Genomic DNA, 71837 nt, shown 5'->3' on the forward strand with positions numbered 1-71837 from the left:
GGAGACATGGTTGCTGGATGTGAAGATGGGGTCGAGTGTGTGACCTGCGATGTGGGTGGGGGAAGTGACTAGTTGTTTAAGTCCGAGGTTGGCGAGGTTGTCCACGAGGGTGGCGGTGTTGCGGTCGTTAATCTTTTCGAGGTGAAAGTTGAGGTCTCCCAGAAGGATGTAGTCTTTGGAGGGGAGCGCGTGTGGAGTGATGAAGTCCGTGATGTCTTCACTGAATTTTGCGCGGGGTCCTGGTGGTCTGTAGAGGAGGGTGCCTCTGAGTGTGGTTTTGGGGTCGATGTGGATCTGGAAGTGAAGGTGTTCGGAGTTGGCGAGGTTGGCGTCAGAGCTGGTTGAGATGCGGATTGATTTCTTATGGACGATAGCGATTCCTCCTCCTGTGTGGCTGGTACGGTCTTTGCGAGTGATCTTATAGTCTTCAGGGATGGCAATGGTGATGTCTGGTGCGGAGGAAGCATTCATCCATGTTTCCGTAAGGAAGGCGTTGTCCGGAGAAATGGTGTCTAGTAGATTCCATAGGTCAATGGCGTGCCTGTGGACAGATCGGGTGTTGAGAAGGATGCATTGTAGGTGGTTGGGGTTGGGAATCTGTGGTGTGGTCGTAGCGGAGATGTTGTCGGTGCCGCTGAATTTGCAGGAGAAGCAGGAGAAAGGTCCATGGGTTTGTCCAGGGGCGGCTAGGACGCAGTTGGGAGCGCGACCGGGGTTAAGGGCTAGGAGGGTTGCGGCATCGTAGGTGATGCGGGAGGGCAGCGCAGCGAGAGGGGCATGGGGTCTGGCGCTGGGCGCGGTCCAGGCGCGGACGGGCGTAGACGGGCTTACCTTTGGCGCACCTTCGGCGTGTACGTAGCGCGTGGACGCTGCGCGTTGGGACATCTGACATAAATGAAGAGTGGAGGGGGGGCGGAGCGTGGGCGGGTCAGCTGGGAGGTGGTAGCGGGGAGGCGGGGCAGGGGAAAGCACAACAACAAAATGGTGGGAGGGGTAGGAATCGAAACCAGCACAGTGCAATGCCAGCTATGAAGGAATGCACTGAAAGCAGGTAAAGCGCTAAGGACTTAATACTGTTAGGAATAGGTAAAAAGCGCTACCAAATGCAGTTATGTTCAAGCGCTACCCAAATGAGCCAGACACTAGCGCTATGAAGATGCACACTGAGGCTGATTGCTAATATAAGCGCCACTACAATTCACAATGCACAGAGCACAAGCGCTATGAAGATGCACACGGAGGCTGATTGCTAATATAAGCGCCACTACAATTCACAATGCATAGAGCACAAGCGCTATGAAGATGCACACGGAGGCTGATTGCTAATATAAGCGCCACTACAATTCACAATGCACTGAGCCAAGAGCTACGATACCACACACGAGGGCTGCTTGAAAACGCTTCAGCTGTAGGCACTGGGAAAAGGATTGCAGGCAGGAGCCAGGCAGCGTGGGGGAGCAACCGTTCGTCTAGGCGTGTGGGTCAATCTCTGAACCCATAGGGAAATTTGTGGATAAGTTCTTGCAACCAATTGTACAAAAGACTTCTACAAATATTAAAGATACGACTGCTTTCTTGAACTTACTGAAAACCATCGTGCTAGATATGAATGAAACATATTTACTATGCACCATCGATGTTACGGCCCTTTATACCTCTATTCCCCACAGTGAGGGTATAGAGGCATTAGAATGGAGCCTAATAAACAGTGACCTTGAGGAGCAACAGAAACTGTTAATCATAGAGCTCATGCAATTTGCATTATACTGCAGTTATTTTGAATGGGAAGGAAAATTCTACAATCAAAGCAGTGGCACGTCCATGGGTTTTGGGGGGGCGCCCTCGTACGCCAATATTTTCATGAACAAATTTGAAACTGACTTTATTCTTGAAAACCCAACATGGACAGAGCACTTGGTTATGTACAAAAGGTACATTGATGATTTGTTTATAATATGGAGAGGTGAACGACAAGACTTGGAAAATAATATCATGGTACTCAATTTACGTAATGAACGCATCAAATTCACCCATACCATAGATGAACAATCAATTGCATTTCTTGACGTGAAAGTGGAAATTTCAAATAATACCATCAGTACGAGTGTTCACATCAAAAAAACAGATAAAAACTCTTCACTACTGTTCCAAAGTTTTCACCCCATGTCTCTAAAAAAACACTTACCGACTTCACAATTTATCAGAATGAAACGAACTACCTCCAATGAGGGAGATCTGACAAGTGTTTTGCAAGAACAAATAATCAAATACCAGTCAAGAGGATATCCAGATGATGTGTTGCAAACATCTTTAAATAAAGTGGCCATTCAGTCTCGAACCAGCATGTTAAAAGAGAAAACTAAAATCCAAGAAGCGAAAACAGTGTGTGTGTTGAAATTTTCCAGCGACGCATCAAAAATAAAAAAAATCATCAATAAACATTGGAGATTAATTCAGCAAGAACCTGACTTAAAAGACTTATACAATGAGAAAATAATTTTTGCGTTTCAAAGGTCCAAAAACATTAAAGAACTTTTGAATACTCCCAAGAAATCTACAATGACCTATCGAGGCATGCAAAGATGTCAAAATTGCACCCACTGTGGAAACGTTATTGTGGGAAATCAGTTCACTCACCCCAACAAAGGACAACAAATTGAACTGAATCATAACAGCACATGTGATACGATGAACTGTATATATGTAATTAAATGTCCATGTGGGAAAACATACATGGGTCAGACCGAAAGAAAAGTTAAAACACGTATAACTGAACATAAGAGTAATATAAGACTCATGAATTCAAAATCCACTGTAGCATGTCACTGGTTAGAAGCCAGACACCAAATCTCCCAATTACGCTTCATGGTTTTGGAGAAAATCTCACCACGCCGAGATCAGGATCCTACTAAACAAAGACTTAGATGTGAATACTTTTGGATTAAGAAACTTAACTCTGCCCACCTGTTGGACAGGCCACAGGAAGGGCCCGCTCCCCCTCTGCCCGACCAGGCCCGAGCCCGGTCCCTCCAGTGTTACACACCACCACTTCACGTTTTCCGTCCCCTCCGGGACCCCTGCCTCTGAACATCTCGACCTCTTGGGCCCGATCCACTACTGGCCCGCGCGCCCGACCTGGGCGCCATCTTGGACACTGCACCACGAGGCCGCGTGGCCTCCGATCGACCCTAACCCTGGGCCTGGCCAGGCCTCAGACATCCCGGCACCACCATCCACCCAGGAGGTGAGCGGACTACTTGGCAGGTCAATGGGAGAAAGAGGTGTCGATGGCTCTCCCCCGCCAGGTACCGCTCGCCCCCAGCCTCCCCGGGCGCTGGCTCCACCCCCCTGCTGGGTGTCTGGACTCCCTCATCCTGGACCCCCCGACCTCCAAGTGCGAGGGTCCGGACATCAAAGGGCAACAGCCCTATAACTGAGGCAGCTCCAGAGCAGGAAGGAGTTGTATCCTGGAGTCGAGAGACGCAGAGAAGAACTCATCCTTGACGGACTACTGGCGCTGCCGTAGCCCTGCCTTGTGAACTATCGTCCTGCCTGCTGGCGCTGCCGCAACCTCCGGAAACCCTCATCGTCGTCGGGACCTGCTGGCGTGGCCGCGGACCGTTTGTACCTCCATCTTCATCGGGACCTGCTGGCTCCGCCGCGGACCGTCGCTACCTTCGATCATCTCGGGACCTGCTGGCTCCGCCGCGGCCCGATCACCTAGAACGCCGAGCTCGAGGATTGCGAGCTATTCATCCACCCACCTGGTAACAAGACTGTCCCGCTACCCCTTTCCCAAACCAGAGACCAGAACCGAGGGGACCCCTGAGCCCAGACCTCCTTGTATCATTTGACCGTACTTGAAGATTTGCTGATAAAGTATCGTTTAACCTTATCCTTGTGTGGTGTCCGTCTGTGGGGGGGAAGTTACTTGTCTGTACGATCGCTGGAGACGGCTCTCCCTGGAGACCTCTCCCCTTATACTCGGCCGACCCTCCCGGTCCGTCTAACATTGGTGGCCAGCGGCGCGATCCGAATCACCGCATAATCGTACAGAAAGTAGCTCACCCCACGACGAAATCACGATGACAACCAAAGAAAGCGGATCCACCGAGAAATTTCAGATGGAGAAATTGGAAGAATACAGCCATCGTGAACTAAAACAATTCTGCATCGAACTAGGTATCGCTACCACCGGTCTAAGTACCAAAGATGATTTCAAACAGGCCCTGGAGTCCTGGGCAGAAACCGGGGCCGTCAGACCCCCGGACCAAAATATCGCAGCAGTAGAAAAAGACACCGCGGCTCCCGAGGAACGAAGAACGGGCCTCTCGCAAGACGAGATCCAGGAACGAGAAAGAACAAGACTACATGAACTAGAAATGGCCCGGCTCAAAATGGATGGTGAACTCAAGTTGGCCGAACAGAAACTGAACTTAGAACATATGAGGCTCCGAGAAGAAAGAGAGGAGAAACAGAGACAAAGAGAGCTCGAGGAAAAAAGACTGGCATATGAACATGAGCGCAAATTAGCTGAGATAGACTTACGCAAGCAGAACAAGGAATCAGGGGCGACCGAGCAACCCCGCGCCCCGGGAGCAACAGATAAGAAGGTACACATCCCCAAGGATGTCGTTCGAGAATACTTCCGAGAGGACGACATCCAACAATGGTTCAAGGCCTACGAAATAGCTATGACCTCCCACCGGATCGATCGAAGCGACTGGGGAGCCGGTCTATGGGGGAGATTCCTCAATGAGGGCCGCGATGCCCTGCTACAGCTCCCGGACCATCTGATGACCTCCTATGACCACATGAAAGCGGCCCTCCTCACCCGCTATGGGCTCACACCCGAGATGTACCGCCAGAGGTTCAGAGACTGCACCCGCATCCCGGGTACAACTTGGGTGGAGTACGTTAACTATTTCAGCAGAGCCTTCGAGGGTTGGATCAAAGGAAGCAATGTCACAACGTACGAACAGCTCTTCAATCTCATGGTGTGGGAGCATCTGTCAAACAATTGCTTCATCGAGCTCCGGCAGCACCTCCTCGACAGCAAATTGTCTGATCCACGGCAGCTCGCAGCCGAAGCTGACCGGTGGGAAATCACCAGAGTGGGCCGAAATGGGTCCTATGAACAGAACCGAAACCACCACGGTCAGCACCGTCCCCGAGGAGGAGGAGGAGGGGGCCAAGGAAGAGGAAAAGACAGCACTCCGGCCGCCCCCGCTGCCAGCACCACTCCCCCGGCCAACCGGGGCAGCACCCCGGCACGACCGGGATATAGGGCCAATGTCACGTGTCACCGATGCCAGCGAGTCGGCCACTACGCAAACGACCCAAATTGCCCACAGAACCAGAGCCCGAGACCCCGCCAGGTGGCTGCCGCTGCCCTGGGGGAAGAACAGATATCCGAGGAACAAGAAGAATATGAGCAAGAACATCAAGAATGGGAGCCAGCCGCCATGGCTCTAGCTTGCTTAGGGGGGAAAGACATGGTCCCGCGGGTCCCCCTACCCGCTAACACCCGGAAGTACAGCCAATGGGTGAGCATCAATGGACGCCGGGCCGAAGCCCTCCGTGACACCGGGGCCAGTGTAACAGCCGTCCGCTGTCACCTGGTGACCCCAGAACAGTTCCTACCAAATATTCTCTGCCCTGTCCGTTCAGCCGATAACTCGGAGAGTCTGTGTCGGATGGCCTGCGTCCCTTTCGAATGGGGAGGAGTCTCCGGCATGTTGAAGGTGACGGTCCGAGATGATGCCCCCGTAGACTGCCTCCTGGGGAATGACCTTGAAAGCTCTCCGTGGGCAGCCGTAGAACGAAGAGAACACCTGGGGATGTTAGGCATCCCGGACTGGGCGTGCGTCACCACCCGGTCCATGGCCGCCCGTGCCAATCTCCGACCCGAGGAACCTGAATGGCCGGCGCCTCCTCCCCCGGTCGCTCCAGTCGAAGACGCCGACCGTGCCGTCCCCCCAGAACCAGCTCAACCTCCGGACCTCTCTGGCCTCGACCAGTGGCATCAAGAGGGGGGGGCCACACAGGAGCAGTTTCGCCAAGAGCAGAAGACCTGTCCCTCCCTCGAGGGACTTCGCCAACAAGCCCTCGCCCAGAGCGCAGGGGATACCTCCGGAACACATTGGGTCTATTGGGACAATGATCTGCTATACAGTGAACAAAGGATCGCAGAGTTGGGGGCCAGTCGAGTGCTAGTGGTGCCCCTCCGTTTTAGAGACTTCTTGCTAAATCTGGCCCACGATGTCCCCCTGGCTGGACACCTGGGTCAGGATAAAACTTACAGCCGCCTAGTGACCCACTTCTTCTGGCCTAAAATGAGGAATGATGTACTCCAGCATTGCCGATCTTGCCCCACGTGCCAAGCCAGTGGGAAGAGCGGCCGCAAACTGAAAGCCCCCCTGCAACCATTTCCAGTGGTCACCACCCCGTTCGAGAGGGTCGGGATAGACATTGTGGGGCCCCTGGACCCCCGTACAGCACAAGGACATCGGTTCATCCTGGTACTGGTGGACCACGCCACCCGCTACCCCGAGGCTGTTCCCCTGCGAACTGTGACAGCCCCGGTAGTCGGCCGGGCACTGATGGGGATCTTCTCCCGTGTGGGCTTCCCACGAGAAGTCGTCAGCGACAGAGGCACGAACTTTATTTCAAAATATATGAAGTCCCTCTGGCAACAGTGTGGGGTCACCTACCGATTCACGACCCCCTATCACCCTCAAGGAAACGGACTCGTTGAGCGGTTCAACCGCACGCTCAAAGGGATGATTGGGGGGTTGGAAGAGCCCCTCCGTCGCCAGTGGGATGTGCTACTGCCGTGCCTCCTCTTCGCATATCGAGAAGTCCCCCAGAAGTCCCTCGGCTGCAGCCCGTTTGAACTGTTGTATGGACACCCCGTACGGGGGCCACTCAGCCTAGTCAAGGAAGGCTGGGAAATGCCCCCTCTAAAGAACCCTCCAGATGTCTTCAAATACCTCCTAACCCTCCGCAACCAGACCCGACGGTTCAGAGAGCTGGCAAAAGCAAACTTGGAGGCCAGTCAAGAGGACATGAAAAAGTGGTATGACCAAAATGCCTCCTCCATCGAATTTGAACCCGGCCAACAAGTATGGGTGATGTCCCCCACCGAACCATGCGCCCTGCAAGACAAGTGGACGGGGCCCTTCAAAGTAGTCGAGCGCAAGGGCCCTGTCACCTATCTCATCGACATGGAGTCTTCACGGAACCCCCTCCGGGTCCTCCAGGCTAATAGACTGAAACCCCATTTCGTGCGTTCAGAACTCAGCCTCCTGATGGCCACAGACAATGGAGCCGAAGAAGACTCCGAACCCCTCCCTGACCTCCTACGGACTCGGGAGAAAGACGGCTCCGTGGACGGGGTCCGGCTCTCGGAGGCCCTCACCCTGGAACAACGCCAAGAATGTCGAGACCTTCTGCTGCAGTTCGCCAGCCTGTTCTCCCTGTCACCTCCTGGTGTGTGCACGACGTGGACACGGGGGACAGCCCCCCTATCCGCCACCGGGCCTACCGCGTACCAGATCGGGTACGGGCCTGCATCCAAGAAGAAGTAACCAAGATGCTCACGCTCGGGGTCATTGAACCCTCAGACAGCCCCTGGGCCAGCCCAGTAGTACTGGTCCCCAAAGCAGCCACCCCCGGCACCACACCGGAACTCCGGTTCTGCGTCGACTACCGGGGCTTGAATGCGGTCACCAGAACAGACGCACATCCCATCCCCCGGGCAGATGAACTAATCGACCGCATGGGAGCTGCCCGCTACCTCAGCATTTTCGACCTGACAGCGGGCTACTGGCAGATCGGCCTCACACCCCGGGCCCAAGAACGATCTGCGTTTTCCACTCCTGACGGCCATTATCATTTCAAGGTCATGCCCTTCGGCATGAAGAATGCCCCAGCAACGTTTCAGCGACTCGTTAATCAGGTCTTGGCCGGACTCGAAGGATTCAGTGCCGCCTACCTAGACGACATCGCTGTATACAGCCACCACTGGTCCGACCACCTCCACCACCTCCGAGAGGTGCTACAGGCCCTTCAGCAAGCTGGCCTCACGATCAAGGCCAGCAAATGCCAGATTGGTCAGGGGTCCGTGACCTACCTCGGACACCAGGTGGGAAGCGGCCTGGTGGCCCCTCTGCAGCTCAAGATCGCCGCTATCCAGTCCTGGCAGCCCCCCATCACCCAGACCGAGGTACGCGCCTTTCTGGGACTCACGGGCTATTACCGACGGTTCGTGAAGGACTATGGTAGCATAGTGGGGCCCCTCACAGAACTCACGTCCAAAAATCAACCCAAGAAGGTCAACTGGACCCCAGATTGTCAAACAGCCTTCGAACAACTAAAGGCCGCCATGTGCTCCGCCCCTGTGCTCCAGGCCCCCGACTACAGCCGGGAATTCGTCGTCCAGACGGATGCCTCCGACCACGGCATTGGGGCGGTCCTGTCTCAATTGAACCCCGAAGGCCTTGATCAGCCAGTGGCCTTCATCAGCAGGCGACTCCTGCCTCGAGAACAACGCTGGAGCACCATCGAGAGGGAGGCCTTCGCCGTGGTATGGGCCCTCAAAAAGCTCCGGCCCTATCTCTTTGGCACCCACTTTCGGGTACAGACCGACCATCGACCCCTGCAATGGCTGATGCAGATGCGGGGGGAGAACCCAAAACTACTACGTTGGTCCATCTCCCTACAGGGGATGGACTTCACTGTGGAACATCGACCTGGGCAAGACCACGCCAACGCAGATGGCCTGTCACGCTTTTTCCGCCTCGACGAGGAGAGTCCCCAAGAGGATGGGTGACTCTACCCGCCTTCAGCTGGGGGGGACGCATGTTGGACAGGCCACAGGAAGGGCCCGCTCCCCCTCTGCCCGACCAGGCCCGAGCCCGGTCCCTCCAGTGTTACACACCACCACTTCACGTTTTCCGTCCCCTCCGGGACCCCTGCCTCTGAACATCTCGACCTCTTGGGCCCGATCCACTACTGGCCCGCGCGCCCGACCTGGGCGCCATCTTGGACACTGCACCACGAGGCCGCGTGGCCTCCGATCGACCCTAACCCTGGGCCTGGCCAGGCCTCAGACATCCCGGCACCACCATCCACCCAGGAGGTGAGCGGACTACTTGGCAGGTCAATGGGAGAAAGAGGTGTCGATGGCTCTCCCCCGCCAGGTACCGCTCGCCCCCAGCCTCCCCGGGCGCTGGCTCCACCCCCCTGCTGGGTGTCTGGACTCCCTCATCCTGGACCCCCCGACCTCCAAGTGCGAGGGTCCGGACATCAAAGGGCAACAGCCCTATAACTGAGGCAGCTCCAGAGCAGGAAGGAGTTGTATCCTGGAGTCGAGAGACGCAGAGAAGAACTCATCCTTGACGGACTACTGGCCCTGCCGTAGCCCTGCCTTGTGAACTATCGTCCTGCCTGCTGGCGCTGCCGCAACCTCCGGAAACCCTCATCGTCGTCGGGACCTGCTGGCGTGGCCGCGGACCGTTTGTACCTCCATCTTCATCGGGACCTGCTGGCTCCGCCGCGGACCGTCGCTACCTTCGATCATCTCGGGACCTGCTGGCTCCGCCGCGGCCCGATCACCTAGAACGCCGAGCTCGAGGATTGCGAGCTATTCATCCACCCACCTGGTAACAAGACTGTCCCGCTACCCCTTTCCCAAACCAGAGACCAGAACCGAGGGGACCCCTGAGTCCAGACCTCCTTGTATCATTTGACCGTACTTGAAGATTTGCTGATAAAGTATCGTTTAACCTTATCCTTGTGTGGTGTCCGTCTGTGGGGGGGAAGTTACTTGTCTGTACGATCGCTGGAGACGGCTCTCCCTGGAGACCTCTCCCCTTATACTCGGCCGACCCTCCCGGTCCGTCTAACACCACCCCATTGGGCTTAATGACCGAATTGAATATTCGTGTTTTTTGTAGATCCACCCAACATTAGGCTTGAACTGTATCCGAGACCCCTAATTGAGTATTTCCTTAATTTACATGCATGTCTTTAATCACTGCAACCTTTTTTGTTTCTATCATTCGTTTCATGCAATATCTCAATTATAGTATCTTTTCCAGTTTTGACTACTCGTTTCATGCAATATACGTGAAACGTTTCTTAGTTTATGCTATACTATTTGTTTTTCACGGGTTGCTCACCCGAAGTTTGTTTACATAGCTAACTTCATTGAAGCCTTAGTAGACCTAACCATGTGACAAGAGTATAGAACCTCAGTGATTGGAGTATTTGCCGATCACGTGACCGGAACTGCAATTCCTTCGGTAACTAGTAAATATTTGGCGCGTAACTGTTAGAACGCCAAGACGAAAAAGTTGCATACTCTGCGCTTCAGACCCGATGGTCGCATGTAAGTAAACCCGCCGTTAGGCTGCGAGTTAAAAAGCTACGCGCAAATGAACTGAACGTTAGGCATAGTGATTTCCCTGAGTGAGTTAGTTAGTATATAGTTATTTTTCATTTTTCAGACAGATATCGATAATTGATAGTTTAATGCCTTCTCAGTATGAGGAAAAACACCAGTCACAGCATGTAACGTTTAGCTAATCCTGAATGTATTGCCATATATTATGTGCTATTTTGATTATATGTGTTCTTTGATGGTGTTGATGCAATTTAGTTTACATTGTGACTATTAGACGGTAAATTAATTGGTCCTGTTTCTTTTCATTTTATAGTTCCCTGACGAAGGGTCTATGTTTTTCGACCCGAAATGCATTGGGAGATAAAGATTTGTTGACCATATGTAGGAGAGTAGTGAAGGAAGGATGGGAGTTACCTCTCAAAAAGCCTAAACAGGACTATGTACTTGGTCTCCGCTCCAGGATGGCAGAGTACATGGAAAAGGCATCCAAAAACCTTGAGGCATGACCAAAAGGCTGTCCTTGTTGAATTTCAGCCTGGGCAGAAGGTATGGGTGTTGGAGCCAGTGGCCCCAGCAGCACTCCAAGACAAATGGTCTGGACCCCATACAATTCTGGAGAGGGAGAGGTTACCTACTTGGTGGACCTAGGAACTCCCAGGAGCCCCCACAGGGTGCTCCATGTGAACAGATTGAAGGCATATGTCAGCAGGGCAGACATGGGCTTGCTCATGGCTACAGATGAGGGACAGGAGGAAGAGAGTGACCCTCTCCCAGACCTGCTCACTCAGAACCCTGAGGATGGATCAGTTGATGGTGTGGCCTTAGGTGGCAGCCTCACTGAACATCAGCAACATGACTGCAGACAAGTTCTACAGGCATACAGGCATATGTTCTCCTTGACCCCCAGTCAGACTAACTGGTGTACACATGTGGTGGACACTGGTGACAGTCTTCCTGTAAAGAGCAAAATTTACAGGCAACCTGACCACGTCAGGGACTGTATAAAGACTGAGGTGCAAAAGATGCTGGAATTAGGTGTCATTGAGCCTTCAGAGAGCCCCTGGGCTAGCCCAGTGGTTCTGGTCCCCAAACCTCACACCAAAGATGGCAAGAGAGAGATGAGGTTCTGTGTGGATTACAGAGGACTCAATGCTGTCACCAGGACAGATGCACACCCTATTCCAAGGGCAGATGAGCTCATTGACAAGTTGGCTTCTGCCAAATATTTGAGCACATTTGACTTGACAGCTGGCTACTGGCAAATCAGGTTAGCTGAGGAGTCTAAAGCCAAGACAGCATTTTCTACCCCTAGTGGGCATTATCAGTTTGTGGTGATGCCCTTTGGTTTGAAAAATGCACCTGCCACCTTCCAAAGGTTGGTGAACCAAGTCCTCACTGGGTTGGATGACTTTTGTGCAGCTTATCTGGACGATATTGCTGTCTTTAGCTCCACCTGGGAGGATCACCTGATCCACCTGAAGGAAGTGCTTGAGGCTCTGCAGAAGGCAGGCCTCACTATCAAGGCAACAAAGTGCCAGATAGGGCAGAGCAAGGTTGTATACCTGGGCCACCTTGTAGGTGGAGGCCAAGTTCAACCACTGGAGAGTAAGATCCAGACCATCAAGGACTGGTCCCTTCCAACTACCCAGACTCAGGTCAGAGCTTTCTTGGGCCTGACTGGGTACTACAGGAAGTTTGTTAAGAACTATGGGTCCATTGTGACTCCTCTTAATGATCTGACATCCAAGAAGATGCCCAAAAAGGTTCAGTGGACAGAAATCTGTCAAAAGGCATTTGATGACCTGAAGAAGGCCATGTGCTCTGCACCTATCCTGAAGAGTCCTGACTACTCAAGAGAGTTCATTGTCCAAACAGATGCTTCTGAGTTGGGAGTGGGAGCAGTGCTCTCACAGCTTAATGTAGATGGCCAGGACCAGCCCATTGCTTTCATTAGCAGAAGGCTGACCCCCAGAGAGAAACGTTGGTCAGCTATAGAGAGGGAGGCCTTTGCTGTGGTGTGGGCCCTGAAGAAGTTGAGACCATACTTATTTGGCACTCACTTCAAGATTCAGACCGACCATAAGCCCCTCCTATGGCTTAATCAGATGAAGGGTGAAACCCCCAAACTACTCAGGTGGTCCATTTCCCTACAGGGGATGGACTTTACAGTGGAGCACCGCCCAGGGACTGACCATGGCAACGCAGATGGTCTCTCCAGGTACTTCCACTTAGAACATGAAGACACAACTGGTCAAGGTTAGTCTAATGTCCCTGCGTTTGGGGGGGGGGGGTTATGTAGGAGAGTAGGGTCTGCTATCCTATGGTCACCCCAAATTTTTGCTTTTTGCTTCACTGGTTTCTGACTTAATGTGGCTGTGGGCCTGCTAATCAGACCCACAGCCTGCTGTTCTCTCTCTAAATTGATGCCAATGCACTTTAGGTGCATTACGAATTGGAACTGGTTCACCTTATGAGCCCCTGTATTAGTGCACCCTAGGTGCCCAGGGCATAGGTGTATCCAAGGCCTACCAGGGGCTGCAGCATGTATTATGCCACCCCTGGCCTGGCCTCCATATTTGACACAACTGGCTGATCACTCAGCTGGGGTAAGTCGGTGTAACCACCTCTTACTTAGGTACAGTATGTCTGTGCCTAACCCTAAACTGGACACATATGTTCCTATCAGCCACTCCTATGGAAGGCCTCATCAATCCTGGAGGCAGAGTGCTTGGAAATATGTGAGATGGTGCTCTGGCATGAGCTGAGCCTGTCTGCAGCTGTCGGGAACAACTCCCTAAGCCGTTCCGGGATATTGCCATACCATATACTCTTAAGAGCATTATAATCCTCGCGGTTAAATGCTATCTTTGGTTTGGCTTTATCAAAACATGTCGAGTAAGGTGTCATACGAATTGGAATACTATCCCCTCGCCAATTCTGGCGACGGGGATAGCATTCCACCCTTCTAGAGGGACACGACATGTGTGTAGCCTTAACCCCGGTTAAAGTTAAACAGAGCCTCAGCTTCACAAAATGGACGCTGCCACCACAGACACAAGTCTGGCCTCCTGCTGCTGACCGAAACTCGGCAGATGGTGGCCTGGACAAAGGGTTTCCTGCCTTGGGAGGTGCGAGCACCACCCCAGACAGGATTTTGTGTATTAGGTAGGACAGGGCTGAAAAGAATCAGACATGCCCGGGGCACACAAGGTGTCCCCGTGCATAGGCCAGTCCAAACCGGTTCTGGGGCCTTCCAGCCCCAGTCCTGGCGCGGAGCTGGACAAAGGAAAGGGGGTGTAACCGCCCCCCTTCCTGGTTCCTCCCAGAGGAGGGACCTAGTAGGTGATCCACCCCCAGTTTGGGAATAAGAGGGGGAGCAGTGCCATTGCACAGCAGATCATCCCGAAATCAACTTAAAACTAAGAAGACTGGACTTCGACATTCTGCTGCACAGAAGACTGAAGAAGAATCTCCCTTGTGGCCAAGGAGTGACCACCCTGTGAACACAGGTACCAACCAGCAACTCGACGTCTGCTTTGCCGCCGCCTCCCGCCGGAGACCGAGCCCAGAGCCCGACAAGAACCAGACTCCCAGACCTCTCAGAGCCCGATCCACAGTCCCTGCGAAGAAGGGACCCGTGGAGGCACCGAGTGACGTGGGACCGGACCTCTTGAAAGACACTCGAAAAGCTGACTGCGCAGCTTCTGAGGCATCCTCGACGTTGTGCTTTGGGGATTGAGAACCCCCACCACCGAGCAGCCCTTGCACCGAAGATCAGCCCTCCAGCATCTCCACGATCTGCGTGGGGCCCTTTTGCATTGTGCCACTCGACGCGCCATCCCGGCCACTATCCACGTGGTCAGCGGCTATCTGGCGACGAACCCGAAGATTTAAACAGCAGGTCTGGTTGCTCCAGACCTACCCAAGCTCCTGTGAAAAGGAGCCCTCGCTCTGACCTTGCTGGTCCGAGTGAACAGCATCTTTCAACTTCTGCGTGGCTTGCATTTGCCAAGGCCTGTTTGCCCCGATCAGGTCGCCGACACCGCCAACAGCGAGAAGCTTACGTGGGACAGCTCGTGACCGACTCCTGGACGTCCTCGACCCCGGGTATCCACGTGGCTGCAGAAAGAAGCTACCCGACAACGCCTGTTTGCACCCGACATCGCCTGGTTCCAATCTGGTTCCACAGTAGTCACTGGCTAGTGACTTTGAACACTGTCCCCTCTGCTTTCAGGTCTTCAACTCTTCAGATCCACCCTTGGATCCACCGGAACTCTTCTCATCGAGCCGCCTGCAGCATCTTCAGCTCCAAGCACCATCGACCAGCGTGACGAAACCCGACACATCTTCGACCCTGTGCACCCGCTTCCTGTGGGTGAGGTAACTCAGCTCCGCCGGTGCTCCTGCACTGGTACACATCCCAAGGGCCTGTGTTTTAAGTTTCAGCTCCGTAGGTCACTCGGAAGGTTCCTAACTTTCTAACTTTGTGCTTTTTACGCACCATAGACTTTGTATTGAGAAGTGCGTGCACTTTGAACACTGCACCCGAGTCCCGTGGGCCTTTCCCGACTTAGTTAACTCCAGTCTCGAATAGCTCCAGCGATTCCCAAGGCCCTAGGCCTCTTCACTTTCCTATTGGTATCTCTTATACCACTTTCTTAGTATATGGTTTAGGTGGCCCCTAGGGCTCATCCATATTGTGCAACTTTTGTGTATTTTAAACTGTCTTGTGATTTAACGCTTGTGCTTCTGTGCTCATAAAGAGTCCAGGGGATTTTAATAGTTAATAAATCAATATATATTTTCAATATATATCTGTGTGGTGTCCCTTTCATTTGGTATTCAAGGGGGTTGTGTATGGTATAACAGCTGGCTTCACATGCCTTTCAGAGTTTAGCCTAAGACTGCTTTGTCCACGTTACCACTAGGATAACTGGTCTACAAGGTTGAATTACAACCATCATCATAAGGGTTGCTTGGCATGGTACAAAGTGATCACTAGAATTAGTGAGCATTATATACCAGGCCAACTTCTCACATTGGTGAGCAGCGGATTGGGATCTGAGCTTGCTGTTGTTTTACCATTACAATCTTTGAGATTATCATTTGAAAGATCATACAGGTACCTGCTAGGTACATATAAAACAAGACTAGTATACATAAGTTCTACTGAACTTAGTTGTTGTAGAGCAAAGGGAGTAGCACACCCTAGCTACAACTACTAGATAGGTTTAGTAGGTAAACACCAGTGTAGGTAGATTGCAACACATCCACCCACACTAGAGCAATGTCTGGAGCAGAGGGGTCCAGTGGACTTACTCCTGTTGAGAGTGACTCTCCAAGGGCACCATCCAAATTTGCTATTTTTTCCTTTAAGGAATTAAGACAGCTTTGTGTCTTAAGGGGTCTGAAGACAGGGCCTTCCCCTACTACAGACCACCTAAGAGAGCTCTTAGACCAGTCTGAGACTCTAAAGCCCTCTAAGGCAAACCCCACAGGGGATGCTGAAGGAGGCCATCCTTCGAAGGATGACACTGTAGACACCCCTACCCCTATCATCCTAGTAGATGAGGAAGCCTCCACCACTGGAGCTCCTCAAGTAGATGTAGAGGAAGAGGAAGAAGAAGAGGAGGAGGAGGAGGTGGAAAGCAGTGAGTCAGATGATGACAGAAATAGTCAGGTGCTGGTCAGTAGACTGAACCAGGCTAACTTAAGTCAACTTGGGAATGAATCAGGTAACAACCCATTCAGACCCCCAGGTGGACTTAACCAGGGCCATAGGAGGAGAAGGCATCACTCAGGTGAATCCAATACCTCCCATGTCTCTAGAGGCTCTCATGGTCACTCCAGAAAGGAGATGACTAGCCCTCAGAGAAGGGAACATGAGGCCAAGATGAGAGAGGCTGAGCTTAGGATCCAGAGGCAAGAGTTAGAGGTTGCCCTGGCTAAGGAGAAACTTGCTAGAGCAAGACAGCCTAGAGAGAGTGGGGTAATAGAACCCACTGGTGGCAGCAATATCCACAAGGATAAAGACAGGTCTTTTGATAATAGAAACCTGAGTAAGATTGTGCCCCCCTACAAAGCTGGGGATGATATCCATAAATGGATTACTGCAATGGAGAGAGCCTGCAGAGTACAGCAGATCCCTCAGGAGCAGTGGGCAGCAATCTTGTGGCTCTCCTTTGAAGGTAGAGGCCGAGACAGACTCCTCACAGTTAGTGATGGGGATTCTAGAAACTACCTGGTCCTGAAGAGTGCTCTGATTGATGGGTTAGGCTTAACCACTGAACAGTACAGGTTAATGTTCAGAGATACCCAGAAGACACAGACTCAGGACTGGTCTGAATTTGTTGAGTGTGCCACTAAGGCTCTGGAGGGATGGTTGCTGGGAAGCAAGGTTACAGACTATGAAGGATTGTATAATTTGCTGATGAGAGAACAAATTTTAAATAATTGTCAGAACCAGCAGTTGCATCAACATTTGGTTGACTCAGATTTGACCTCTCCCCAAGAATTGGGAAAGAGGGCAGATAAATGGGTAAGAACCAGAGTTAAGCAAAAGAACCAGAACCAGAACCAGGGTGGTGACCAGAAGAAAACAGACCAGAAGGGTGGGGAGCAGAAAGCTAAAGACCAGAAGTCTTCAACAGGGCCCCAAACTGAGACAGAGGGTGGGTCCCAAACTTCCAAGAAGAAGAAGAAAGAAGGTCAGAAGAAACCCTGGTGTAAAACTTGTAAGAACACCTCTCACTGGACAAGTGAGTGTAAAAAGGGTGGAGCCCCCAGCACTGCAGCCCCTAAGGCCCCTGCACCCACTAGTACAGTTAGCAGTGCTGGTCCTCAAGCCAAGGGTTTAGTGGGAATCACTTTGGGAACTGAAGGAGATTCTGACCTAGTCAGAACCCTTACACAGGCTGTTCTGGTTTGTGAAGGGGACATAGATTTGACCCCTGACCTAAGTCCCAGTAACCTGGGCAAATACAGACAGACACCTTTGAGTAACAACAAAGTGGTTCAAGCTTACAGGGACACATGTGCCAGTGTCACTATGGTGACACCTAACTTTGTGGACCCTGGACAATACATGCCAGGCGATGATTACCTGGTGACCAATGCCAGCAATGTCACTACTACACATAGTGTGGCACTTGTTAACTTTTCCTGGGGAGGGGTAACTGGCCTAAAGAAAGTTGTGGTTAGTGCTGATCTCCCAGTAGAATGTTTGTTGGGCAATGACCTGGAGAACTCTCTATGGTCAGAAGTTGAGTACAGGACTCATGCAGAGATGTTAGGGATATCATCACATGTCCTTGCTGTGACCAGGTCACAGGCCAAATAGTGCCTCTCTGAACCTCAGGTCTTGGATCCTGGAACAATGGACCAAGTACCTCCCAAGAAGAAGAACAGGAGGGTTAAGGCTGCGCCTTCCCAACTGCCTGCAAGTGAGGATCAGGCTTCACAGGAAACTGATCTTGAGACCCCTGAAGGAACTGTCCCTGAAGAGCTTGAACCTGATCAGGTTGAGTTTCTGGGGACAGGGGGACCTTCTAGGGCAGACTTGGGGCAGGCTCAGTTAACCTGTCCTTCTCTTGAACCCCTCAGACAGCAGGCTGCTGCTGAGGCTGCTGGGAATGCTCAAGGTGCCCATAAAGTATATTGGGACGATGGACTCCTTTATTCAGAGGCTAGAGACCCCAAGCCTGGTGCTACCAGGAGGTTGGTTATACCTCTGCAATTTAGGGGCTTCCTACTCACCTTGGCCCATGATATTCCTTTAGCAGGACACCTAGGCCAGAACAAGACTTGGGACAGGCTTGTCCCTCACTTTCACTGGCCTCACATGTCTGAAGACACCAAGGAGTTTTGTCGCTCCTGTGAAACCTGCCAAGCCAGTGGTAAAGCAGGTGGAACAACAAAGGCCCCCCTGATACCACTACCTGTGGTGGGGGTTCCCTTTGAGAGAGTGGGGATTGATATTGTTGGTCCAATGGATCCCCCTACAGCATCTGGGCACAGATTCATACTGGTGGTAGTGGATCATGCCACCAGGTACCCAGAGGCAATTCCCCTTAGGACCACAACAGCTCCTGTTGTGGCCAGGGCCTTACTTGGAGTTTTCTCCAGAGTGGGGTTTCCTAAGGAGGTAATATCAGATAGAGGTACCAACTTCATGTCTGGATATTTGACAGCTATGTGGAAGGAATGTGGTGTAAACTACAAGTTCACCACTCCTTATCACCCACAATGCAATGGGCTTGTTGAGAGATTTAACAAGACCCTAAAGGGCATGATTAAAGGATTACCTGAAAAGCTCAGGCGAAGATGGGACATCCTTCTGCCCTGCCTTTTGTTCGCTTACAGAGAGGTCCCTCAAAAGGGGGTTGGCTTCAGCCCCTTTGAATTGTTGTTTGGGCACCCTGTAAGAGGACCCCTGTGTCTTGTGAAGGAAGGATGGGAGTTACCTCTCAAAAAGCCTAAGCAGGACATAGTGGACTATGTACTTGGTCTCCGCTCCAGGATGGCAGAGTACATGGAAAAGGCATCCAAAAACCTTGAGGCTAGCCAAGAATTACAAAAAGCTTGGCATGACCAAAAGGCTGTCCTTGTTGAATTTCAGCCTGGACAGAAGGTATGGGTGTTGGAGCCAGTGGCCCCAGCAGCACTCCAAGACAAATGGTCTGGACCCCATACAATTCTGGAAAAGAAGGGAGAGGTTACCTACTTGGTGGACCTAGGAACTCCCAGGAGCCCCCACAGGGTGCTCCATGTGAACAGATTGAAGGCATATGTCAGCAGGGCAGACATGGGCTTGCTCATGGCTACAGATGAGGGACAGGAGGAAGAGAGTGACCCTCTCCCAGACCTGCTCACTCAGAACCCTGAGGATGGATCAGTTGATGGTGTGGCCTTAGGTGGCAGCCTCACTGAACATCAGCAACATGACTGCAGACAAGTTCTACAGGCATACAGGCATATGTTCTCCTTGACCCCCAGTCAGACTAACTGGTGTACACATGTGGTGGACACTGGTGACAGTCTTCCTGTAAAGAGCAAAATTTACAGGCAACCTGACCACGTCAGGGACTGTATAAAGACTGAGGTGCAAAAGATGCTGGAATTAGGTGTCATTGAGCCTTCAGAGAGCCCCTGGGCTAGCCCAGTGGTTCTGGTCCCCAAACCTCACACCAAAGATGGCAAGAGAGAGATGAGGTTCTGTGTGGATTACAGAGGACTCAATGCTGTCACCAGGACAGATGCACACCCTATTCCAAGGGCAGATGAGCTCATTGACAAGTTGGCTTCTGCCAAATATTTGAGCACATTTGACTTGACAGCTGGCTACTGGCAAATCAGGTTAGCTGAGGAGTCTAAAGCCAAGACAGCATTTTCTACCCCTAGTGGGCATTATCAGTTTGTGGTGATGCCCTTTGGTTTGAAAAATGCACCTGCCACCTTCCAAAGGTTGGTGAACCAAGTCCTCACTGGGTTGGATGACTTTTGTGCAGCTTATCTGGACGATATTGCTGTCTTTAGCTCCACCTGGGAGGATCACCTGATCCACCTGAAGGAAGTGCTTGAGGCTCTGCAGAAGGCAGGCCTCACTATCAAGGCAACAAAGTGCCAGATAGGGCAGAGCAAGGTTGTATACCTGGGCCACCTTGTAGGTGGAGGCCAAGTTCAACCACTGGAGAGTAAGATCCAGACCATCAAGGACTGGTCCCTTCCAACTACCCAGACTCAGGTCAGAGCTTTCTTGGGCCTGACTGGGTACTACAGGAAGTTTGTTAAGAACTATGGGTCCATTGTGACTCCTCTTAATGATCTGACATCCAAGAAGATGCCCAAAAAGGTTCAGTGGACAGAAATCTGTCAAAAGGCATTTGATGACCTGAAGAAGGCCATGTGCTCTGCACCTATCCTGAAGAGTCCTGACTACTCAAGAGAGTTCATTGTCCAAACAGATGCTTCTGAGTTGGGAGTGGGAGCAGTGCTCTCACAGCTTAATGTAGATGGCCAGGACCAGCCCATTGCTTTCATTAGCAGAAGGCTGACCCCCAGAGAGAAACGTTGGTCAGCTATAGAGAGGGAGGCCTTTGCTGTGGTGTGGGCCCTGAAGAAGTTGAGACCATACTTATTTGGCACTCACTTCAAGATTCAGACCGACCATAAGCCCCTCCTATGGCTTAATCAGATGAAGGGTGAAACCCCCAAACTACTCAGGTGGTCCATTTCCCTACAGGGGATGGACTTTACAGTGGAGCACCGCCCAGGGACTGACCATGGCAACGCAGATGGTCTCTCCAGGTACTTCCACTTAGAACATGAAGACACAACTGGTCAAGGTTAGTCTAATGTCCCTGCGTTTGGGGGGGGGGTTATGTAGGAGAGTAGGGTCTGCTATCCTATGGTCACCCCAAATTTTTGCTTTTTGCTTCACTGGTTTCTGACTTAATGTGGCTGTGGGCCTGCTAATCAGACCCACAGCCTGCTGTTCTCTCTCTAAATTGATGCCAATGCACTTTAGGTGCATTACGAATTGGAACTGGTTCACCTTATGAGCCCCTGTATTAGTGCACCCTAGGTGCCCAGGGCATAGGTGTATCCAAGGCCTACCAGGGGCTGCAGCATGTATTATGCCACCCCTGGCCTGGCCTCCATATTTGACACAACTGGCTGATCACTCAGCTGGGGTAAGTCGGTGTAACCACCTCTTACTTAGGTACAGTATGTCTGTGCCTAACCCTAAACTGGACACATATGTTCCTATCAGCCACTCCTATGGAAGGCCTCATCAATCCTGGAGGCAGAGTGCTTGGAAATATGTGAGATGGTGCTCTGGCATGAGCTGAGCCTGTCTGCAGCTGTCGGGAACAACTCCCTAAGCCGTTCCGGGATATTGCCATACCATATACTCTTAAGAGCATTATAATCCTCGCGGTTAAATGCTATCTTTGGTTTGGCTTTATCAAAACATGTCGAGTAAGGTGTCATACGAATTGGAATACTATCCCCTCGCCAATTCTGGCGACGGGGATAGCATTCCACCCTTCTAGAGGGACACGACATGTGTGTAGCCTTAACCCCGGTTAAAGTTAAACAGAGCCTCAGCTTCACAAAATGGACGCTGCCACCACAGACACAAGTCTGGCCTCCTGCTGCTGACCGAAACTCGGCAGATGGTGGCCTGGACAAAGGGTTTCCTGCCTTGGGAGGTGCGAGCACCACCCCAGACAGGATTTTGTGTATTAGGTAGGACAGGGCTGAAAAGAATCAGACATGCCCGGGGCACACAAGGTGTCCCCGTGCATAGGCCAGTCCAAACCGGTTCTGGGGCCTTCCAGCCCCAGTCCTGGCGCGGAGCTGGACAAAGGAAAGGGGGTGTAACCGCCCCCCTTCCTGGTTCCTCCCAGAGGAGGGACCTAGTAGGTGATCCACCCCCAGTTTGGGAATAAGAGGGGGAGCAGTGCCATTGCACAGCAGATCATCCCGAAATCAACTTAAAACTAAGAAGAAGACTGGACTTCGACATTCTGCTGCACAGAAGACTGAAGAAGAATCTCCCTTGTGGCCAAGGAGTGACCACCCTGTGAACACAGGTACCAACCAGCAACTCGACGTCTGCTTTGCCGCCGCCTCCCGCCGGAGACCGAGCCCAGAGCCCGACAAGAACCAGACTCCCAGACCTCTCAGAGCCCGATCCACAGTCCCTGCGAAGAAGGGACCCGTGGAGGCACCGAGTGACGTGGGACCGGACCTCTTGAAAGACACTCGAAAAGCTGACTGCGCAGCTTCTGAGGCATCCTCGACGTTGTGCTTTGGGGATTGAGAACCCCCACCACCGAGCAGCCCTTGCACCGAAGATCAGCCCTCCAGCATCTCCACGATCTGCGTGGGGCCCTTTTGCATTGTGCCACTCGACGCGCCATCCCGGCCACTATCCACGTGGTCAGCGGCCATCTTGGCGACGAACCCGAAGATTTAAACAGCAGGTCTGGTTGCTCCAGACCTACCCAAGCTCCTGTGAAAAGGAGCCCTCGCTCTGACCTTGCTGGTCCGAGTGAACAGCATCTTTCAACTTCTGCGTGGCTTGCATTTGCCAAGGCCTGTTTGCCCCGATCAGGTCGCCGACACCGCCAACAGCGAGAAGCCTACGTGGGACAGCTCGTGACCGACTCCTGGACGTCCTCGACCCCGGGTATCCACGTGGCTGCAGAAAGAAGCTACCCGACAACGCCTGTTTGCACCCGACATCGCCTGGTTCCAATCTGGTTCCACGGTAGTCACTGGCTAGTGACTTTGAACACTGTCCCCTCTGCTTTCAGGTCTTCAACTCTTCAGATCCACCCTTGGATCCACCGGAACTCTTCTCATCGAGCCGCCTGCAGCATCTTCAGCTCCAAGCACCATCGACCAGCGTGACGAAACCCGACACATCTTCGACCCTGTGCACCCGCTTCCTGTGGGTGAGGTAACTCAGCTCCGCCGGTGCTCCTGCACTGGTACACATCCCAAGGGCCTGTGTTTTAAGTTTCAGCTCCGTAGGTCACTCGGAAGGTTCCTAACTTTCTAACTTTGTGCTTTTTACGCACCATAGACTTTGTATTGAGAAGTGCGTGCACTTTGAACACTGCACCCGAGTCCCGTGGGCCTTTCCTGACTTAGTTAACTCCAGTCTCGAATAGCTCCAGCGATTCCCAAGGCCCTAGGCCTCTTCACTTTCCTATTGGTATCTCTTATACCACTTTCTTAGTATATGGTTTAGGTGGCCCCTAGGGCTCATCCATATTGTGCAACTTTTGTGTATTTTAAACTGTCTTGTGATTTAACGCTTGTGCTTCTGTGCTCATAAAGAGTCCAGGGGATTTTAATAGTTAATAAATCAATATATATTTTCAATATATATCTGTGTGGTGTCCCTTTCATTTGGTATTCAAGGGGGTTGTGTATGGTATAACAGCTGGCTTCACATGCCTTTCAGAGTTTAGCCTAAGACTGCTTTGTCCACGTTACCACTAGGATAACTGGTCTACAAGGTTGAATTACAACCATCATCATAAGGGTTGCTTGGCATGGTACAAAGTGATCACTAGAATTAGTGAGCATTATATACCAGGCCAACTTCTCACACCATTGGAAAGATAAACTTTAATGAACTGTGTTATAAAACCATAAAGAATGGAAAACTAAATGGAACTTTGATTCACAGATGTTGGAATAAATATAGATGAAACTAAAAAAATGTTGTGAAGAAACCCGAGTGTTTCATTGCAAATCGAGCGCACTCATTTGTGGGAAGGTGTCTCTTTCCACACCATATATCCTCTATGACTCCTCACTTTCCGTTGACCTCCATGTTAGAAATATGGCTGGCTGCTTCTTCAATATCATAAAATCCCTGAAGAAATGTTTTGATTTTCTTCCTATTGCAGCTCGAAAGTCTGTCGCAGTTTCTCTTATACTCTCTCGCCTCGATTACTGTAATGGGCTGATGGCAGGGGTAAAGAAACAAACGCTCAAGAAGTTACAGAGCGTACAACATGCTGCAGCCCGGTTGGTGCTTAAACTTCCTAGAAAATTTTCAGCGTCTGCAGCTCTTAGAACTCTGCATTGGCTGCTGATCCACAAAACAATTCTTTTTAAGATTCTACTGACTATTTTTAGATCTCTAAATAATATCGGACCAAGGTACCTAATAAAAAGGTTTACCCGTTATAATCCCACCAGAGTTTTGAGGTCAGCAGGGTAAAATCTTGCTAACATACCGAAATTTCATCGTAAAACGAAAGGAGGCAAAACACTAGGTGTTCTGGCCTCCAAGGCCTGGAATTCGATGCCAGATGATCTTAGAATGCAACCCACGGAGGCCGCGTTCAGGAAATGGCTTAAAACGTGGCTATACAATCTGACAGACACTTATGTGCTGAACCTCATCTAGTACCTCATCTCAGTTCTTCTCTACCTTTATATAGCACCAGGATGCTCCTTTCGGAGCGACAGCTTCGCGCTTTATAAATACCACATAACATTAACATTAACAAATGTCACTCATACTTTCACTGAAATGATGAAAATGTCACACATAGCAATCTGAAACCTTGGCAGCTCTGGTTTGTCAAATATAAAGAATCACCTCCAGGAACAGGAACATTAGAAGACGCTGCTCAGCCTCATTTCAGCAGCTGTGTCTACATTACAAACATTGAATGAAATACAAGTCCTCATTTCAGTTCACTCCTGAATATCATGTCTGTTCCTTTGCAGAAGTTTAAACAATAAACACATTGCTGGTATTTCACTGAGGGAGGGAGCAGAGCTGGCATGAGGGGCTGAATCTGAGGTTCCTCAAGAGCACACCATGCAAGGGCGAGGCCTGTCCTGGGACTGTGAGTGTCTTAAACACCCATGTCTGTGTGTTTACAGGAGCAAATGCTTGTTTGCCATAAAACCGATGTCTGTGTCTTTGCAGGCGCCAATGCTTGTTTCCCATAACACCCATGTCTGTGTCTTTGCAGGTGCCAATGCTTGTTTCCCGTATGAGACCCCTCCCCATGTCTGTGTCTTTGCAGGTGCCAATGCTTGTTTCCCATAACACACATGTCTGTGTCTTTGCAGGCGCCAATGCTTGTTTCCCATAACACCCATGTCTGTGTCTTTGCAGGCCCCAATGCTTGTGTCCCATAACACCCATGTCTGTGTCTTTGTAGGTGCCAATGCTTGTTTCCCGTATGAGACCCATTCCCATGTCTGTGTTTTTGCAGGTGCCAATGCTTATTTCCCATAACACCCATGTCTGTGTCTTTGCAGGCGCCAATGCTTGTTTCCCATAACACCCATGTCTGTGTCTTTACAGGAGCCAATGCTTGTTTCCCATAACACCCATGTCTGTGTCTTTGCAGGCTCCAATGCTTTTTTCCCATTACACCCATGTCTGTGTATTTGCAGGCGGCAATGCTTGTTTCCCATAAAACCCATGTCTGTGTATTTGCAGGTGCCAATGCTTGTTTCCCGTATGAGACCCTGTCATGGACTGTGAGTGTCTCAGAAGAACCCACGTCTGTGTCATTGCAGGCGCCAATGCTTCTTTCCCTGCTGGAGGCGGCGGTTCCGTCCGCGGCCACCAGAGGGCGCTCCTCACCTGCTGATGAAACCAGCCGAGCTACACAATGGATGGTAAGCAGAAGGGTTTCCTCTTCTGGGTCAGCTGCGGCAGAGACAGCATTAGCAGCGATGGTGACATCACTTCCTGTCTCTCCTTGTGTGTGCAGCCTGGAGCAGAGGAGGAAGGAGCCCTGTCTGGTGAGCAGTGACCTTCATCTGCAGACCCCCACAGACCCCAGATCTACCCCCTCAACCCCAGATCTGCCCCTGCCCACCTTCAACCCCAGATCTGCCCCTGCCCCCCTCAGACCACAGATCTGCCCCCTCAACCCCAGATCTGCCCCTGCCCCCCTCAGACCCCAGATCTGCACCCCTCAACCCCAGATCTGCCCCTGAACCCCCCAGACCCCAGATCTGCCCCCTGCACCTCTCATACACCAGAACCCCTCCTCAGACCCCAGATCTGCCCCTGCCCCCCTAAGACCGCAGATCTGCCCCCCTGCCCCCCTCATACCCCAGAACCCCTCCTCAGACCCCAGATCTGCCCCTGCCCCCCCTCAACCCCAGATCTGCCCCTGCCCACCTTCAACCCCAGATCTGCCCCTGCCCCCCTCAGACCACAGATCTGCCCCCTCAACCCCAGATCTGCCCCTGCCTCCCTCAGACCCCAGATCTGCCCCCCTCAGACCCCAGATCTGCCCCCCTCAACTCCAGATCTGCCCCTGACCCCCCAGATCTGCCCCCTGCACCCCTCATACCCCAGAACCCCTCCTCAGACCACAGATCTGCCCCTGCCCCCCTCAGACCCCAGATCTGCCCCCCTGCCCCCTCATACCCCAGAACCCCTCCTCAGACCCCAGATCTGCCCCTGCCCCCCCTCAGACCCCAGATCTACCCCTGCCCCCACTCACACCCCAGATCTGCCCCCCGATCAACCTCCCAGGAGGAGGAGAGAATCTGGACACACCTGCTCAGGTTTCTGCTCAGGTACACATGGCACATTTGGCACCCTCTTATTTCTAACATCCTGGGGATTGTAAAGGTACCCAGGGTTTTTGGATTCCCCGGGAGGGGACTCAGAAAATAGGCAAAATATAGCAAAATGTTTTCATTTTTTGAAACAATAGGGAAAAAGTGCTCCAGAGAAAACTGTTTTTTTCCTATAAATGACATCATTGTACATTTGCTGTGCTAAGGTCACCATCTTCCCAGCTTGTAGGGACAAAAACAACTTTTTACAACAGTTTTAACCCATTTTGCCTATTTTGCCTATTTTTTGTGCTCTCAACTTTCTTCCAGTTTTTGGTGGAATCCACTGTGAAACCCAGGCGGGATCCAGGAAAGCTGCAGATTTCTGAAAGGCGACAAAACTCAGAATTCACAAAGGGGTCATATGTGTAGATCCCTCAAGATTTTCCCAAAGATGCTGACTGTTGAAATAACAAAATATTGAAAATGAGTAGGACAAAAATGCAGTTTGTGACAACGTTTTCAACTGTGAATTTCTGTCATACTGGCCAATTTACAAAACTGTTATTTGTACATCTCTAAACTTGAGGGTGCCCATACTAGACTATGATTCAGAGGACGAGTCTGGCTGTGGTGTTCTGGTTGGTCTGGAGTTTGTGTAGCAGGGTTTTGTTGATTCCGGCGTAGAGGGCGTTGCCATTGTCCAGTCTGCTCGTTATGAGTGCATGGGTGATGGTCTTTCTGCATTCGGTGTGGATCCACTTTAAGGTCTTGCAGAGGATGTGGAGGGAGTTGAAGCAGGTGGAGACGAGGGTGTTGATCTGGCGGGTCAAGTTTTGCTGTCTATGACGATCCTGAGATTCTTGGTATGGGTGGTGAGGGTAGATGTTCATCCTGTCTTTAGTAGCCACCAGGTGGAGTCCCACGCTGATGTGCTTTTCCCGAAGATTACTGTTTAAGTCCGTCAGTGTTTTAGACAGATGATCTTCATCCAGTGGGCACTTCCAGTCACACACGAATAAAACTTCATCCGGGTAGTGGGCGTCTTGACCATGAGAGACAGTTGTGTGTCAGTGCAGGAGAGAACGTTGATGTTATGAGAGTGGATGATTCTAGCTAAAGGGATCATGTATGCATTGAAGAGGGTCGGGCTCCGGGAAGATCTGTGTGGAACTCAGCAGACAAAGTCACCGGCATGAAATGTGTACGGTGACAGGATGACTGACTTGGTTCTTCCAATCAGGAAGAAGCAGATCCATCGGAGTGTGTCTCGTTGGATTCTGAGCTCCTGGAGTCGTTGGATAAGGATGGGATAAGAGACTGTCTCAAACTCTACAGAGAGGACCAGGAGAATGAGATCACCATGTCGCTTCTGTCCAGAGTCATGCGGATGTCATCCATGGCGGGGATGTGGACAGTTTCCAAGCTGTGATTGGGGCTCAACCAGACTGAGTGGTTTTGAGGAGATGGTGGTCCTTGAGGTATTCAACAAAGTGTCTGTTGACCATTTTCTCCAAGGCGTAAAACCGGAATGGTAGCAGGGAGATCGGCCTGTGGTTGGCGAGCGTTTAAGGGTGTTGAGGGGGTTTCCTCAGTAGTGGGAGCACAGTGGTGTCTTTCACTCAAGCAGTTCTTCCTCGGGGTCAGTAGTAAGATCGAGAGATCCACCCCTAGGCACCACCAACTCTGAATGTTGTATTAGCGCAGAGTATTGGAGTGGCCAGGCGAGTGAAAGGGGTTTAGGGGATAGGAACTGCGAGGAGCTAGATTTCAAAAAGAGCATACATAATATTCAGATGGAACCTAAGTTTTGAGTTCCGCATAAAAGATCCCCCGTTTTTGAAGGATTAGGTTTTTTTACCATGTTTGGTGAACTAGAAATCTCTCTCTCTATGTTCTGCTTTTTTGAGGGTTTCTGTTTGTATACCGGCTCTCTTAAAATTAGGCTGCAAGATAAAGGGGATCAGGTGAAGTCACTTGTTCAACGCCTTAGCTACACCCGATTCTAGACACTGCTACAAGGATACATTCCGTAAAGACTTTCATTAAACATTTCTCTCCCTCTTCTTCAATAGTTCAATGCCCCAGGTTAAGTCATCTGGCTGCGAAAGAAAGTTACATGAACTGAACAATAATATTCATGAATCATGTTCTTTATTCTTCAGCCAAACTGTTATGTCTCTACGGAGCTGCCTTCCCTGGAATTGTTTCAACTAATAATGGTCTTTACTAGTAGCGCAAGAAATCAGGTTACATTTAGTCTATTCCTTCGAACTAAAGTATGATGAGGTTTGCAACGCTAAAAAGTTCGGCCGACTTAGCCCTTACCAGGGGTTTCACTCTCTCCCAAGTGGAGGCCGGATCTCTGGCAGGGCGGGCGTACTCACCACCAAAGCGTTCAGCTGAAGAAACCCTGGCCAACAAACTTTGTCAACAAAACTGAGTGATCCAGTTTATCGCGGGAGCTCAGGAAAGAAGAGGTTACTTCGATCATTTCCTGGAATAGTAATCAGACGGTTCTGAACAGGCACCATTTTATACACGAACCCCATCCAGCATGGTCACTCAGCATGGTCACTCAGCATGGCCACCCAGCATGGCCACCCAGCATGGCCACCCAGCATGGCCACCAAGCATGGCCACCCAGCATGGCCACCCAGCAAGGCCACCCAGCATGGCCACCTAGCATGGCCAGCAATCGCTGCTTTTGGGAATTGCGGTGCAGATGCGCGATCGTTCACTGGAACTTAATAATTGGCAATATTAGTCCCAGTGCAGGGGCTCCACGTCAGTCAGGGAGTGGAGAGGATCGTGAATGAATGAATTAATTAATTTGGATTTGTATAGCGCTAGCTACCCGGAGGCCTCCTAGCGAGGATGGTCACCCCTCCCTTTCCCAACTCGTCATAGGGGGTGGATTCATCCCTGTGACGAGTTGTGAAAGGGTGGGGTAGAATCTGCAGGCAAACAGAAAGCTGGGAGCTTGAGTCTGCGCACTTTGTGTTCCGGACTTTGAAGACACACTGCGCAGACTCGAGGCATCGGCTTCCCACGCGTCTAATGATGACTGGAGCTCGTGGGAGAAGGGTGCCATCATTCATTTGCAGCTCCGGTGCCTGTGTTTCACTGGCAGCCAGGAGGTGAGGAGCAGACATGGTGGTCGCACTGCAGCGGCCTGTCCGCATCCCCTACAAGCTGCCCTTCCTTGCCCTGGCCTGATCCAAAGGTGACATCTGCACAAAGGATGCGGCGTCTGCGCCGGCTCTCCGCAGCTCCTCAGGGTGATATCAGCTGCTTGTAGGTTTATTCTTGTCTTCATTTAGAGGTGCAGTCCATCCTGCAGGGTACTCCGTTCTCTCTCTGCCTTCTCTGCAAAGCTTGGGGAACATTTAAAGTAAGAGGGGCCCTTTGTGCAAGGCCGCAGTGGTCTCTTCCATGCCTGTGTGTGTTCACATTCGTATAAAAATGTTTGTAGGAAACTTACCAATGTAGTGAGTAGCGACCTTTTACTCATGACTGCTGACCGGGGCAAATGTTCACCGCTAATGTTAAATGAAAGCACGGCAGAGAGTCCTAAAGACAGAGCAGCAGCAGTGGTCTTAGCGTGTAGATTATTCCTCTGTGTCGACACCTGCTGGGAAAATTCATATTTAACTCACAATCACATAGTGCTTTAAATTAAATAAATACACTTCCAGAACATGTAAGGGTCTACCAAGTTCTACATAGATATTATTACGCATTACACCAAAGTAGTGTTTTGGGTCTCGCGTACACAGCACGCATAGGAGGAGACTTTTAGTTATCAATTTCCTTTTTCTGCCAAAAATGTGCACGCTTCGCATTGCTTTCAATGGCAACGTGTGCACGTTTGGTGATTCCCTTGTGGGAGCGAGCTTTGAAACCATCTGTTTTTAATTAGCAGATGGTTCGTGCTTGCTCCCGCAAGGGAAACAGGTGCAGGCCCCTTCCTCTCTCCCCTGCCCCTGCTGCCTCCTCCTGTCCTCTTGATTTTTTTACTTTTACTGCGAGGCGTGCGCTCTTGTTTTTAAATGCAGTTAAAACAGAAAACAGTTAACTTTCAATAGTTGATGTTCTACCCTTCCCTAAGGACCCAAAGTGATCGAGCAAGTGTATGAACCAAATTGTCTTGTGTTCCCTGTGGCTTCTACAGCACACAGTGTGTGTTGCCCAGGTTGTAGGAATGTGAAGGCAGGCTAGTTGTGTGGGATGGCGTCTTGAAGATGGGTTGGGAGGGTCTGGGCTTGCCAGATGAGTTGTTTTTGAACTGTTTGTGGTGTCATAGAGTTCTTAAATCCTGGCTGTGTTCTTGGAAGCTGTGGTGTGGGGGTTCTCCTGGCCTCTAACAGAAACTTATGCAGGGCTTTGATTCCAGGCCTGGCCGCCAGGGTGCTGGCCGAGTTGCTTTTAAAGTGGCTGCTGCAGTGACATTTTTTAAAGCAACCAGCTATTTCAGTTATTGCACATGGGATGGATGCATCCGGTGTTCTGCTGGCAGTTTTAGGCACCAGAATATGCCATTCGACACACAACGCTTAATCGAACTCATCATTTCCTGTGATATAGCATGCTGTTGTCCTACAGCTGGTGAGCTGTGTAACCAGAATTGACTGAAGTAGACACAACGGTCGGTGCCTGCACCAGTGATCATTATAACTAATTGTTCCATGCCTATCATGATAGAAATGTAAGTAAGGTGATGTGAAGGAACTGTCCCCATGTCGCGGTCCTCAGACGGCGTTGCCCGCGTGGTTACCTAGCAGGCTGTGGGTAGGTGAGTGCCAAGGCACTCTTTTCGTGTGTGTAAGGTGAGCACCTAATGATATAGCGCCTAAACTAAAACATGATGGATATTGGCTAAAACACAGAAACAATCTACATTGTTGAAAGAATAGGCATGGGGGGTTATTCGTCCCTAGATTGGGTAAATGGATGCCATGTGCGTCCGGTTCAGAAGGCCTTGAAGCATGTTTGTATGTCCACGCAGCTGTGGCAATAGAAACGGGTGAGGTGTTTAACCCGCTGTGATGTATCCATGTAGGTGCGTTGTGGCAGTAGTAACGGGTGAGGTGTTTAACCCGCTGTGATGTATCCATGCAGGTGCGTTGTGACAGTAGTAACGGGTGAGGTGTTTAACCTGCTGTGATGTATCCATGCAGCTGCGTTGTGGCAATAGTAACGGGTGAGGCATTTAACCTGGAGTGATGTATCCATGCAGGTGCGTTGTGACAGTAGTAACGGGTGAGTTGTTTAACTCGCTGTGATGTATCCATGCAGGTGCGTTGTGGCAGTAGTAACAGGTGAGGTGTTTAACCTGCTGTGATGTATCCATGCAAGTGAGCAGTAGTAACGGGTGAGGTGTTTAACCTGCTGGGATGTATCCATGCAGCTGCGTTGTGGCTGTAGTAACGGGTGAGGTGTTTAATCAGCTGTTATGTATCCATGCAGGTGCGTTGTGGCAGTAGTAACGAGTGAGGTGTTTAACCTGCTGTGATGTATCCATGCAGGTGCGTTGTGGCATAAGTAACGGGTGAGGTGTTTAACATCCTGTGATGTATCCATGCAGCTGCATTGAGGCAGTAGTAACGGGTGAGGTGTTTAACCCTCTGTGATGTATCCAGGCAAGTGCGTTGTGGCAGTAGTAACCGGTGAGGTGTTTAACCCACCGTGATGTATCCATGCAGGTGCGTTGTGGCAGTAGCAACGGGTGAGGTGTTTAACCCGCTGTGATGTATCCATGCAGGTGCGTTGTGGCAATAGTAACAGGTGAGGTGTTTAACCCACCGTGATGTATCCATGCAGGTACGTTTTGGCAGTAGTAACGGGTGAGGTGTTTAACCTGCTGGGATGTATCCATGCAGCTGCGTTGTGGCTGTAGTAACGGGTGAGGTGTTTAATCAGCTGTTAGGTATCCATGCAGGTGCGTTGTGGCAGTAGCAACGGGTGAGGTGTTTAGCCTGCTCTGATTTATCCAGGCAGGTGCGTTGTGGCAATAGTAACAGGTGAGGTGTTTAACCTGGTGTGATGTATCCGTGCAGGTGAGTCGTGGCAATAGTAACAGGTGAGGTGTTTAACCTGTTGTAATGTATCCATGCAGGTGCGTTGTGGCAGTAGTAACGGGTGAGGTGTTTAACCTGCTGTGATGTATCCATGCAGGTGCGTTGTGGCAGTAGTAACGGGTGAGGTGTTTAACCTGCTGTGATGTATCCATGAGGGTGAGTTGTGGCAATAGTAATGGGTGAGGTGTTTAACCTGCTGTGATGTATCCATGCAGGTGCGTTGTGGCAGTAGTAACGGGTGAGGTGTTTAACCTGGTGTGATGTATCCATGCAGGTGCGTTGTGGCAGTAGTAACGGGTGAGGTGTTTAACCTGCTGTGATGTATCCATGAGGGTGAGTTGTGGCAATAGTAATGGGTGAGGTGTTTAACCTGCTGTGATGTATCCATGCAGGTGCGTTGTGGCAGTAGTAACGGGTGAGGTGTTTAACCTGCTGTGATGTATCCATGCAGGTGCGTTGTGGCAGTAGTAACGGGTGAGGTGTTTAACCTGCTGTGATGTATCCATGAGGGTGAGTTGTGGCAATAGTAATGGGTGAGGTGTTTAACCTGCTGTGATGTATCCATGCAGGTGCGTTGTGGCAGTAGTAACGGGTGAGGTGTTTAACCTGGTGTGATGTATCCGTGCAGGTGAGTTGTGGCAATAGTAACGGGTGAGGTGTTTAACCCGCTGTGATGTATCCATGCAGGTGCGTTGTGGCAATAGTAACGGGTGAGGTGTTTAACCTGGTGTGATGTATCCATGCAGCTGCGTTGTGACAGTAGTAACGGGTGAGTTGTTTAACTCGCTGTGATGTATCCATGCAGGTGCGTTGTGGCAGTAGTAACAGGTGAGGTGTTTAACCTGCTGTGATGTATCCATGCAAGTGAGTTGTGGCTGTAGTAACGGGTGAGGTGTTTAACCTGCTGGGATGTATCCATGCAGGTGCGTTGTGGCAATAGTAACGTGTGAGGTGTTTAACCTGCTGTGATGTATCCATGCAGCTGCGTTGTGGCTGTAGTAACGGGTGAGGTGTTTAACCTGGTGTGATGTATCCGTGCAGGTGAGTTGTGGCAGTAGTAATGGGTGAGGTGTTTAACCTGCTGTAATGTATCCATGCAGCTGCGTTGTGGCAGTAGTAATGGGTGAGGTGTTTAATCAGCTGTGATGTATCCATGCAGGTGCATTGTGGCAATAGTAACGGGTGAGGTGTTTAACCTGGTGTGATGTATCCGTGCAGGTGAGTTGTGGCAATAGTAACGGGTGAGGTGTTTAACCCGCTGTGATGTATCCATGCAGGTGCGTTGTGGCAATAGTAACGGGTGAGGTGTTTAACCTGGTGTGATGTATCCGTGCAGGTGAGTTGTGGCAATAGTAACGGGTGAGGTGTTTAACCTGCTGTGATGTATCCATGCAGGTGCGTTGTGGCAGTAGTAACGTGTGAGGCGTTTAACCTGGAGTGATGTATATATGCAGGTGTATTGTGGCAATAGTAACGGGTGAGGTGTTTAACCCGCTGTGATGTATCCAGGCAGGTGCGTTGTGGCAGTAGCAACGGGTGAAGTGGGCAGAGGAGGTGAGGCCTGTCCAGGGGTGAAGAGGAGGAGAGGCCTGTCCAGGGATGCAGAGGAGTTGAGGCCTGTCCAGGGATGCAGAGGGGGTGAGGCCTGTCCAGGGGGTGCAGAGGAGGTGAGGCCTGTCCAGGGGGAGCAGAGGAGGTGAGGCCTGTCCAGGGTGTGCAGAGGAGGTGAGACCTGTCCATGGGAAAAGAGAAGGTGACGGCTGTCCAAGGGTCTGAGGAGGTGATGCCTGTCCAGGGGTGCAGAGGAGGATAGGCCTATCCAGGTGCGCAGTGGGGGTGAGGCCTGTTCAGGGGTCAGAGGCATTGAGGCCTGTCCAGGGGTACAGAGGAGGAAAGTTCAGTCCAGGGGTACAGAGGAGGTGAGGCCTGTCCAGGGGTGCAGAGGAGTCGAGGCCTGTCAATGAGGTGCAGAGAAGGAGACGCCTGTCCAGAGTGCAGAGGAGGAGAGGCCTGTCCAGGGGTGAAGAGGAGGAGAGTCCTTTTGAAGGGGGTGCAGAGGAAGTGAGGCCTGTCCAGGGGAGCAGTGTCTCTTTTCGGGGCCTGTGCATAGCGCCCAAGGCTCAGGGCGGAGTCAGAGGCACTGCATGGGGTGGAATGAACTCTGGGCTCCTCTGTCCTTAATAAAATGAATGAAATGAAATGAAAATAGTTCTTTTATAACGCATGGCTACCCGGAGGCATCCCAGAGCTTGAAGCCGTGGCGACAGGGGGTCTGAGAATGAAAGATGGAATCTAATCATTTAGTTAATTTCTGGGAAAAAGCCATGTTTTAATTTGTTTGCGAAATGTAAGGAAATTGGGTTCCTGACGAAGGGAGAGGGGCAGAGAGTTCCATAACTTTGAGGTATTATAAGAAAAAAGGCGACCACATTGATTCTGTTGACTTCTGCCAGATTGAGATCATTAGAACGCAGGTTCCTGAGCATTTTGTATGGTTTAATCAGGTTAGTAAGGATCGGGGGGCCTTTGCCTTGGAGATTTTTATGGGCAATACAAAGGGCCTTAAAGTGTGTCCGTTCTTTTATCGGTAGCCAATGGAGTGATCTTAGCGCAGGTTTGACTGAGGAGCGATGGTTGGTGCTCGTCAGCAGTCAAAGTCAAAATATCTTTATTCGGCTTATTTAAAAACCATACAAAGAGAAGAAGGATAAAATACATTTCATATGAAAATTTCCGTAATACACATGATATAGGATTTTAACAACAAATTTTAAGATTGTGACAAACAGTTAAAAAGGTTGTTTGACATAAATAACTAATCTTGACAGACAGCTTTCGCCCTTGAGGCGGCTACCAGAAATTTAGCAACGCAAAAAGTAATGTGGGGATTAGGTAGTAATTGTAAGAAGAGCAGAGCCGGTCTCACCTGGGTGAAGCCGGCTTCTTTAAGAATTGGCAACAAGAATTTTTTCCTTGGCTCTAAGTACAACCCACAAAACATAACAAAATGCATTGTATCTTGCACTGAGAACTGGTCACAGCTACAGGGCGGGGCTAGTTCTGGCTTCTGCCAATTATTAAAAGAGCCTAAGTAAAAATGCAGCAAATAAAATCTAAATTTGGTTAAAAGAAACCTGTGGAAGGGGATTGTGACGAAACCAAGATATGGTGCAAGTGATGGCGAACTGACCAACAGGCAATGATCCCTCACTGCCGGTTTTGCTAGTTCACGTTCTTCACTGTATATTTCCTTCCTTCCCATGAAAGACTTTTTGACAAAGTCGAGATCTTGGATCCTAATAATCTCCGGGGAGGTAAAAAGCTCCGGGCGGCCTAAGTCTAAAAAAGCCCTGGCCAAATAGGCCAGCCAAGGAATCTTGTTGGATTTATCGAGGGACAGGACATTGGTCATGATCTTATGGTTTAATGGGAGTTCTTCATTCATCCATATTTTTAACCAAAGAATCAAAGGAGCCATACTCAACTTATCTGAAAGAAACTGTAGGCCAACTTCTTTATGTATAGAATACGTTGGGGTCGACTGGGGTACAGAGAGTAGGGTTCTGATAAATCCATTCTCCGCTCTCTGAATTGGTTCCACATTTAAATATCCCCACAATGCGGAGCCATATAATGCAATGGCCACAGATTTGCTATTGTAAATTTTTAATATGGCTTCCATAGGCCTGGCCCCTAGCCTACCAGCAAAGCTCAGGAGTGCTGAAGATGATCGAATAACGGCCAACCTCTTAGCTCTAACCTGTGGACCCCATGACCCTTTCTGGTCAAACAGTATGCCTAGATAGGGAAATGTGGATACCCTAGAGACCAGGTCCCCCCTGCAAGTGAATGTTTTGTTTCTCTTCCTGCGACACTCTAGACCCACCACCATTGTATGTGACTTGGCTACGTTTATTTTAAGATCTAGTTGCTCCATAAACGAACCAAAGGCATTCAATAGGCGCTGGAGGCCAACTCCCGTGCGGGCGATCAGCACGGCGTCATCCGCGTATAGGAGCGCCGGGATCTTTATTGCTCCTACACGCGGGACGTCGGCTTCCTGCCCCCCTAGGTGTGCGCCCAGGCCATTGATGTAGATGGTAAAGAGTAAGGGGGCTAAAATGCAGCCCTGCCGCACACCCCTTAATGATCTAAAGAGAGCAGTGCGTCTGCCCTCGTTCGTCACACGTACACTCGAGAAGAGTTCTTGGTGCAGGGAGGCCATAAAGGTGACCAATGCCTCATCAATACCTATCTCCAGCAGAATAGACCACAACTTAGTCCTATTGACCAGGTCAAATGCCGAGGAGAGGTCCATGAATGCAAGATACAAAGACCCCTCCTTGGCTATAGTGTATTTGGAGATGAGCAGATGTAAGTTGATGCACTGTTCAATAGTCCCCTTTCTTTCCCTAAATCCATATTGGATTTTGGACAATCCACCACAGCCCTCAACATTCTCCCTCAGCCTGGATAAAGGAACTCTACCTAAAATTTTTACTGATGAATCCAGGAGGGATATAGGCCTATAACAGCCTGGATCATCCCGCTGACCTTTTTTAAAGATGGGAACTATGGTGGAGGTGTTCCATGATGCAGGTACAGGGTTACCATTAACTGCATTGAACACATTTGCCAAGACTTCAGCCCACAATTTTGGGGAGTACATAAAAAAGTCGGCAGGCACACCATCAGGGCCAGGTGCCTTGTGCTTTGTAGTGGACATAATGGCTTTCTCCACCTCATCTCGATTAAAGATGATGGGGCGGGTGGCTGGTCTTGTCAACAGGAAGTCTTTAGTTACATCAGCAGTGTCCCCATAGACATTTTTAAAGTGAGATAACCACTTTTCATCAGGAATAACGCAGTCCGTGATATCATTATTGTCATCTGAGAAAAAGGGCTGTTTAATGATCTCCCAGAATTTTTTACTATCCTTCAAGACTGCCGCCGAAAGGAGGCCCTCCCATGCTTCTTGTTTGATGGTATCCTTTCGTTTTTTTATTGCTAATTTATAAATTTTCCTGAGTCTGGTAATATCATCTTTTACCCTGGGGGTATTTTTTAGAGCTGCCAGTAGTGATCTATGTGCTTTTGAGCATGCTGAATCGAACCAGCGCTTATTGCCTGGGATTCCTTTTTTAGTCTTTACTAAAAGGTCCTGTGACACCTGCCCACATATTACCTCAAACGCCTCTACAATTTCTTGACCCTGTGCACAAGGGTTATTACAAACCTCGACCTGCCCCTTAATCTTTGAAAAGTTTTCAGCATAAATTTTTCCGGAACCACCTTTGCCCATTTCATGCGTCAGTAGTCCTCAGGGGGTGGGCGGTTACTTTCAGTGGGGATGGTCCCATATTGCCTCCCCACGCCACTTCTAATTCTACTGGATTGTGGTCGCTGAAATGTGATTGTGTAGTGTGATAGACGTTAACCCGGTTAAGAGTGCCTAGGGATACGAATATGTAGTCAATAATTGTACCATGAGGGATACCAGTGAAGGTTGGCAGTCTAATGCCACCATCTGGTTCATAGAGGTCAAAGTTGGCGAGAAAATCTTCCAGCTCCTCTCCCTCAGTGGTATGTTCAAAATGAGGTCCCTCAGGTCCATCATCCCCTTCAGGGCTACTTCTCCTGCAGTTTAGATTGCACGGATGAATATTAAAATCACCTAATAAAATATAATCTGTATCAAGCGTATTATTCTGACTGACCGAATTTAAAATACTATCTAAGTCAGTGATGTTACGGCCTCTGTGATCACTATTCCCTGAATTATAGAAATTTATAAAAATAGTCCTACTAGTGTTTTTAATCACTCTTTCGACCATCAGGATATTAGGGGAGTCGGTGCTAATCTGCCTGCAACTACCCTTTAAATCTAGAGAAAACAGGAATAAAAGGCCTCCCTTGGCCCTCCCCATGCGACTGTGGACGGCTGCTTTGGTAAAACTAATAAACCCATCCCACCACAGATTGTCAGAAGTGTCCCAAGTTTCCTGTAGGGCAATAATGTGGTGGCCTAGAACAAAGCTTGACCAGGATTTATCCTGACGCTTACCGTTTAGCCCTGCTATGTTCCAGCTTATTAATCTACAGGAGTCTATAGATGTCTTAGTTACTAGGCGCCACACCAATGCCACTTCGGGCTCTCACAGTATTTGGGTTACTTCATTAAATCCTACATCCAATAGACAATGTAGGTTAGCACTACCCCGGCCCTGGATCGGGCTATGGTCAGGCAAATATGACGTGGATATGGGATGATCATTCCCAAATGTAATTCGGTCTTCGTGCACTGACTGTGGGTTGGGTTCATTGGGGTCTAGGCCATTGATGCGTGGACTGATCTGATCCAGTTGTTGGACTATGTGCACTGACTGAGGGTTGAGTTCATTGGGGTCTAGGCCATTGATGCGTGGACTGATCTGATCCAGTTGTTGGACTATGGCCTCTTTCCCCTGGTTTGTAGCCTCTATATGTCAGTCGCAGTCATTTAGGCCAGACAAAACTCCATATCTGTTTCCCATTCCCAATCCCCAGTCAAAGGGAGTAGGCACCTGACCCCATCCATTTGCTGCTGGATTCCACATAGGCTGAGGAGTATTAGGTCGCGTCAAGAAGTGTTCGTTCCCCTGCCTGGTCATGAACCCATTACCCTGGCCTCTATTATCATAACCCGGAGTATTTGGACCCCACCTATTTATATTGGGCCAAAGTAGCCCTGGTGTTCTGGCCATTGGCCCGTTCGGGAAGTTGTATTGCCCTAACCCGCGGCTAGTCATGGGGTGAAAACAATCATTGTTAAGTCTGGGTCTAGTTTCCCCGCCCCAGTGAGCAACTCTAGCGTTCATTCTAGGCCTGGGGATGTTGGAGGAGGTCGCCTTCTGAGTCTCATTATAAAAGAATTTCAGGGTAAGGGGAATTATGGATCCAGTTCTACGTTGGGGTGGGAGGATATTAGCAAGAATGTTAGGGAGTACTTCTGCGCTAGCAAAGTTTAGTACGACGCAGTCCCCTTTAAACTTCTTAGTCTTATTCCCAATCCATGATACCCTCCTTGTCATGACAATTTCCCCCGCTAGCTGGTCAACTCCCTGATCTGTCATACGCATATTATTGGTGAGCCAATATAAAGCTTTGTCTTTTAGTCCTTGAGCGGATTCTTTTTGCTCCTGAGATAAGACAGGGACATTCGCCAATACCAGGACTAATGGTGAGGCTTCCATGACAAATCGGGAAGAATCATCCCCTAAATGCAGTGGGGCTGGCACCACAGGTTGTAACGTGGGGGGCTCTCTTATTACATCCTGAGTGGGCACAGGTGGTGGTAATGGTAATTGGCCTTCCGGGGTGGGCTGTTGTTGAGATTCCATAGGACCTGTATCGGCACCCGGATCCTCCTCCACGATGACTACTGGTTTAATAACTTGAATAGCTAGATTCTCCAAGTCACTAACCAACTTACTTTGCAACCCGCCCATCTTTTTTACTTCTGCTGTTAATTTATCCATCTTCCCGATAAGTGGCTTGATAATGGTCTTAATTTTAATATCTATCATGTCCGAGATCCTATTAAATAGATCATCGTCGATGATTTGTCTGAGCTCATCAGCGCCTTCGCGCTCCACATTTTTCCCTTTATGTCTAGGGGGTGAGGTAATCTTTTTCCTTCCTAGCTGTTTCCCCCCCCCCGTTTGGCTTGAGCTTTTCTACAATTTCTCACAGGTCGCATAACAGGCGATGAAGGTGAAAGAATTTCTGCAACGGTGTTTTGCTGTTGCTCGGAGTCAGACACTACATTTGTTGACTGATCAACTAACAGATCGGAGTTTCCATCATCTATGCCAATATCTAGTGAGTTAGTGTCAGGTATGTGAATTGTAGGATCAGGTAATGATGTACCAGATGTTTGTGCGCTAGGGTCGGGGCTCAATGGGAGCAAAATTGGTGATTGGCTCAAACCTAAGGATTCCCTTCTGTCATTATTTTTTTTTTTTTTTGAGCACTTGGACTAAGAAGGAATCTAAGGTCTTAAGTGGTGCTGGGGTGACAGGGGCCAATTTTTTAGACATATTTACAAGAGAGTAAGGATGGTGTCAAGGATCAAAAACTACACAAGTAAGTGATATAAGGTGATGAGGGCACGCCACAAGTCTAGCAAGACAAAGAGTAAGACAATACCATGCAACATAAACAATTTCTGGATTCAGTGAATTCGAAATCCTAAAGCGAATACAGATAAATGCTAGGGTTCAAATATGGGGTAGTCTCGAAAGTAGCCAAAGGTCAGTCCGAGTTAATCTCAAGTGAATCACCTACAAGGCAAAATCAATCAACAAAAATCTAATAAAGACCATGTATACAGAGTCTGGTCCTATTCTATAGCATTACCCCCCCCTACTAATCCTTGTTCCTGGGCGATTCAGTGAGGGCTCAGAGAGACCCTCTTCAAACTGACCCCCGTCTGGTAACCAGGAGAAGAATGGAGGGTGCAGAATAGGTAGTGGACCGGGCAGCACTTTTCAATAGCAGACAATGTCAGGAGACCACAAAGGTTTTCTCGTATAACACAGTACCTTAGCTAATCCGTAATAAAAGATGTCAGGGAGTGGGCCCAGCCCAGCCTCCTTCGGCCCCGGACGGCCACAGACGGTCCCGCCCTTGTCCCGGGCTTCTCCCGGCGCCCTCCCGCGCGCTCCCGCGCAGCGGGTCACTTAGGTTGAGGATATACTGGCTGGAGAGGAAGGGGAGGAGCCTGCAGGGAGAGCGTCCCAGCTGTTGTCGATTGGGAGTTGTGGGCGCTCCTGGGACTTGGAGTCCTGCGCCCACAACACGCTCGCAGCCCTGCAGGTCACAGCACCCAGAGGATAGATTTGGGCAGTGGCGCTTCACAAGGATGACCTCCAACGAAGCGGGACCCGCGCAGCAGGTTCCGCGAGCAGTTGATGAAAACGGGAGGCAAGAATAGTTCAGCACACACAGCGAGCCCAGCGTCTGTTCAGCAGCAGAGAAGCAATGACATCCGCCGATGCAGGTCAGGAGGCGGGTTTTCACCGCGTTGACAAGCCAGGGGAGGAGCCTGCAGGGAGAGCGTCCGAGCTGTTGTCGATTGGGAGTTGTGGGCGCTCCTGGGACTTGGAGTCCTGCGCCCACAACACGCTCGCAGCCCTGCAGGTCACAGCACCCAGAGGATAGATTTGGGCAGTGGCGCTTCACAAGGATGACCTCCAACGAAGCGGGACCCGCGCAGCAGGTTCCACGAGCAGTTGATGAAAACGGGAGGCAAGAATAGTTCAGCACACACAGCGAGCCCAGCGTCTGTTCAGCAGCAGAGAAGCAATGACATCCCAGTCAAGCTGCTGAAATTTGGACTACCTGGAGTTTGCAGATCACAGAGGCCGGGGCTCCCGGGTAGAGCGCATTACCATAGTCAAGCCTAGATAAAATCAAGGCTTGAACTAGGATCTTTTTGGCTATATCAGGCAGTTGAGGCAGGATTTTGGGTATGGATCTTAGCAGGCCGAAACAGGTGGCCGCAGTTTTCCTGGCTTGTACTTTAAACGAAAGATCCTCGTCTAACCAGAATCCTAGACTCTTGATCACGTTTCTTGGGGTAGGACCAGCGCCCATAGAAGGGGGCCATAAAGTGTGGGAGTTGAATGATGCCTTCTTGCTCAGTAACATCAGTTCGGTCTTCTCGTTGTTAAGTTTGAGCTGAGACTGGCCCATCCACTTTGCTACCTCCTCAAGACAATCACTCAAACTCGTGTGGGACAGGTCTGCCTGGTTCAGAGAGACCACGGGCTGCGTGTCATCAGCATAGCTGATTAATTCAATTCAGAAGGGGGCCACTATCTCAGCTAAGGGAGACATATACACATTAAAAAGTGTGGGGCTGAGGGAGGAGCCCTGTGGAACCCCACAGTGCAAGGGTATCGGCGATGAATGGCAATCCCCTTCCAATACCTGAAAATACCTTTCCTGAGGACAGATTCAAGCCATGAGAGGGCTTTTCCCGAGACTCCGATTTTGTTTAGACGGGCTAAAAGGATTCCGTGATTTACCATATCGAAGGCGGCGCTGAGGTCTAGGAGGATAATGGCCACATTGCCACCTGTGTCAAGGATCCTCCTAGACTCTTCAACCACCTTAAGAAGTGCCGTCTCCATTCCTTGTCCAGGGCAGAAGCCTGTTTGAAAAGGATGAAGTAGATTAAAGGCTTCCAGAAATGAAGACAGTTGGCGGTTTACAAATCTTTCTGCCAGTTTACTGATACCCGTGAGAAGGGAGATGGTGCGGTAGTTGGATAGGTCGCCGGGGTCCAGGTTGTTTTTTTTTAACAATGGTTTGACCATGGCCATTTTCCAGTCCCGTGGGACTGTGCCTGCTTCGATCGAGGAGTTATTTAGATCAATGACTGGAGTGGCGATAATGGGCAGGTCTGATTTCAAGATGTTAATTGGAACAGGATCAAGTGGCGAGCCACTTTTTATTGCATTGAGGAGGGGGGGGGGGGTAACAATTCCTCAGTAAGCGGGGTGAAGGAAGAGAGTTCAGGAGTAGTGCCTTGAGGGGGAGGTTTAGTTAACGATAGTGCTTCGGAGATGGGGATGGGTGGGAGACCCTGAAGAATCTTTTGGATTTTTCAAGAGAGTTTTGACAATTCTGAAAATTTCTTTCGATGAATTAGGAGATGCAATAATTTTCTCTGCATAGAAAGCAGTTTTAGCTGCCTTTAGCACAGATTTATAAGCATTAATGGAGGCCCTGTATTTAGTTTTTATCTCTGAATCAAAGTCTTTTCTCCATCGTCTCTCCTCTTTTTTACTTCTCTGTTTAAGTTTTAGGAGTTCTGGACTAAACCAGGGCTGGTTGATTGATCCGCTTTTTTGAGTTACGGCTTTCCTGGGGAGAACTGTGTCCAGTGAGTACTCTATCCTCTGGTTGAACTATGGATTCGCTGTAGTGATATCAAGGTTAATGGGAGGTAAGGTAGTCCTTAGTGCTTCCGACCATTCATTCATCCTAAGTTTGGACCAGTGTCTTGTCTGCGCTCTACAGAAGTTTTTGGTCGGGCCTGGGGGGGGGGGGGGGAGGGGGGTCGAAAGTAGTGGAGTCACTTAATTGCAGGAGGGAGGAGCGCGAATATGTGACTGCAACTGGCGTGGAAATGGCAAGGGTACTGGTCCCTGGGCCCGTCCTGGCGCGGATGGGCGCAGACGGGCAGGACTCTGGCATGACTCCGGTGTGAGTCTGGCGTGTCCGCAGGTCGCGTCCGCTGCGCGGAGGGAGGCCGTCCCCTTTTATATGCAGCTAGAGCACCACAGAGCGCTTAGTCACACCCAAGATGGCCGCTCTGAAAGCTTCGGCTCCCCGGGACCAACTCTCAGCGTCAATGCTCAGCTGAGAGTGGCCCAGGCAGCGGTAAGATGAGGCTAAAGTATCTGGCAGGTAAAAACGCTTATTAATCAAGCGGAGTAACAATCACGAAATAAAGTAAGGTAAAACGCTTATTAAATCAAGCGAGGATAACAAAGCTTAGGACACTCGAGAATTTTAAAACAGATGAGGGAGGACCTCCCGGCTTCCGCCTCAAGAGGGTGAAAATGCACAGCTTAATCCTTCACCGAGAGGCCTGTCCAGAGGAGGGGCAGAGGAGGAGAGGCCTGTCCAGGGGTGCAGAGGAGGAGAGGCCTGTCCAAGGATGCAGAGGAGGTGAGGCCTGTCCAGGGGTGCAGAGGAGTAGAGTTCTGTCCAGGGGAGTAGAAGACGTGAGGCCTGTCCAGGTGTCAGAGGAGGAGAGGCCTGTCCAGGTATGAAAGAGGAGGTATCTCCTGTCCAAAGGGGTGCAGAGGAGGAGAGGCCTGTCCAGGGGTGCAGAGGAGATGTGGCCTGTCCAGCGGTGCAGAGGAGGTGAGGGCTGTCCAGGGGTGCAGAGGAGGAGAAGCCTATCCTGGGGTGCAGACGAGAGGCCTGTCCAGGGGTGCTGAGGAGGTGAGGCCTCTCTATGGGTGCAGAGGAGGTGAGTCCTCTCCAAGGGGGTGCAGAGGAGGAGAGGCATGTCCAGGGGTGCAGACCAGGTGAGGCCTGTCCATGGGTGCAGAGGAGAGGCCTGTCCAGGGGTGCAGAGGAGGTGAGGCCTGTCCAAGAGGATTAGTGGAGGTGAGGCCTGTCCATGGGTAGCAGAGGAGGTGAGGCCTGTCCATGGGTAGCAGAGGAGGTGAGGCCTGTCCTGGGGTACAGAGGAGGGGAGGCCTGTCCAGGGATGCAGAGGATGTGAGGTCTGTCCTGAGGGGTGCAGAGAAGATCCCTCTCCAGTGGGAACTGGGGAGGTGAGGCCTATCCAGGGGATGCAGAGGAGGTGAGTCCTGTCCAGGGGGAGGAGAGGAGGTGAGGCCTGTCCAGGAGGAGCAGAGCAGGTGAGGCCTGTCCATGGGTAGCAGAGGAGGTGAGGACTGTCCTGGGGGCAGAGGAGGTGAGGCCTGTCTGGGGGGTGCACAGGAGGTACGGCCTGTCCTGGATACAGAGGAGGAGAGGCCTGTCCAGGGGTGCAGAGGATGTGAGGTCTGTCCTGAGGGACGCAGAGAAGATGCCTCTCCAGCGGGAGCTGAGGAGGTGAGGCCTATCCAGGGGGTGCAGATGAGGTTACGCCTGTCCAGGGGGTCCAGATTTAGTAAGGCCTGTCCAGGTGTGCAGAGGAGGTGAGGCCTGTCCTGGGGAGAAGAGGAGGAAAGGCCTGTCTAGGAGTGCAGAGGAGGAGAGGCCTTTCCAGGTGGTCTGGCGAGGAGAGGCCTGTCCAGGGGTGCAGAGGAGGAAAGACTTTTCCAGGGGTGCATGAGAGCTGAGGCCTGTCCAGGGGTGCAGAGGAGGCGAGGCCTGTCCAGGGGTGCAGTGTCTTTCTTCAGGGAATGTGCATAGTGCCCCGAGACTCAGGGCGGAGTCAGAGGCACTGGATGGGGTGGAATGAACTCCGGGCTCCTCTGTCCTTAATAATAATCCTTCACCGATAGGCCTGTCCAGAGCAGGGGCAGAGGAGGAGGGGCCTGTCCAGGGGTGCAGAGAAGGTAATGCCTGTCCAGGGGTCCAGAAGAGGTGAGGTATGTCCAGGGGTACAGATGAGGTGAGGCCTGCTCAGGGGTGCAGAGAAGGTGAGGCCTGTCCAGGGGTCCAGAAGAGGTGAGGTCTGTCCAGGGGTGCAGAGGAGGTGAGGCCTGTTCAGGGTGCAGAGGAGGTGAGGCTTGTCCAGGGGGCAGAGGAGGCAATGCCTGTCCAGGGGTGCAGAGGAAGCGAGGCCTGTCCAGGGGTGCAGAGCCGGTGAAGCCTGTCTAGGGGTGCAGAGGAGGAGAGGTCTGTCCAGGGGTGCAGAGGAGGTGAGGCCAGTCCACGGGTGCCGAGGAGGTGAGGCCTGTCCAGGGCTGCAGAGGAGGTGAGGTCTGTCTAGGGGTGCAGAGGAGGTGAGTCCTGTCCTGGGAGCAGAGGAGGTGAGGCCTGTCCAGGGTGAGCAGTGGAGGTGAGGCCTGTCCAGGAGGAGCATAGGAGGAGAGGCCTGTCCTGGGGGCAGTGGAGATGAGGCCTGTCCAGTAGGATTAGTGGAGGAGAGGCCTGTCCAGGAGGAGAAGAGGAGATGAAGCCTGTCCATGGGTAGCAGAGGAGGTGAGGCCTGTCCATGGATAGCAGAGGAGGTGAGGCCTGTCCTGGGGTACAGAGAAGGGGAGGCCTGTCCAGGGGTGCAGAGGATGTGAGGTATGTCCTGAGGGGTGCAGAGAAGATGTCTCTCCAGCGGGAACTGGGGAGGTGAGGCCTATCCAGGGGGTGCAGAGGAGGTGAGTTCTGTCCAGGGGGAGGTGAGGAGGTGAGGCCTGTCCAGGAGGAGCAGAGCAGGTGAGGCCTGTCCATGGGTAGCAGAGATGGGGAGGCCTGTCCTGGGGCAGATGAAGTTAGGCCTGTCTAGGGGGTGCACAGGAGGTAAGGCCTGTCCTTGGATACAGAGGAGGAGAGGCCTGTCCAGGGGTGCAGAGGATGTGAGGTCTGTCCTGAGGGGTGCAGAGAAGATGCATCTCCAGGCGGAGCTGGGGAGGTGAGGCCTATCCAGGGTTGCAGACAAGGTTAGGCCTGTCCAGGGTGTCCAGAGGTGGTGAGGCCTGTCCTGGTGTGCAGAGGAGGTGAGGCCTGTCCTTGGGAGAAGAGGAGCTGAGCATGAGGAGGTGAGCCTGTCCAAGGTGTTGCAGAGGAGGTGAGGCCTGTCCAGGGAGTGCAGAGGAGGTGAGGCCTGTTGTCAAGGGTTTTGTTTACTGACAGTGCAGACACTCCCAGGAGCAGAACAATGAGATTTTTAAAATTCCACCGCTGGTTATCTCACAGCCACCAACTGAAGAGTTAACTAGTGGCCGTGCGAACCCAGCCGGGGGAAAGGGTAATGGGACACAGAAGAGACTGCCTGATCTTCGGGCTCTTCCACTCTACTTCTTCCTTTCTGCCTTACTCCGTTGTATTCCTTTCTTACTCCCTCGCTATCTTTAAGCATGAGTAGAAATCGCTGTAAAAGAAAAGCTCACCATTACTAATTTCCTTCAATTTCTTCTCCACTTTCTTACTCTCTCTCTCTCTCTCTCTCTCTCTCTCTCTCTCTCTCTCTCTCTCTCTCTCTATATTTCCTTACCCAGAGTACCTATGGCCTTTGCTCCTCATCTATTCTTTAATATAAGTATTTTATTATTTGGTAACCTGCATTATAAACAACATTTTAGCACCCTTTTAACTCTGTGAGTTCATTTATTCTTTTTCACTCCTTCGTTCATTCACTCTCTGACTTACTTTCTTATCTTCTGAATTCTTCTTACTTCTCCCTTAGGAACCTTCTGGAGCCTCCGCCATCAACCAAGCAACGAAGAAATCAGGAACTGAAGTATTCAATGGGTAAGTATTAATTCTTCTCTTTACATATTTTTTTTCTATTTACTTTAAATTGGTATTTCTCTTTAGTTCTAAAAGGCCTAACTAAGCGACGCACCGAAGCGCTCTAACCTGCGCCTAAGCCTGTCACAAAACTGCACTATTTCTATCTAACTAGACTACAGAAAATCCGTTGGTAAGTGCGTGGTTCTAAAATAAACCGGCGCACTTCACAGCTTGTCTAGACCTGCCCCCCGTGTCCAAGTTAACAGGACTAGACCGGCAACTTCCACCGTGGTCCTCCCTGTTGGTAGTACAGGGGAGAATACCCGGTTCCACAGTATAATCACCCGTGACCTTTTGCAAGCGGGTGATCTTTGCAATGCCGGTTCAATGGCAGATTGCGGGACAAATAAGAGCTTTGATTCCTTTTTCCTGCACCCTGACAGTACCCCCTCGCAAGGTTAAGCCTCCGGGCTGAGGTTTGTGAGGATTTTACAAGTGAAAAATCTTAGTTAATCAGGGAGCATGAACATCTGATTGTTCCACCCACGACCTTTCCTCTGGGCCAAAACCCTTCCAATCTACAAGATAGAAGATTTTCCCTCGAATGGACTTTGAAACTAGGATTGTTTTAACTTCTAATTCTTCTTGTCCTTCCACTAAAATAGGTTCTCTGTTTCTCAATTCTTTCAAATGGGGTGAAACCTTTTTAAGATGTGAAACATGGAACACTGGGTGTTTTTTTAGCTGTGTTGGTAGTTTTAGTTTGAAAGTCATTGGATTCGCTACTTGCTCCACAAGAAATGGACCTATAAATCGGGTTTGAAACTTTCTATTTCCTTTAAGCTTTAGGTTTCTTGTGCTTATTCAAACCCTGTTCCCTGTACTCAAATCTAGTTCAGGTCTTCTTTTTTTATCTGCACTTTGCTTGTAGCGTTCCTTAGCTTTCATTAAGTTCTTGGTGGCAGACTCGTGTACCTTGCTAAGATGCTGTACAAAGTTTTGTGCTGCAGAGGAATTTGGATGCCTTCCATAATTCATGTAGAAAGGGGAAAAACCAGTATTGGCATTCTTAGCATTATTATGTGCAAACTCTGCGGTCCAAAGAAGATCAGGCCACTCTCCCTCTTGATCCAAGAGAAACAGTATGAGATACTTTTCTAACTCTTGATTGGCCCTTTCAGATTGACCATCTGTTTGTGGATTAAAACTCGTTGAATAACGTGTCTCAATTCCCAAACCCCTTGTGTAAGCCTTCCAAAAATGGGATAGAAATTGAGATCCATGATCTGTGACCAAAACCTTTGGAATGCCATGTATCTTAATAACACTTTGATTGAATTGTGTGAATATTTGTTTTGCAGATGACTTCCCTTTCAGGGCAACAAAATGCTCCATTTTTGAGAAGGCGTCTTCTATGACCAATACTGAACTGAATCCCTGACTAGAAGGCAATTCAACAATCAAATCCATAGTCACAGTGTGCCAGGGAAATGGTGGGGTAGGCAAAGGTCTCAATAAACCCTGAGGAGCCAGCTTATCTGTCTTTCCCATTGCACAAATCTCACAGCCTTCCACATAAACTCGAACATCTTTGGACAACCCTGGCCACCAAAACTGTCTCCTTAACAACTCCTCGTTTGATGGATTCCAGGTTGACAAGCCAATGGACTGTCATGACAGTCGATCAATGCTTGTTGTTGAAGTTCTTTCATTGGTAAGTACAAGGCCTTGGAATGAAACGGTAATCCATCAACAATTTCTCGAGTTGACTCCTTCTCTGCCCAGGTCTGCATTTCTTCAGAAGTTAAGGCTTCATTGACCTTGTCTACGAGAGTTTTCTCACTAGTGGTTCCAATGATCTTAGTTTCAGGAACTATCTTTTAATCTCTGTTAGATCTGGGGGTCTCTGGTTGGCACAGGTAGGTACTTGTGACAAGCAGGGACCCTCTCCTTTAGTCAGGACAAGGGGATTACACTCCTAAATTAACCTCTGCTCACCCTTTAGGTAGCTTGGCACGAGCAGTCAAGACTTATTTCAGAGGCGTTGTAAGTTAAGTTGTTGTGACCACATACGGTAACCCAGTGACAACACTACAAATGGACACCACACAGGTTTTATATAAAAAATAAGTAGACTTTATATAGAGTTACTACAAGACCATAAACGACAAAACTACACACTATGATTACTTTAAGATGGTAGATTTAAGCTTAGTTCAGTTCAGTTCTTAGATGCGACACTCTGCGTCAAGTACCTTAGGTTGCGTTGCGCTTCCACGACAAGCAATGTCGCAGTGATGGGAAATGTGACAAAGTTCAGGTGCAAAGAAATAAAGACATGAAGATCTTCCAGATGAAGCACGCTTCTCGGGGATGCGAGAAGTTCTCGATTCCATGCGTAGACTACAGCGGCGACATCCAAGATGCGACGGCAGCAGCTCCAGTGGCGACGCTCTTCTTCCACAATGCGTGGAGCTTCCTCACGATGCGACAACTACAGCGGCGAAATCCAAGATGCGACGGCAGCAGCTCCGATGGCGGCGGGCTTCTCGGGGGATGCGAGGTGCTCTTGGTCGATGCGGTACAATGCAACTGTTCCAGTGGCGACACCCTCCTTCAGAGTTGCGACGGCAGGCACAGCGACGGCAACACGCTCCGACCTCGTTGCGAGATTCTTCTCCTGATGCGTTGCAGTGCATCAACTACAGCGGCGACACCCTCCTTCAGAGTTGCGACGGCAGCAGCAACGGCGACACGATTCCTCTTTGTTTCAGCACGCTTCTCTCCGATGCGGTGCAATGCGAGAGTTCCAGCGGTGACACCCTCCTTCGGAGTTGCGATGGCAGGCACAGCGACACGCTTCTTCTCGATGAGTCGCGCTTCCAGCTCCTTGCGACACGCAGTTCCTCAGAAGGCCCGAAACAGCAGCAGGCACTTCCACAAAAACTCTGGGGAGCTGGGGGTTGAAGTCTGTTGTCCCTGAGACTTCAGCAGGAGGCTAGCTCTTTTCCAAGCCCTTGGAGATTCTTCACAAGTTGAAAGCAAAGTACACAAAGTTCCTTTCTCCTTCCTTTGGCAGTCAGGCAACCACTGCAGGCCAATCCCCCAAGCAGCACTTCAGCTTGGGAATAGTCTCTCCTCGGTTTCTTCAGCTTCCTCTCTTCAGTAAAGGTTTCTTCTTGTAGTCCAAAGTGATCTAATTCCATGGGATCAGGGTCCCAATATTTATACCCCAAAATCCTTTGTTCTCTGAGTAGAGAGGGGCATTTGCCCAATCCAAACCAGTTCTGAAGCACTCTGTTTACCAGACTTCTCCTTTCCTTTCACAGTGCAGGGCATGCACTTCAGACGCCCCACAGGCGATGGAGCCAGCATTGTGGAAGGCAGGCACAGCCTTTTCAGAGTTCAGGTGCAATTCCTCTCTCCCATCTAGATCCAGATCTCTCTATTCACCACTGGGTGACTCATCCTGTCTCTTGGAAGCCCCCTGCCCTGTCACTCACAAAACCAGACAAAGGAATACACAAACTAGCAGAGGCAGGTTTGAATAGTTAGACAAGCAAATACCTACTTTCTAAAAGTGGTATTTGCAAACACAGAATATTAAAATAACCTTCACTAAAAGATGTGTTTTATTATTCTGAGTTCAGGCATACTATTACTAAACTCCATTTTCCACCATGTTCTCGGGGTCTGTTAGGATTATAAAATGTAACAAGTCTAACAGCCCATTCTGGCCTATGGAGAACAGGTAGCCTTGCAATAGTGAAAAGCGAAAATGGCTGTAATTCACTATTAGGACATGCCACACATATCAGGGATTGTCCTACCTTACACTTACAATGCACCCTGCCTACCTTAGGGGTGTCTGATCTGAAGAAAAGGGAAGGTTTAGGGACTGGCAAGTGGGTGCACTTGCCCAGTCAGCATGACAGTACCAGCACACAGGCTCTGCAATGGCAGACCTTAGACACATTTTACATGGCTGCTTCTGTGGGTGGCACAACCAGTGCTGCAAGCCCACCAGCAGCATTTGGATTTACACGCCCTGGGCACACTTAGTGCACTAGACTAGGGTCTGATAAGTAAACCAAATAGCCAAATATGGAACCACTGATTAATACATTAATTTATAATAGGGAGAGCATATGCACCACATGTTTTGCTCTCAGAAGGTAATGTCGCCATTCTTGGAAGGCATCTTTGAAAGCGAGGAGTTCTTTATCTGAAATAGTATCAGTTATTTCCGCTGGTTGCAATTTTCTAGAGTAATATGCCACCGGATGCAACTGTTCGGTCTCTTAGTGTCTCTGTAAAAGTACCCCTCCGATGGCCTGTTCAGAAGCATCAGTAAAACGGTTGGGTAGGATACGCATGCAGCAGAATTGGCGCAGTGGAAAAACTCTTCTTTAAGAACTGGAAAGCATCTTCTGCCTCGGCTGACTATTAAAAAGGTACTCCTTTCCATAGCAATTTAGTAATTGGAGGTACCTTCGGGGAAAATTCTCGAATGAATCTGCGATAGAAATTTGCAAACCCGAGGAAGCTCTGTATTTCATTCACTGAGGTTGGAGGAGGCCGATTTAAGAACGCTTCATTCAGGCAATGCAAATCTCTTTTGACCTGTTGCCAATCTTCTTCTGATGAGGAATAAATCAAAGTGTTTTTGATGTAAACAATCGCGCATTGATCAATGAACTCCTTCAGGACATCATTAATGAAGTACTGGAACGCTGCAGGAGCGTTGCTCAAACTGTAGGGCATCACTTGGTACTCATATAATCCATACTTTGTTCTGAATGCTGTTTTCCATTCGTCTCCACTTCTCACTCAAATTAAATGGCACACTCCCTGTAAATCTAACTTCATGAAGATTTTGGCATCTTTTAGTTGATCAAGAAGAACTGAAATCATGGGAAGAGAATAACGATTCTTTATTGTAATCTTGTTCAAGGCACAATAATCTATACACATTTTCAGATCTCCGTCACGTTTCGGAACGAAAAATAACGGTGAAGAAACGGGGGACTGTGATGGTCGAATGAACCCGTTTTCTAAGTATTTCTGAATGTAATCTTTAAGATGCCGGTATTCAGCTTCAGTAAGCGCATACATTTGGCTATAAGGAAGGTTAGATCCAGGTTCCAAATCGAATTTTGCAGTCATACGACCGATGTGAGGGCAACTTCTTTGAATCCAATTCACTGAAAACTTCAGCAAACTCTTGATATTCTACTGGAAGACTCACAGTTTGCACCTCACACACCATCATCTTTTGCTCGCATAATAAAGCTGCTGGATTTCGATCTTGCTCTTTTTGCTTTTCTCCGAAGCAATTCTCCAATCCAAACAATAACTTGAGTTAAACTTCACGGTTCGATCACTCCATTTAATTGTTGGGTTGTGTTCAGTTAAGTAAGTCAAACCCAGGATGATTCCAAACTGCGGAGCATCGATCAAGTTAAATTGAATCTCTTCCTTTTGACCTTCGACAGAGACAAGTTCCACAACTTCCGTGTGACTGGTTATTGGGCCGGAAGATACATTTGTACCCTCAACAGCCCTAACTGCCTCACTTCTCTTTTTAGGTGATGCCTCAGACCAATTTCCGAGGCATATTTAAGGTGACAAACCTACCCCGTAGCACCGGAGTCCAGCATCACGGCCATTCCTGAAAGAACTCTGTCTCGAAATCTTTGTGTCATCGTCAGAATGAGGTGTGGAGCGGAAGATTGTAGAGTATTAGCCACTTGATGAGAAATTGAAGTTGTATCCTTGTTAGCAACCACCAGCCCAACTCCTTCTACTGGTGGTGCAGAGAGTTTTCCTTCTTGAAGATTTTTGGCTTCTTGGGACATTCCTTTACAAAATGTCCACTTATACCACAATAAAGCCATAGATTATTCTGTTGACGCTTTTCTTTCTCTTCTTTGGAAAGGGGGCCTCTAATAGTTCCAATTTGCATAGGTTCGACTCCATGTTATTTATCTCCAGATTTAACAACCTCTGCTCTGACCCGGTCAAAGAGTGGTACACTGGGCCGAAAGTCGCGGCGTCTTTCACCCCTTCTTTCCGTTTGTCGATAGTCTATCTCTAAAACGAGATCAATCAAAGCTGGTACTTCTGCGATCGGCGATTTGGGATCTGTGACAAAGCATCCTTTAAGTCATCTTTCAAACACCAATAGAACAAGGCTGCCCTTTTGGCCTTCGGCCATTCAGTTTCCACAACAAGTTTGTTAAATTGGGCCAGGTAAGTGACAAGCTCTCGATTTCCATGCCTCAACTCCAGTAATTCATTATCCGTAGCCTGTGCCTCCTTCCGACGATCAAAAATTCGCAAAAACTCTTTCTTGAATTCTCTCAAAGTTATATAAAATGGGTGAATCTTGGGTGACCAGGGGCATTGACCACAAAGCTGCATCTCCATTGAGATACAACAAGATGAAAGCCAAACTGAGATTGTGCATCTGGGAAGACAGTGGCCCGACACATGAAGTACAATGAGCACTGAGTTAAGAAAATTTGGGCCTTCATTACAAATTTGATTACCTTATTTTTCTCCCTGACTCCTATCAACTCTTGTTGAATCTCTTTAAGTATATTTCCTAATTTTTTTTAATTGATCCCTTTAGCCATTCTGCTTGGTGAGTATTGACGTGGGCACTTCACTCTGTCAAGGGTCGTGGTTACTCACAGTGCCGACAGTCCCAGGAGCAGAACAATGAGATTTTCCAAATTCCACCACTGGTTTTCCCACAGCCCAGCCACCAACTGAAGAGATAACTAGTGGCCGTGCGAACCCAGCCGGAGGAAAGGGGAATGGGACAGAGAAGAGACTGCCTGACCTTCTGGCTCTTCCACTCTACTTCTTACTTTCTGCCGTACTCCGTTTTATGCCTTTTTTACTCCCTCTCTCTCTTCAAGCACCATTACTAATTTCCTTCAATTCCTTCTCCACTTTCTTACACTCTCTCTCTCTCTCTCTCTCTCTCTCTCTCTCTCTCTCTCTCTCTCTATTTCTTTACCCAGAGTGCCTGTGGCTTTTACTCCTCATCTATTCTTCAATACAAGTATTTTATTCTTTGGTAACCTGCATTATAAACAAAATGTTAGCACCCTTTAACTCTGTGAGTTCATTTATTATTTTTCACTCATTCGTTCATTCACTCTCTGCCTTACTTTCTTACCTTCTGAATTCTTCTTTCTTCTCCCTTAGAAACCTTCTGGAGCCTCCGCTCTCAACCAAGTGACGAAGAAATCAGGAGCTGAAGTATTCAATGGGTAAGTATTAATTATTCTCTTTATATTTCTTTTTTCCTATTTACTTTAAATTGGTATTTCTCTCTAGTTCTAAATTATCGAACTAACTAACCGACGCACCGAAGTGCTCTAACCTGCGCCTAAGCCTGGCACAAAATTGCACTATTTCTATCAAACTAGACTACAGAAAGAACGTGACTAATCTCTGAAAATCCGTTGGTGAAGTGCCTCGGTTCTAAAATCAACCGGCGCACTTCACAGCTGGTCTAGACCTCATGCCCATGTCCAGGAACTCAGGACTAGACCGGCAACTTCCACCGTGGTCCTCCCTGTTGGTAGTACAGTGGAGAAGGCCCGGGTCCGTGCTATAATCACCTGCGACCTTTTGCGAGCGGGTGATCTTTGCAATGCTGGTTCAATGGCAGATACTGCGAGACAAAGAAGAGCTTTGATTCCTTTTTCCTGCACCCTGACACCTGTCCAGGGGATGCAGCAGAGGTGAGGCCTGTACTGTGCTGAGGAGGTGAGACCTGTTCAGGGAGTGCAGAGGAGTTGAGGCCTGTCCTGGGCCGCGGGTGCAGTCGAGGTGCGGCCTATCCAGGAGGTCTATGCTGAGGCATTGAAGGGCGGTGTGTCGCTGGCGTCTATAAGTGATGCAGTCATATCAGTGCCCCCTAAGCCTGGAAAAGACCCTGTAAGTATACATCTAATCGCCCTCTGCCACTGCGTAATAGTGATAATAAATTCCTGCCTGAGGTGATGCGACTCGGCTATCCCTCCTACTAGAGAAAATAGTCTCCCCTGTACAGTTGGTGATTTGTCCCACATAAATCCACAGCGGTTTATCTACAGACGGTATTCGCAGTGCTGCATTAGGTAAACCCAAACATGAAGTCAGCTGATGCCGATAAGGCGTTTGACTCCCTGGAGTAGCCTTTTGTGATGTAAATGTAAATGTAGTAAATGTAGTTGAGCTTATATAGCGCACAGCTACCCGCAGTGGGTGTCCCGGCGCTTGCTTAGGGAACCCGTCCTGATATTCCCCTGTGTGATAGCCCCAGCGGGTATCCACAAGGTGAAAGTCAGGCATCCCGCCGCGAGGGACCGTTGTGGAGATTAAGCAAGCTATTGCCCAGAGTCGCAGAGTGTGAACCCGTGAGTCGAGAAGGCACCAGAGCGAGAATTATCGAGTCCGTGGAATTTTTAGCCCAAGACCCGCCGAGGCGGGGAATTGAACCCTGGTCCAGGACCGATCTCAGCTTCCGGGTCGATCGAGACGTTTAGGCGGCTTGGTATGTCAGGGAGTTTGAGATCACTCATGTAGCTGCTGGGCACACAGCCTATGGCCTGCGTTTACATAAATGGGCTCAACTCAGACGCCATTCAGATCGCCTGGGGCACTGGGCTTAGTGTTATAATTTCTGATGTCTTTGTCTCAAACTGGAGGGTCGCTAATTTGAATCCTGGTTGGTACACTAGGGAATAGTGACTTGTATATTTTTACAGTGCTGTGACGTCTGCCGGTGACAGACAGCAAGAATTAAACAAAATATAAAATAGGCTACACAAATTATAGGATGGGCTGTACAGAGTATAAGATCAGTCGAGCATAATTTGTAAAAAGAGAAAAAGTGTAAATTCTTACTGTGCTATCAGATATTACATGTTTAGTAACCGCAATCAGACTGTAGCTAGTGTTAACCTTTTTTTTTTGGGAAAACCTTTATTGATATTTCAACCAGTTACAAATAAGGGCCTACAACCACCAGGGCCGGCCGCTAATCAGTACCATCATAGCAAGTCAGTTAGTTAGGACCAAACTCAGCCTCTTGGAGGGCGAATGCATCACTACGTCAATTAACACTGGTCGTTGAACATACAATGCGAATAACAGGATATTCAAGGTTCCATTTTATAATATAATATAGAAGGATCAGGTGCCATACAATATCACGAAAGCGCATAGTGGGCGGGCAGGAAAATAGGAAGTTCACAATTAACTCTATCTCACTTGAGACAGTGGCGCAAAAGCATACAATTCGGGATAAACAAGCAAAGAAACATTCGCACCAGATAAGCACCCGCCCAGTAATACTAACATACCGCGAAACGTATAGGCACAGATAGAAAGTCAGCTGTTGACAGAAGAACAGAACCACTACACTGACCCGAAAAAGAAGGAAACGAAAGAAAAAGCGAGAAAGGATAAGAAAGAGAAAAAAGGCCATAGAAACAAACAGAAAAACAAAAGTCCCCTCCCCCAACCCCCCACCCTGCACCCCTGCAGATGACTACGGCCTACCCCCCTAGCAGCGTGCCTGTCGCCCCAAAACGGAACCCGAAATATAGGAAGAAACAAGGGAAAGAAAGAAGGGACTAAACCCCCACCATCCCGGTCTCTCCCCTCCGTCTTAACGAAGAATCCCCCACTAAACTGACACAATCAAACAGAACACAATAAATGTGTACCGGAGGAAACTATGAACCCTGCCCCGGTCTCCGTTAATCAAATGAAGCAATCATTGAAGTTGTATCCTTGTTAGCAACCACCAGCCCAACTCCTTCTACTGGTGGTGCAGAGAGTTTTCCTTCTTGAAGATTTTTGGCTTCTTGGGACATTCCTTTACAAAATGTCCACTTATACCACAATAAAGCCATAGATTACTCTGTTGACGCTTTTCTTTCTCTTCTTTGGAAAGGGGGCCTCTAATAGTTCCAATTTGCATAGGTTCGACTCCATGTTATTTATCTCCAGATTTAACAACCTCTGCTCTGACCCGGTCAAAGAGTGGTACACTGGGCCGAAAGTCGCGGCGTCTTTCACCCCTTCTTTCCGTTTGTCGATAGTCTATCTCTAAAACAAGATCAATCAAAGCTGGTACTTCTGCGATCGGCGATTTGGGATCTGTGACAAAGCATCCTTTAAGTCATCTTTCAAACACCAATAGAACAAGGCTGCCCTTTTGGCCTTCGGCCATTCAGTTTCCACAACAAGTTTGTTAAATTGGGCCAGGTAAGTGACAAGCTCTCGATTTCCATGCCTCAACTCCAGTAATTCATTATCCGTAGCCTGTGCCTCCTTCCGACGATCAAAAATTCGCAAAAACTCTTTCTTGAATTCTCTCAAAGTTATATAAAATGGGTGAATCTTGGGTGACCAGGGGCATTGACCACAAAGCTGCATCTCCATTGAGATACAACAAGATGAAAGCCAAACTGAGATTGTGCATCTGGGAAGACAGTGGCCCGACACATGAAGTACAATGAGCACTGAGTTAAGAAAATTTGGGCCTTCATTACAAATTTGATTACCTTATTTTTCTCCCTGACTCCTATCAACTCTTGTTGAATCTCTTTACGTATATTTCCTAATTTTTTTTAATTGATCCCTTTAGCCATTCTGCTTGGTGAGTATTGACGTGGGCACTTCACTCTGTCAAGGGTCGTGGTTACTCACAGTGCCGACAGTCCCAGGAGCAGAACAATGAGATTTTCCAAATTCCACCACTGGTTTTCCCACAGCCCAGCCACCAACTGAAGAGATAACTAGTGGCCGTGCGAACCCAGCCGGAGGAAAGGGGAATGGGACAGAGAAGAGACTGCCTGACCTTCTGGCTCTTCCACTCTACTTCTTACTTTCTGCCGTACTCCGTTTTATGCCTTTTTTACTCCCTCTCTCTCTTCAAGCACCATTACTAATTTCCTTCAATTCCTTCTCCACTTTCTTACACTCTCTCTCTCTCTCTCTCTCTCTCTCTCTCTCTCTCTCTCTCTCTCTCTATTTCTTTACCCAGAGTGCCTGTGGCTTTTACTCCTCATCTATTCTTCAATACAAGTATTTTATTCTTTGGTAACCTGCATTATAAACAAAATGTTAGCACCCTTTAACTCTGTGAGTTCATTTATTATTTTTCACTCATTCGTTCATTCACTCTCTGCCTTACTTTCTTACCTTCTGAATTCTTCTTTCTTCTCCCTTAGAAACCTTCTGGAGCCTCCGCTCTCAACCAAGTGACGAAGAAATCAGGAGCTGAAGTATTCAATGGGTAAGTATTAATTATTCTCTTTATATTTCTTTTTTCCTATTTACTTTAAATTGGTATTTCTCTCTAGTTCTAAATTATCGAACTAACTAACCGACGCACCAGATAAGCACCCGCCCAGTAATACTAACATACCGCGAAACGTATAGGCACAGATAGAAAGTCAGCTGTTGACAGAAGAACAGAACCACTACACTGACCCGAAAAAGAAGGAAACGAAAGAAAAAGCGAGAAAGGATAAGAAAGAGAAAAAAGGCCATAGAAACAAACAGAAAAACAAAAGTCCCCTCCCCCAACCCCCCACCCTGCACCCCTGCAGATGACTACGGCCTACCCCCCTAGCAGCGTGCCTGTCGCCCCAAAACGGAACCCGAAATTTAGGAAGAAACAAGGGAAAGAAAGAAGGGACTAAACCCCCACCTAAAAGGAAAAGTGGAGGAGGGCTATATCATAAACAATCCCGGTCTCTCCCCTCCGTCTTAACGAAGAATCCCCCACTAAACTGACACAATCAAACAGAACACAATAAATGTGTACCGGAGGAAACTATGAACCCTGCCCCGGTCTCCGTTAATCAAATGAAGCAATCCCGTTACCAGTGGAACCATAATGTGCAACCCCAGACAATAGTCTCAGCCTTGGCCCCGTCGATCAATTTTGCTGATTCCCTCCGACGAATAGAGCCCCATCATCAATTTATCCAAAGTTACACAAAAGTTACCGAAACATAGTCTGATAGATGAATAAATGATGACAAAACCCAAAGCAGACGATCGGTTCCAACGATGCCTCTCCCCGACTCCAAGGCCAGGCTCCGTCTCGTCTGCCATCTTGATGGTCCACTTGGGGAGAGGGTGCAATACTGTCCGACAAAGTTCACCCTGTCGACCAAAAGTCTCCAATTCAGGAACAGCAGTTAAATGTTCCGCCAGAGGGGTAACCAGAGATTCCGACCATATGGTGAAAACGCCTATCTCCGCACATTCAAGTCGGTCCACTTCTGTGGGGGCAGGCACAACTCCAAGCACCGGGTCCAAATGCGCCGCCGAGGTAGTTATCGAAAAGTGAACTGGCCGCCGGGCCTCGGGCAGCAAGGCTGGGTCCGGTCTCGATCCGCCAATTCCATCCGTTGCCGACATCAGGTTACAGGCCTGGGCCTCCATAGTCGGCCGAAGCTCCTCAAGGGCTGCCAGCACTGACCGCAGTGTCGGGCCGCAATCAGCCCGCTCCGCCAGTTTTCGCCTGACATCTGGCATCGTTATCCCAACTGAGAGGCGCCTTCCCCGGGGTAAGATTAGCCGGAGCGGAATAGACCGTGAGGGTCAGATCGTAAACAAGCGCTAGTGCGCGCCAAGTCTCCAACTCCACGGAACCAGCAATACGATCGCCAGTCCACCGGGTCAGGGACCCCCACCAAACACTGCTTCGGGCGTCGCTCGCCCCCCCCACCTCTGGTACAGCGTCAGGCAGCCGATCAGTAGCTAAGCAGTCCGAAAGATGTCATAAGTTCCATGGACCGGACCCTGCCGCCCTCACCAATCCGTTGTTGTTCAACTCGGGCCCGGCTAGATCAGCATTCGAGACCCCGGCTTCCAGGCTGGGTTAGGCCTCAAATCTTAGCACGACATTTCTCCACTCCACAATGTCGGAAAATTCTAGGGATTGCTCCATCCGAAGCAGAGTAGTTCACGCACACGGATATGGGGCGGGAAATCAGGATAGATGACAGGATCATTGAGCGAAAGACGGAGGTCAGCGGAGCCGGGAGATCAAGCGGCCATCTTGCTTGCCGTCGTAGCTCCTCCCGTTAACCTTTTTTAAGGTTTCCATGAAAATACTGCATTAAAGAAGTACTGGTAACACCCTCACAGTAATCTTAAAAAGAATTACTCTTTGTCACCGTGAACCTCCAGGTTTATCGCTCCCTCGGATGGTCTGCCCCATTGTCTGCACTCATCTAGTGCAGCTCGGTGATGCCAGCACAACTGGAACAGCCTGGCTGGGCGCACACATCTCAGCTATAAAAGTCCTGCTCGTTGGGTGGCAGGAGCTGCCAGGCAGCAAGGATCCCGAAGTGAGTGTCCACATGCCAGTTTGTGGATCGTGTTAGCAACCCAACCATATCAGCATGCTACGATTCTTTGCAGCCACCAAACAAGCAAACTGACCCAGGAGTTACAAGTTAGCCATGGCGGCTCCGGGCCATTGCTTACATTGATGGCCCCAGCCAGGTCTCTGGCCCTCTGGACAGCTATCTAAACAGAGGACATGCCCTTTTGAGAAGCTGGTAACCCCAGTGCTTCTTCGAACAGTTCTTTTATCATGGCGCTCCATTTTAAGCGACCAACTCTCACCCCAATGGCCTCCTCAAATGGTGCGATATTTGGGTGACATTCGTTCTGCAAATTCCCGAAGCGTGCATAAAGAACAAGCCCGAAACCCATCTGACTATATCTTCCAGGATCAACACCTAATGAAAAGAACAAACGCAGAATTCAAATGTTTTGATAGACCAATGTCATAATCACTGTAGTCGTTCACGGTATTAGCAGGTCTTTTGTAATTAGGCGCTCCTACCTGGAGACTGTTGTTATGTGCTCACTATTAATAAGGGGTTATTGTCCGTCATTGCGGATACACTGTCTAACTTGATACTTCTGCTTTTCCTTAACCTTTGTGTGGTTCTAAATGTACCAGTAACCTTTATAAGGCAATTTAGTAAGCTTTATAATGTTGTCTATTAGTTGTCGCTTTATCCCCTTCTTGTAAAATATGCAAACCAAACTTTAAATACGTACACTTTGTTGTGAGAATAGCTATTGTTGCCGCTGATATCCTTTATTGCAGCACAACAATGCCTCTATTATAAATCGAACATTGATTATTCGAATAGTATTGATTTCATTCCAGAGTGACTTTTGCACCATTAAGGCGATAAATAATACGTTGCCCTTATATTTGAGTTGGATCGGTTTATCCTGTTAGAGTCCTGTCCTTCGTTGTCGTTTTCTAGTGACCGGCCTAGGCTCTAGAGGATCATAGGGCTCTCCCCCTCCCTTTGCTTTGTCAGTGTTCGCCTTTAGAGATGCTGATATGCAGTGCGGAGACCTGCAGTTAAGCAGTTCTGAACGAGTTCATGAAATCCATGCTGGTGGTTTGAGCTGGGAAGATGCCTTTCATGTTTATTTCTTCCATCCAGCCTCCTTCTCGGTACATACATTGTCAGATAAGGGGACAGAGGCACAGAAAGAGGAGGATTTGCCTAGTACTAAACAGTTTAAGTCTGATGAACACAGAACTACTTTTTCCAAAGGTTATTACTTGGCCATGTTACATTCTGGTGAATAGTCCATGAGAGTGGGCTCTCTGTACCCCCCACCCCAGCAATGTCTATGTGGTAATCAAACTCTCGTGTCATCGGTAGGCTAAGGGTAAGATTTATTCACCACTCACCCAACTGCACCAGGAACGTAACTGTCGGGTACACTCCTGGCAACGCATCAACAACACTCCTGGCAACGCATCAACAACACTCCTGGCGATGCATCAACAACAACATTCCAGGAGCCGCTGGAAGGAATCTTTAGTTAAAGACGCATCACCACAGTCTGGGCCCATTTTTAAAAGCACAGCTTTAGGATGGTTGTAAATACCCCGATCTTGGACATAAATGGGGGGAGAGGCATACATTTACTTAGTGATTCCTGAAGCGCACTATTTCACAAATTGTAGGTCAGGGTTAAACACAGAGTCTCCTGGTTGCACAGTTTCCTAGTGCAATAAACCACACGTGGGGTGGTGGAGATCGTGAGGGAGAGGCCGAGGGACTACAATCCCAGAATAAGAACCTGTATAGTGGCCCTGTCGAGAAGTAACATTTGGTGTTTATTTCCAGCATTGTTGGACTTGGCCCGTCTGGCAGGTCCACCCCTGAAGGTTTGTGCTTGTTATATGTGACCTGGGAATGGTGATTCCCCTTCTGAGTGTGTGTGTGGTGAGAGAGACCTGCCTCCCATAGGGATGCATGGGGAATGTATGTGGCTCTGGTAGTCCCTGATGCGTGGGGCGTGTCGGCGTGGAGTTTGGTATGTGTGCGCTCGTGAGGTTGAATGCTACAAGATGATGTATGCGGCATGTGTGTGACTAGAAGGGAAGTGCCACTTCTAGACCTTGGTGCGTTTGTGCAGTAGGTGTGCTGGTGTATGATTGGCTGAAGACGGCTGGGCCTTCCCCCACCAGGCTGGCCCCACCCCCCTGGGGTGCGTCCAGTGTCCCTAGCCTGGCCAGTAACAAGAAATTCCTTATAACCAGTTCTAGCTGGTTCTCTCCCTGCCTGCCCCTTTTTGAGACAAAGGGAGCTCATGTATAAAAGGAGGGTGGGCCCTCTTCTCTCTCTCTTCTTCTTCCTGCTTGGGACCCTGCCAGGGTCGTGCTGCTGCTTGGGCTCAGGGAAGGGCGTGCCTTCCTGGGCCCTGCTATGCTCCTGAACTACGGCCTTCCTGGACTTCCTATGGACTCTGCTTTCTATGCCACTAGCCCTTGGGAGCGCTTTCCTGCTGTCCTAGCGCCTTGGGCGCTTCATCTATGCTTCGAGAGCTCGGGAGCGCTCTCCTGCTGGCCTAGCGCCTTGGGGCGCTTCATTGAGGTTTCTAGCGCTGGGAGCGCTATCTTTCACCAGCCGGTGCCACCCGGCAATTGGCCGTTCGTGTGAGGGGGCCCGAGCCCCCAGCGAGTGCCTACCTCGCTTGCCTCCGCCCTCGCTACATGATCGAGGGAGCCCGGCCCCCGTCACTTCCCCCGTGATCACCGCTGCAGCCCGGAGTTAGCCGGGGAGGCGCTGCTCCCACCTTCCTACCCAGGGCCGCGCTACCATTGGCGGCCCTGGAGAGAGCACTGCTGTCCGCTGATTGGTCCTGGCCGCCGGGACTCCCGGGACGTCATCGCGGGGCCGCGCAGGGATTGGCCCGGCCCTGAGGGCGTCCCCGCCTGGCCGGCAGCGAGGCTTCCCCCGAGGAGAGAGGGAGATCCCCGAGCGAAGGCGAGCCCGGGGAGAAAAGGAAAGGCCGCCCGCACGCCTGGAGGGTTCCATGGAGCAGGAGCTCCCCTCCAACGGCCGCCACCCGACCCGGTGAGGGCAGCTACGAGGAGGGGGCGTCGGGGCACATTGTCGGTGCCCGCCCCTCCCCTCCAACGACCGTCTGATGTGCATTTGGGCCTGTGGGGCCCTCAGTGATGCCGGGTCCCCCGAGGGGGACCCCGCTTGCCCATATCTGGTCCCGAGCCCCGAGAGGCTCCATCTTTGGCCGCTGTTCAGACGAGCCTGCCAGGCTCTGCCCACTATTTTGTCCTAAGAGCCCCGAGATGGCTCCCACGTGGCCCCTGGCTTCTCGAGCCCAGAGGGGCCCTCCCATTTGGCGCATTTCCTCCTGAGCCCGGGAGGCTCCACCCCGGGTCCCAGTAACCCGAGCCCCGCGGGGCTCCCCCATTGTCCCTTGCCCTCTCGAGCCTGCGAGGCTCCTACGTGATGTCCCCATCATCCACGGTTGCCCAGCACTTCGTGGGCAGCCACCACGTTTAGGTTGAGTGTAGGCTGCCAGCAGCCTGCCCTGGACATCGAGACTGTGGGGTGCCCTTGTCCCAGAAAGGCCAGCTGGCCTGGGAAATACTCTTGACCAATATCAATGTGATGCGGAGAATTATCATGTGTTGTCCTGCTGATGGGGGACTCTGTCGTGTTATGTACCTTGTCCCTTCTCCCCTGAATACCCGATGTCCCATGTATGTGATTCCTGGTCAGAGTGGGCTCTACTGCTAGTGCTAGGAAGTTCCCAGTTGATATGTCTACACCCGGCAGGGGCCCCTTGGCCCTGCCCTGTACCCTTTTTCCCTTGTAACTCCTGCAGTGCCCCTGGCACATTGTAAAGTGTATGTTCCTATGTGTCCTTCCTAATACAAAGATTCTTTGCATATATATATTTGGTGTGGAGTTCCTTTTGTGGGAGGCCCGGGATGTTGTTGTTGGTGGGTGCATGCGCAAATGCTTCACACATGTCCTCCGAGATAGGCCTGACTGCTCGCGCCGCGTTACCTAGATGGGTGAGCAGGGGGTTGTTTTTACATAGGGGTGGCGGTCTCTGACTGGCTGTGGCGCAAGCCCTGGCCGGCCGGGGGTCCCATTTCCTACACTGGTGGCAGCGGTGGGATCCGGACTTGTGTTTGCGCAGTACCACAACGATAACTGGCCTCCCTACAAAACTCTGCATTGTGAATGGTCGCAAAGAAAGGAGATTATTGTTTTTAAAAGGTTCTTTAAATGTCCGTTCTGTGAAAAATGTGTTCTGGTTAGGTGTCCCTAGCTTGGGAGGGTAAATCGTCTCCCTAGTACAATATGGTTTTCTGGATTCACCAGAAGGGTGGGATCCAGTGGTGGCTGCGTAATTGTGTTCAAATGTGTATGGTCCTTGTCCTTTCCCTAGAGTAATGGTACCTGTGCCACATGGGGTCAGGTCAGGTTGCTAAAAATGTCTGTTCTGTGGAAATGTTTTAGATTAATAGAAATCCCCGTTCTGTGGAAAGTTTTTAAAGGTTACTTAAATGTCCGCTCTGTGGAAAAATGTGTGTGTATACACTGTGAGTTAGGTGTCCCTAGCTTGGGAGGGTAAATAATCTCCCTAGTACAATATGGTTTTCTGGATTCACCAGAAGGGTGGGATCCAGTAGTAGTTGCGTAATTGTGTTCAAGTGTGTATGGTCCTTGTCCCTTCCTTAGAGTAATGGTACCTGTGCCACAAGGGTCAGGTTGAAGAATCAGGGGCGGTGGAAAACTGTCTTACCAGTCTAGGGGACGGTGTGTGGATGAATGTTGAGGTGTGCTGAGTAATGGAGTGTAAGTTCTCTGGGATGGGGAGCTTGCTGAATCAACGATAATAGTGTCCTTCCCTACCCCGCTGAATGTGTTGGATGCATCATGTGTTCCGTACACCGCTGAATGTGTTTGATGCGTCAGGTGTCCCCCCCCTTTTCCCCGCTAAATGTATTTGACGCATCATGTGTTCCGTACCCCGCTGAATGTGTTTTAGGCGTCAGGTGTCGCCCTGGCTGAATTTATGTTAAGTTGTATCCCGGACAAGGAAGACCTGCTGGCGCTGCCGCGGCTTGCCTTGGGGAGAGCTGAACACTGAGACCTGCTGGCGCTGCCACGGCTCATCTTGTTGAATTTGGGTTAGGTTGTATCCCGGACAAGGAAGACCTGCTGGCGCTGCCGCGGCTTGCCTTGGGGAGAGCTGAACCTTGAGACCTGCTGGCGCTGCCGCGGCTCATCTTGTTGAATTTATGTTAAGTTGTATCCCGGACAAGGAAGACCTGCTGGCGCTGCCGCGGCTTGCCTTGGGGAGAGCTGAACACTGAGACCTGCTGGCGCTGCCGCGGCTCATCTTGTTGAATTTATGTTAAGTTGTATCCCGGACAAGGAAGACCTGCTGGCGCTGCCGCGGCTTGCCTTGGGGAGAGCTGAACACTGAGACCTGCTGGCGCTGCCGCGGCTCATTTTTGTTGAATTTATGTTAAGTTGTATCCCGGACAAGGAAGACCTGCTGGCTCGGCCGCGGCTTGCCTTGGGGAGAGCTGAACGCTTAGTTCCCAGGTGGAAGACCAGTGGAGGGAGGAAGTTCCAAGACTGGTAGGAAAGTGTGTTCTGAGGGTGTTTCTCCTGGGAGAACGCGGAACCTCAGAAGTAGAGGTAGGGTGGGGCATTCTTGCCCGTGACCTCTGGCAAGCCTGAGGGTGCGGACCCTAGGTGGAAGGAACAGTGGTAGTCATGGCTACACTGAGAACGGGAGTGGAGAATGGCTATTGTGGGCTAGGGGTACCGCCCCCCACTTCGGATTAGCAGGGACCAGTGGTATCTGGATGGCTTAGGGCCTGATCCTAGTCATGGACAACTAAGGAGTACCAGGTGGGTAGCCTGGTTGGGCCTATGTCTTCATTTTTTTTAATTTAATTTTTTTTTATTTTTATTATTTTTAGTCTGTGTATGTCTATCGGTCCATGGGGCGTAGAACTGGAGGGTGTCCGGCAGTGCGGGCCGCGTCCATTTTTTATCGCCCTGCAGCAGGGAAGTCCATCACAGTAGTGATTGGTCTGCCCTGCGTTTGGGCTGGGAGGGGCATGTGTTGGACTTGGCCCGTCTGGCAGGTCCACCCCTGAAGTTTTGTGCTTGTTATATGTGACCTGGGACTGGTGATTCCCCTTCTGAGTGTGTGTGTGTGGTGAGAGAGACCTGCCTCCCATAGGGATGCATGGGGAATGTATGTGGCTCTGGTAGTCCCTGATGCGTGGGGCGTGCCGGGTCGAGTTTGGTATGTGTGCGCTCGTGAGGTTGAATGCTACAAGATGATGTATGCGGCATGTGTGTGACTAGAAGGGAAGTGCCACTTCTAGACTTTGGTGCGTTTGTGCAGTAGGTGTGCTGGCGTATGATTGGCTGAAGCCGGCTGGGCCTTCCCCCACCAGGCTGGACCCACCCCCTGGGGTGCGTCCAGTGTCCCTAGCCTGGCCAGTAACAAGAAATTCCTTATAACCAGTTCTAGCTGGTTCTCTCCCTGCCTGCCCCTTTGGAGACAAAGGGAGCTCATGTATAAAAGGAGGGTGGGCCCTCTTCTCTCTCTCTTCTTCCTGCTTGGGACCCTGCCAGGGTCGTGCTGCTGCTTGGGCTCAGGGAAGGGCGTGCCTCCCTGGGCCCTGCTCTGCTCCTGAACTACGGACTTCCTGGACTTCCTATGGACTCTGCTTTCTATGCCACTAGCCCTTGGGAGCGCTTTCCTGCTGTCCTAGTGCCTTGGGCGCTTCATCTATGCTTCGAGCGCTCGGGAGCGCTCTCCTGCTGGCCTAGCGCCTTGGGGCGCTTCATTGAGGTTTCTAGCGCTGGGAGCGCTATCTTTCACCAGCCGGTGCCACCCGGCAATTGGCCGTTCGTGTGAGGGGGCCCGAGCCCCCAGCGAGTGCCTACCTCGCTTGCCCCCGCCCTCGCTACATGATCGAGGGAGCCCGGCCCCCGTCACTTCCCCCGTGATCACCGCCGCAGCCCAGAGTTAGCCGGGGAGGCGCTGCTCCCGCCTTCCTACCCAGGGCCGCGCTACCATTGGCGGCCCTGGAGAGAGCACTGCTGTCCGCTGATTGGTCCTGGCCGCCGGGACTCCCGGGACGTCATCACGGGGCCGAGCAGGGATTGGCCCGGCCCTGAGGACGTCCCCGCCTGGCCGGCAGCGAGGCTTCCCCCGAAGAGAGAGGGAGATCCCCGAGCGAAGGCGAGCCCGGGGAGAAAAGGAAAGGCCGCCCGCACGCCTGGAGGGTTCCATGGAGCAGGAGCTCCCCTCCAACGGCCGCCACCCGACCCGGTGAGTGCAGCTACGAGGAGGGGGCGTCGGGGCACATTGTCGGTGCCCGCCCCTCCCCTCCAACGACCGTCTGATGTGCCTTTGGGCCTGTGGGGCCCCCAGTGATGCCGGGTCCCCCGAGGGGGACCCCGCTTGCCCATATCCGGTCCCGAGCCCCGAGAGGCTCCATCTTTGGCCGCTGTTCAGACGAGCCTGCCAGGCTCCGCCCACTATTTTGTCCTAAGAGCCCCGAGATGGCTCCCACGTGGCCCCTGGCTTCTCGAGCCCAGAGGGGCTCTCCCATTTGGCGCATTTCCTCCTGAGCCCAGGAGGCTCCACCCCGGGTCCCAGTAACCCGAGCCCCGAGGGGCTCCCCCATTGTCCCTTGCCCTCTCGAGCCTGCAAGGCTCCTACGTGATGTCCCCATCATCCACGGTTGCCCAGCACTTCGTGGGCAGCCGCCACGTTTAGGTTGAGTGTAGGCTACCAGCAGCCTGCCCTGGACATCGAGACTGTGGGGTGCCCTTGCCCCAGAAAGGCCAGCTGGCCTGGGGAATGCTCTTGACCAATATCAATGTGATGCGGAGAATTATCATGTGCTGTCCTGCTGATGGGGGCCTCTGTCGTGTTATGTACCTTGTCCCTTCTCCCCTGAATACCCGATGTCCCATGTATGTGATTCCTGGTCAGAGTGGGTTCTACTGCTAGTGCTAGGAAGTTCCCAGTTGATATGTCTACACCCGGCAGGGGCCCCTTGGCCCTGCCCTGTACCCTTTTTCCCTTGTAACTCCTGCAGTGCCCCTGGCACATTGTAAAGTGTATGTTCCTATGTGTCCTTCCTAATACAATGATTCTTTGCATATATATATTTGGTGTGGAGTTCCTTTTGTGGGAGGCCCGGGACGTTGTTGTTGGTGGGTGCATGCGCAAATGCTTCACACATGTCCTCCGAGATAGGCCTGACTGCTCGCGCCGCGTTTCCTAGATGGGTGAGCAGGGGGTTGTTTTTACATAGGGGTGGCGGTCTCTGACTGGCTGTGGCGCAAGCCCTGGCCGGCCAGGGGTCCCATTTCCTACAAGCATCTTTAGGTAAAGTGGTAAAGCCAGGATTAGATGTTATGTCTCCCCTCGGCCCCTCCTAGGATGATTGGTCTGTGTGTAAAGGCGCTTTCCTGTTCTGGATTCATGTAAGGTGTAGAGCCCATTTCAGGTGTCTCCCTTGTATCTAAGTAGCCTCTAAAGTTGTGTGCTGTTCCATAACATTAGTGACAATCTGCATTCTCCCCTCTCACTGCATGCCCCGTTGCTGCTTTTTAGAGACACTCCTCGTATTGAAATTCTTTGTAAAGCAGATGACCCTTGAAGGGAAGATTATAATCTCTCTGACACCCCTTGGTACGTAATATCCCACTCCTGGCCCAAAAACAAAAAAACTGACTCTGCATGATTTACTATATGGTAAATACTTCCTTAAAATATTGCTCATTTTGCCCATGTTTCAGTCCATATGAAGCTAGTCTTTGCCCTCCCACCCTCTTGTCCACACAGTACACTAGATCCAGCCAGCTATTACATGCTCACCTGCATCAGATTTTTCTAGTGCCTGGCCTCTGTTATTGCATTGATTGCATCAGATTCTCATAGTGTTTGGCCTCTGTTATTGCATTGTTTACATCGGATTTTCCTTGTGCCTGGCCTGTGTTATCGCATTATTTGCGTCAATCCATGTGCCTGGTCCGTGTTATTGCGTTGTTTGCATCAGATTCTCCTAGCGCCAGGCCTGTGTTATTGCATTGTTTGTGCCAGATTCTCCTATTGCCTCGCCTGTGTTATTGCATTGTTTGCATCAGATTCTCCTAGTGCCTCGCCTGTGTGATCGCATTATTTGCGTCAATCCATGTGCCTGGTCCGTGTTATTGCGTTGTTTGTGTCAGATTCTCTTAGTTCTTGGCCCTTGTTATTGCATTGTTTGCATCATATTCTCATAGTGCCTGTTCTGTGTTAATGCATTGTTTGTGTCAGATTCTCCTAGTGCCTGGCCTGTGTTATTGCATTGTTTCTTTCAGATTCTCATAGTTCTTGGCCTGTGTTATTGCAGTGTTTGCATCAATCCTAGTGCCTGGCCTGTGTTATAGCATTATTTGCATCAGATTCTCCTAGTGCCTGGCCAGTGTTATTGCATTGTTTGCATCAGATTCACCTAGTGCCTGGCCGGTGTTATTGCAGTGTTTGCGTCAGATTCACCTAGTGCCTGGCCAGTGTTATTGCATTTTTTGCGACAGATTCACCTAGTGCCTGGCCAGTGTTATTGCATTGTTTGTGCTGTATTCTCCTAACGCCTGGACTGTGTTATCGCATTGTTCGCGTCATGTTTTTCTAGTACATGGTCTGTGATATTTAATTATATGCGCTGCTTTTGGTGTGTTATTATTCTAATAGTTGCAGCTTTTCTAACAAACATGACACCTTTTATCCCAATCAAGTGCATTTGACTGCAAGGACACTGCACTCTTCCTGCAGTAGCAATCTACTTCCTATTTATGTAGCAAGAGACAGCACAACATGCCTGCCATAGATCTCGTAGGGCCAGAAACAGTACATAGGTCAGTAGTGAGTAAGATTTTAAATCAAGAAGCTGCTGTGATAGACGACAAAACATCCATGTCGAAACATCAGCAGTAGGACAATGGTTCATGAAATGATAATGGTAGAGTTATTTACATGTCTGTGCAGTGTGTGTCACTTAATGTTCTTTTCTTCCACTCTCATGAGATGGTTTTACAAGGCAACTCTGAGCTCACTGAGTGTTGAGCTTCCACGAATCTCAGAGACGGGCCGTTCCAAAGACGGTAACAGAGAAGGTTGAAAGATCTGAGTCTTGATCCTGGCAGATGGACGGGTGATCCCTGAGAGCGTGTAGTTGGTCTGTGTTTCCACGGCTGTCCAGGGGGTGTAGGAAAATGTCAGAAATTTGTGGAGGGCCCTCTTTTGGGTGTGAACCACACAGCTTCATGCAATACGGACTAGAGCAGGGGTCTTTCAACCTCAGGGGCGCGAACCCCAGGGGGGCCGTGGAGCGATGCAAAGGGGGTCGCGCCTTCACAGTGTCACTTCTGCCCTGGCCTCCAGGGCTTCAGCCCCCCTCCTCCCCCATCCTGTGTCTCGGCCCGGGCTGCTGCAGTGCAGCTCGCGCTCCTGAGGCCTCGGCTGGGCAGTGTCTGGTGTCTTACCTCCGGCCCGAGTTTTTCACAGGTCTTTAAAGACCATTAGCAAATATTACATGCCTTTGTTAACTGATTACCAAAGCTTAGTTTTTTATGGTTCCAGTACCCCCTGGGCCCCCACTCTGCCTATTCCTTACATTTGTCTTTTTACACTTACTGCTGTAGTGTAAGAATGCATTTAATGAAAAGAAATATAAAGTTGGGTTGCCAAAAGAAACATGCCTGCTATGTGTTGTTTAAAGATCCTGCAGAGACCTGCTCTTGACACTAAATTGAGTTATAAATAAAAAAGTATGTATTAATTAGTTATGTGACTTTTCTGTCTTTATTCTCTTTAACTTTTAGTCATGGATCATTGAGGCATCCCTAGAACACAATTAAAAGTGCTTTCTATTTATATTTGCTGTTCTAAGTATCCACAGATAAGTGCAAAAAATACAGCTGTAGGTGACTGCTTATTTCTGGGCCATCAAA

General features: G+C 50.2%; 1 long non-coding RNA gene across 1 annotated transcript; it reads left to right on the forward strand.

Moving 5' to 3' along the window:
* The first annotated feature begins 25670 nt into the window (after nucleotides 1-25670).
* On the forward strand, nucleotides 25671-54743 carry LOC147737932 (uncharacterized). The gene is made up of 3 exons (XR_015304933.1): nucleotides 25671-25705; nucleotides 47414-47478; nucleotides 54679-54743. It is a non-coding gene; the product is annotated as an uncharacterized LOC147737932 (long non-coding RNA).
* The last annotated feature ends 17094 nt before the right edge of the window (nucleotides 54744-71837 follow it).

The sequence above is a fragment of the Lissotriton vulgaris genome, chromosome 1_1 (assembly GCF_964263255.1).
Source record: "Lissotriton vulgaris chromosome 1_1, aLisVul1.2, whole genome shotgun sequence".
NCBI lineage: Eukaryota > Metazoa > Chordata > Amphibia > Caudata > Salamandridae > Lissotriton > Lissotriton vulgaris.